General features: G+C 43.7%; 1 protein-coding gene across 1 annotated transcript; it reads left to right on the forward strand.

Annotated features, from left to right (window-relative positions):
- Positions 1 to 30956: 30956 nt before the first annotated feature.
- Positions 30957 to 59103, forward strand: GIMD1 (GIMAP family P-loop NTPase domain containing 1). Its single transcript, XM_040329675.1, has 3 exons — positions 30957 to 31062; positions 33311 to 33704; positions 58124 to 59103. Exons 2-3 carry the CDS (start codon positions 33318 to 33320, stop codon positions 58388 to 58390), a joined length of 654 nt encoding a protein of 217 aa, XP_040185609.1. The 5' UTR covers positions 30957 to 31062; positions 33311 to 33317; the 3' UTR covers positions 58391 to 59103.
- The last annotated feature ends 12986 nt before the right edge of the window (positions 59104 to 72089 follow it).

Consider the following 72089-nt stretch of genomic DNA (forward strand, 5'->3'; position numbering starts at 1 on the left):
CAGTGCATATGCAGAGTCACCTGGAAGGGAAAAGACAGAAGGATGTTAGTCATGCATGTGCCCATTGTGATGTCTGCATCATGGGGGGGACAGTCATACCTGACACCCATGTCACTCACCAATCAGCCAGCTGTCCCCATACACGTTCTGGTCAAATTCGGTGGGGATGCTGCTCTGACGGTAGATGAAACTGTCATGGCTGGATCCTGGGTGTTTGGCACGGACATGCCATATGAGGCCATGGGCATCCACTATGACCTGGACATTGATGGAATGCCAGTGCTTCCTATTACAGTATATATGCTCTAGGTCACGGGGGGCCGTAGTGCCACATGGTTGGGTGCAATCAATGGCCCCCACAGTGCGTGGGAATCTGGTAATTTGGTAGAAATCTGTGATTGCCTTCTGCCGCAGGTCCTCCTGGGTTGGTTTGATGAACTGGTGTGACATGCGCCTGAGGATTGCAGGGACAACTTGGTACACACATCTACTCATGGAGGATTGGGACATCCCAGCCACCATTCCACCTGTGCGTTGAAAAGATCCACTTGCCAGGAAATGCAGGGTTGCCACTACCTTGACCAGTGACTCCACTGCATGTCCACGATGTGTCTGGCTGGTGATGTCATCCTGCAGGATTGTGGCTAATTCCAGGATGACTTCAGGGCTGAATCTAAACATGCGATACACCTCCATATCACTCATGTCAAAGATGTTCCTGCGCACTCGGTATATCCTCTCCCGTGCCCTCCTACGAGTCGGTTCACTGTCTAGTATTGCTAGAACCATAGCTGCCCCTGGCATGTTGGCACACAGATGTGAGGCCCAGAAAGTGTGGGTGCTCTGCTTGTTCATCTCGTCCGTATTGGTGCTGCTGTAGTTGCTCTCCAGCTGACCTGTGGCCATCTGTTGCTAACTTGCCTCTGCTTTTATAATGTGCAAGTTTGCCCGGGGCAAACAGCTTGCGCGCTTGGTGTGCAAACTGCGCCTCACCCGCGCAGGTTTTTGAATCAGCGTTAGTTACTCATTTGCATATTTGCTGAGGGAAAACACTGAGAGCGCAAGTTGCACCCTGCGCAAAAATGCCCATTAATTGCGCCGGGGCAGAGAAACTGCGTGCGTTGAAAAATGCCTAATTTCAGGCTTAGCTTGTTTTCTGGGTCATCCGCATATTTGCCTGGGCGCAAATCCGTACTTGCGCGGCACATATCGCGATTGCGCCCGCGCAAGTCGTACCTGAATCTGGGCCAATGAAGAGAAAAGAAAGAAGGTAAAGAGAACAGAGAGAGTGGAAATCATAGAGACATGGCACCAGAAGGAAGCAATGGAGTTGGATGGCAATATGAAAGCATAGAAAAATATCTGACCTATGCCAACTTTGATGTGTATAATTTTAAATCAAAGTATATGAAAATCTATTTGAAACATACATTTTTTTTTTTTTTTTTAGTTTCAGTTTGTCAATCCCAGATGCATAAAACATTCATTAGAAGTTCTGTGGGTGTGTTTATAAAGCTACTTTTAAATCTAGATAATACCCACACAGGCATTCACCCTCATTTCTCTCAACCATTAGGAATTGAATATTTCAGATAATGTAAATAGTAGTAGTGATGAGACTCAACCTAGCAAGCAGAGGTAAATATAATCGTTAAAGTGGTATTAAACCCAAAAGCAAAAAAAATATATATTTTACAGTTTACCCATCATAAGATATGGTGGCTGCATTTGCTTTTAAAGCTTTTTTCCCCTGGTAATCTGGCCAGTAACACGCCTCCTGTATTAGAGTGCCTCCACTCTGGATGAAGGAGCACAGGGGCCCTTTTGGACAGCAGCATCGTCAGTCTGGGGGGGGGGGGGTGTTAGATGGACATACTTAGCATTTTTAGATACACTTACAAATTGAAGCTGAACTCAAACTAACACTTTATATGCAGTTACACCATATTTTTTTTTTATTTTTTTTTAGAATAAAGGTTTTACATAATTAAATAAAAGCTGATCATTGTAAGCACCCCTGTTACTGGTAAATGGTTTGTTTTAAAACACTCAACCCTCTAACTGTTACATCTGCCAGAGCTAGTTCTTTTTTTGAAAAACATCAAACTTACTGTCTGGATTGCCAGACAAAAATAATAGAAAAAAAGTCCAAAAAAGAAAACAAATGCAACCATTACATCTAAGAATTCGTAAGCTACAATAATATAAAAGTTTGATACTGCCCCTTGTCTGGGCTGTCCCAGTGACGTAGCAGAGTGTGCGTCAGAGGGGGACGGGGTCACGTGACGCGTGGCCCGCCTCCCCTATAAAAGAAACGTCAAAGCATCGGCGTGTCATTCGCTGAGCTGTTCTCATCGCTGGACCAATCGTCCGTCGCTGGAGACATCACCCGGCGCTGGATAGAGACAACGTTGGAGCAGGGATCGTCTATTTTCACTGCTGGATTTTTATTTGGTTTAATTAATAAAGTAATTTTTTCTATGGTGTGTGTGTGTGTTTTTTTTTCTGAAAACTACTATTTACACTTCCTTCGTTAAATGGTAGGGGTACAGTACCCCATTAATATTTCACACAGGGGGGGGGCAGGATCTGGGGGTCCCCTTTGTTAAAGGGGTCTTCCAGATTCTGATAAGCCCCCTGCCCGCATACCCCCACAACCACCGGGCAAGGGTTGTGGGGATGAGACCCTTGTCCCCATCAACATGGGGACAAGGTGCTTTGGGGGGCACCCTAAAGCACCCTCCCAATGTTGAGGGCATGTGGCCTGGTGCGGTTCAGGAGAGGGGGGCCGCACTCTGTCCCCCCTCTTTTCTACGGCCGGCCAGGTCAACGTGCTCCGATAAGGGGTCTGGTGTGGATTTTAGGGGGAACTCCACGCCATTTTTTTTTAATTTGGGGTGGAGTTCCCCTTAAAATCCACACCAGACCTGAAGGGTCTGGTTATGGATATTTAGGGGGAACCCCACGTCATTTTTTTTTTAAATTGACGGCGGGGTTCCCCTTAATATCCATACCAGACCTAAAGGGTCTGGTTATTGAATTTGGGGGGACCTCCGCGCATTTTTTTTTTTACTAAAAGTCCGTGTCCTATTGACTACAATGGGGTTCGGAGTTCGGGTTCGGGTTCGGGTCCGAACCCGAACATCCAGGTGTCCGCTCAACTCTAATAATGAGCTAATATGCATAGCATACTAGCTCATTATGAAATACTCACCATAGACCTTAGAACGAAGCCCCCGCAGCGTTCCCTGTACAGCGATCTGGCTGGCGACATCGCTCACAGAGTTACTTCCAAGTATCGCGGTCTTCGGCTCGGTGATTGGCCGGAGGCACAATGACGTCATGAATGTTTCATTGCTTCAGTGCGCATGTTCCGATGACGTTGGCACATGCAGATGCAGGGGATATCTCCTAAAGATCCCTTTCACACTGGTGCGTTTTTCAGGTGCTTTAGCGTTAAAAAAAAAAACACCTGTAAAGCGCCTGAAAGAAGCTGCATCTGCAATCCCAATGTGATAGCCCGAGTGCTTTCACACTAAAGCGCCTGAAAAACGCCCCAGTGTGAAAGATGTCTTAGCGTTAAAAAAAGCACCTGAAAGAACACTGAGGCGCTGCGCTGGCAGGGCTTTTAAAAAAAGTCCTGCAAGCAGCTTTTTTTGCAGCGCTTTAGAAGTGGTGAATACACCGCTCCTAAATCCCCCTTCCCATTGAGGGAGCTTTTTTTACCGCCAAAGCCCCTTAAAAATGTCCCAGTGTGAAAGGGGTCTTAGCGGCGCTTTACCAACATTTTTCGGGCACTGGCAGTGTGAAAGGGCTCTGAAAGCACTCACAGGCTTTTACATTGGGATTGCAGATGAGGTTTCTTTCAGGCGCTTTACAGGCTTTTTGAAAAACGCCCCAGTGTTAAAGGGGCCTAACTGTCTAAACAGGTTTAGGGCATATGCCATTCGTATCTTAGGCTTAAGCCGGCGTATCGAGCTTTCTGAATCAGGAAAGTCGATACGCCGGCGCTACTTAGCAATTACGCTGCGTATCTATGGATACGCAGGCGTAATTGCTACCCGAATCTACCCCAATGTATTCTAGCAATGAATACAGAGCTTCCTCTGATTGGCTGAGTCAAAGAGGCGGGCTGATGATGTCTCAATCTCATGCTAAGGTTAAAAGCAGTAAAAAATAAGAAAATGTTCTGTACAAAAATAGGCAATCCTAGCAGAGGAGCATTTCAACATTTAATGCTTTCAACATTAAAACTTTGGGTGCCTACAGGCTTTAGTGATAGGAATGGTTTCGAGGAATGCATTGATTGCTCATTAGATTGTTCAACAAAGGACAAATGATGACACACATGCCAGAGGATGTAGCTCATCATGGCCACGGAGGATGAAAAAGGAACTTTTGTTTGGCATTAACCATTAGACAGATCTGTCAGCCTAGGCTTAAGTTTCATATGCATCCTATACATTAAGATAAAAAAACGTGTGTGTGTAGCAGGCTTCCCAGCACCCCCTAATACGTACTCTGAGCCCCTTCTCTAGCAATCGATGTCCACAATTTCCTCGGCCATCCAGGACTCTCCTCCTGATTGGCTGGGGCACAGCCACAGCACCATTGGCTACTGCAACTGTCAATCAAAGTTGGTTAGCCAATCAGGGGAGAGAGAGGACAGGGCCGGGTCAGGGCTCAGTGTCTGAATGGATACACGGTGCTCTAACTTGCCCCGGGTTCCCCCATAGTTTAGCATACTGTAGAGAGAGGGGCCAGGAGAAGCAAAGGGGAACCTGAGAAGAGGAGGATCCAGGCTGCTCTGTGCATAGAGGAGGTACATATAACATGTTTGTTATTTTTGTTTTAAAAAAAGCGAGACTTTACAATCACTTTAAGGGTTACTCGCCACCAGTTGCCCCGCCCAACTCCTACCCTGCCCCGCCCCTTAATTCTGTCCCTAAACACACCCTCATTAATTATCTAATGAAATGACACTTAAATGTTTTATGCAGAATTAAGTTACAACATTAAATAATAACAACAACTTTACCAGTGACAATCAATGCAGCCTTACCAGTGCCCATCATTGCAGCCTCACCAGTGCTCATCAATGCAGCCTCATCAGTGCCCATGAAAGCAGCCTCACCTACGATAATCAATGCAGCCTCATAATTGCCCATAAATGCAGCCTCACCTGTGCCCATCAATGCAGCCTCATAAGTGAACATCAATGCAGCCTCACCTGTGCCCATCAATGCAGCCTCACCTGTGCCCATCAATGCAGCCTCACCTGTGCCCATCAATGCAGCCTCACCAGTGCCCATCAATGCAGAGTTATCTGTGCTCATCAATGCAGCCTTACCTGTTCCCATCAAGCAGCCTCATCAGTGACCATCAATGCAGCCTCACCTGTGCCAATCAATGCAGCCTCACCTGTGCCCATCAATGCAGCCTCAGCAGTGCCCATCAATGCAGTCTCACCTGTGCCCATCAATACAGCCTCACCTGTGCCCATCAATACAGCCTCACCAGTGCCTATCAATGCAGCCTCACCTGTGCCCATCAATGCAGCCTCGTCTGTGCTCATCAATGCAGCCTCACCTGTTCCCATCAATGCAGCCTCACCTGTGCCCATCAATGCAGCCTCATAAGTGAACATCAATGCAGCCTCACCTGTGCCCATCAATGCAGCCTCATAAGTGAACATCAATGCAGCCTCACCTGTGCCCATCAATGCAGCCTCACCTGTGCCCATCAATGCAGCCTCACCAGTGCCCATCAATGCAGAGTTATCTGTGCTCATCAATGCAGCCTCACCTGTTCCCATCAAGCAGCCTCATCAGTGACCATCAATGCAGCCTCACCTGTGCCAATCAATGCAGCCTCACCTGTGCCCATCAATGCAGCCTCAGCAGTGCCCATCAATGCAGTCTCACCTGTGCCCATCAATACAGCCTCACCTGTGCCCATCAATACAGCCTCACCAGTGCCTATCAATGCAGCCTCATCTGTGCTCATCAATGCAGCCTCACCTGTTCCCATCAATGCAGCCTCACCTGTGCCCATCAAGCAGCCTCATCAGTGACCATCAATGCAGCCTCACCTGTGCCCATCAATACAGCCTCAACTGTGCCAATCAGTACATCCTCACCAGTACTCATCAATGCAGCCTCACCTGTGCTCATCAATGCAGACTCACCTGTGCTAATTTATGGAGCCTCACATGTGCCCATCAATGCAGTCTCACCTGTGCCCATCAATGCAGCCTCACCTTTGCTCATCAATGAAGCCTCACCTGTGCCCATCAATCAAGCCTTACCTGTGCCTATCAATGAAGCGTGACCAGTGACCATCAATGCAGCCTCCCCTGTGCCCATCAATCCAGTGTGACCAGTGTCCATCAATCCAGCATGACCAGTGCCCATCGATGCAGCGTGACCTGTGCCCATCAATGCAGCATGACCAGTGTGCATTAATAAAGCCTTACCTGCGCCCATCAATGCAGCATGACCAGTGCCCATCAATGCAATGTGACCAGTGCCTATCAATGCAGCCTCACCTGTGCCCATCAATGCAGCCGACCTGTGCCCAACAATGCAGCGTGACCAGTGCCCACCAGTGCAGCCTTCCCTGTGCCCATCAATGCAGCCGTGACCTGTGACCATCACTGCAGCCTGACCTGTGCCCATCAATGCAGCCTGACCTGTGCCCATTAATGCAGAGTGACCATTGCCCATCAATGCAGTGTGACCAGTGCTCACCAATGCAACCTCACCTGTGCCCATCAGTGCAGCCTCACTTGTGCAGATTAAGTGAGAGGAGAGGAAGAGGGAAGCCGGCCAGATCATCACAGAGCAGGGATTGCATTGCCTGGCCCTCGCCATCACACACAGTCCCACCTCCTGACCCAGTTCCTTTGAGAGACGTCACACGTCCCTGCATTGGACCGGTATCCTGTCTATCTAAGAAACCGGGCCAGGAGGCGGGACTGTGTGTGATGGCTAGTGCTTGGCAATTCAAATGAAAGCTGTTACAGCGGGCAATCCCTGCTCTGTGATGATCCGGCTGGCTCTCCTCTTTCTCTCCTCTCTCTTCCACTGGGAGATCACTGGGAGAACGGCTCCCATTCAACCCCGCCTACCGGCAGTGCTCCCTCACGAGGCAGCCCACGCTCATTCTCAATCAATTTCCACTCACCAAATGCAAGCAGGCAAGTGGAAATTGTAAGGGCTGCAAACACTAGATACAAATATAGAAGGAGGTGGCATGAGCTATTGTTATGTGTGCACAAATGCAAAAATGTCCAAGTATAGAGGCCTGGAAGTACCCATACTTTTTTAACCACATCAGCCCCGGACCATTTTGCTGGTCAATGACCGGGCCACTTTTTGCGATTCGGCACTGCGTCGCTTTAACTGAAAATTGCGCGGTCGTGCGACGTGGTTCCCAAACAAACAAAATCCTTTTTTTCCCACAAATAGAGCTTTCTTTTGGTGGTATTTGATCACCTCTGCCGTTTTTATTTTTTGCGCTATAAACAAAAATAGAGCGACAATTTTGAAAAAATATGAATATTTTTTACATTTTGCTGTAATAAATATCCCTCAAAAATATATATAAAAAATGTTTTTCTCAGTTTAGGCCGATATGTATTATTCTACATATTTTTCGTAAAAAAAAATCGCAATAAGCATTTGATTGGTTTGCGCAAAAGTTATAGCGTCTACAAAATAGGGCATAGTTTTATGGCATTTTTATTCATATTTTTTTTTTTACTAGTAATGGCGGCGATCAGCGATTTTTATCGTACTACGACCTTATAGCGGACACTTCGGACACTTTTGACACATTTTTGGGACCATTTACATTTTTATAGCGATCAGTGCTATAAAAATGCATTGATTACTGTAAAAATGTCACTGGGGTGCGAGGAAGGGGTTAATTATGTTCCCTAGGTGTGTTCTAACTGAAGGGGGGGGTGGCACTGACTAGGGGAAATGACAGATCGCTGTTCATACATTGTATGAACAGACGAACAATCATTTCTCCCCCTGACAGGACCGGGAGCTGTGTGTTTACACACACAGCTCCCGGTTCTCGCTCTGTAATGAGCGAGCGCGGGTGCCCGGCGGTGATCGGCACCAGGGACGAGCAGGGGGTGCGCATGCGCCCCTAATGGTTGGAATGCGAAATTACGTATACCTACATGATTTCGCGCAGCCTAGCCTAGCCGACCTGCCGCCGTATAACAGTTATACAGCGGCTGGTTGGCTAGTGGTTAAAGTACTCGCCGATACCAATTACCGATACCTTTTTTATAATCTCATGTGACAGTGGCACATGTGTCAGTAGTTTTTTATTATTTTTTTCAATTTGTTTTTTATTTTTTTACAATATTTTTTTTTTATTTTTTACAATTATTGTTTTTATTTTTTACAATTTTTTTTTATTTTTTTATTTTTTATTTTTTTACAATGCTTTCTTTTTTTTTAGGGGGGGATGGACAGTGACAGTGTGTTTTGAATTTTTTTGTTTTTTACAATCATTTTTTTTATTATTTATTGCAATTATTTTTTTATCAGCCCTGTTGGGGGCCTTTGGTGAGATATCAGGGGTCTTAACAGACCCCTGACATCTCCCTATTGAGACAGGGAAAGGGACTAGGGACACAGATTCCCCAGTCCCTTTCTCAGCCTCAGCTGCGCTGAAAATGAATGGAGAGACGACAGTGGCTCCTCTCTATTCATAAAGTGAAAAATTGTAAGTTTACGATGTTTCAGTTATATGAATGGACAGAGTCAGTGATCACTGACTCTGTACATTCGGAAAAGGTAGGAGACGGTAAATCCTACAGTATGCTCTCCATCCTGACAGATCGAGGGGATGGCTGTCATACTTTGCAATCTATACAGCGGTGATCAGTGCTTGTAACTCCCCCACCGCACTGATCACCCAGACTGTACAGGTATCGGGTGAAGCATTGGAGCATTTGCCCGAGTATAATTACTCTGGCAAATGCTAGGTATCGCTCCCGATACCGATACTAGTATCGGGACAACCCTACTTTTTTCCATAAAATTACCAAATTTTTTGAGTCAAAGAGGAACTGAACTTTGCATACTGTACACAAAGAAGTCAGTCACTGGGCAAATACCCTTAACCAGTACTGCCTGGGCTATCCCTGCAGTTAATGTTTCTAAATTACTCTAACTATTCTTATTCTACTGGATCTTAGTTATGCCTTTGATACTGAAGACCACAACCTATCACTCTCTCGCCTTGAAACCATATTTGGATTAAGTCGTATCTTACTAATCGTTATCACTTTGTTTCTCTTGGTGGATTCCAGTCTGAAGTTGGTCCAGTCAAGTACGGTGTTTCTCAGAGCTCAATCTTGGGTCCCTTACTTTTTAGCATTTGCATGTTTCCACTTGGCCAACTGCTTAGATCACACAGGCTCAATTATCACTTCTAGGCTGATGACACTCAGATATACATCCAAACTAAACCAGATTCTACTTTGGCTGCTTCACTCCTATTAAACTGTGACAAGACTGAAGTCATGCTTATTGGCACCCCCCATCAATTACATAAGGCCAGTCCTAACTTGAGAAAAATTGCTCGGCTGCGTCCTATTTTATCATACACTGTAGTTGAAAATCGAATACACTATTACTTGCTGGTGTTCCTAAATCCACTATAAATCGACTTTAATATGTTCAAAACTCTGCAGCCAGAATCCTGATTAGGTCTGGTGCAACTGATCAGATTACCCCTTATCCTGGAGTCCTTGCACTGGCTACCCATCAGGTTTTGCATAGACTTTAGGATCCTCTTGCTCACCTACAAGGCTCATCATGGCTTGGCACCTCATTAGCTCTCTGAACTTTTTCAATTTACTCCCCCCCCCCCCCCCCCCCCTCGTAACCAGCATTTGTTTTTGAGTTCAGGTCCACTCTACATAAAAAAAAAAAAGAAAGATAGAAAGATATATAGAGAGAGGGATAGATAGATAGATAGATAGATAGATAGATAGATAGATAGATAGATAGATAGATAGATAGATAGATAGATAGATAGATAGATAGATAGATAGATAGAGTAATTTTTTTGTAGTCTTGGGGTCTCTAAAACTAAAGATCAAGCACCGGTCTGGAGACGTTTCCAAATTAATCAATCAGAATTCATATTTCTTTTAAGGTAAAAATGAAATCGATCACTTTGGGCAATTTTTTTCGGGTTTTCTTTACTCCGGCTTTAATAAACCAGAACCTACACAGTTTAAACTTAAAACCAAAGTACTTATAGTTTTCTGAATCCTAAAATTGAAAGCACGTGTTTTATTTTATTATGCTAACTACATAGACATGTACAGAAGCACAGCACCACCTTGTGGAAAAAAATATATAGAGAGTTGACTGTTCCATCAAATGTTAGCGATTACCTGTGTTGTCACCATAATAAAATCTATAAGAAGTGATCTGTAGTGTCTTTGACAGACACCCATTACCGGACTGACAACGTAGGATAGGAAAAGGTGCTGGACTGCCGCACTCCTTAAAACAATGTCTTTATTGCAAATTAAATCCAAAAAACAAAAAACAACTAAAGCAATGCAGTCAAAAAAGGAAAAAGATGTCTGACATGTTTCACATCGTCTGATGCTTGCTTACTCGTAGCTTCGAGTAACATCAGACGATGTGAAACATGTCAGCCATCTTTTTCCTTTTGTTCACTTTATTTTGACTGCATTGCTTTAGTTGTTTTTTGTTTTTTGGATATCATTTGCAATAAAGACTTCGTTTTAAGGAGTGCGGCAGTCCAGGACCTTTTTCTATCCAATGTACCTGTGCATAGCCAGCACCCTTTTGGTCCAGTGGGACGGAAGCAAAGCCAAGGGATCAGCAACATTTAGAGCGGTATATTTTCTCACGGACTGACAACGTACTTTTTATTTCAGAAACAAGTGTAATTTTTTTTTTCAAATAAGTATGGTTAAAAAAATTACAAAGGAGTTTGGTTAGTAAATATATGGCCATGGACCGAACGTTTTGCACGCATTATAAACATAATGATTAAATATTTAAAATATATTTATTTTAAGAGGGTGGAACTTGTCATAATAATAAAATATACAAATTCACTTCTCAAATCAATTATTTTATATTGAGTAGTTATATAGAGTGAGTGTGAGTGAGTGAGAAACTTGTATAGTGCAACAAATGCGAACTTATTCGCCTCAAGGCGCTTTGCATCCAGTGTTGTCCTGATATATTAGAAGAGGTGGGTCTTTAGTTTTTTCCTAAAAGCCCGATGGTTTTCTTCCAAGTGGATGGTCGTGGGTAGAGCATTCCAAAGCCAGGGTCCTTGAACTGCTAATCTACGTTCTCCCTTAGATTTGTAGCGTGATTTAGGGATTTGGAGAAGGTTTTGGTTGGTTGACCGGAGCACGCGCTTGGTGACGTAAGGTTTTATTTTCTCGCTTAAGTATTTAGGAGCGTTTCCTTGTGTACATTTGTGGGTGAGGCAGAGCATCTTGAAAGTCACCCGGTCCTGTATGGGCAGCCAGTGGAGGGACCTCAAGACCGGAGAGATAGATTCCCATGGTTTTTTACCTGTTACCAGTCTGGCTGCCGTGTTCTGGACGACTTGTAGACGTGAAATCTGGTATTTCGGTAGTCCTCTTCCGGGATGAAGGGGATGAGTCTACGTAGCATGCGGAGAAGATGATGAGAGACGCTGACGACTGATCCTATTTGTGCATTCATAGTCATGTCTGAGTCTAAGACGACTCCAAGACTTTTGACTTTGTTGCTTGGCGTGATGGTTTGTCAGAGGATGGTGGGTGGTGTCCAAGTGGTCCTAGAATTAGATTTCCGATTTGCGTGAAGGATGAGTAGTTCCGTTTTGGATACGTTGAGTTTGAGGGAGCTTTCAGTCATCCAATTATCGATCAGAGTGAGGCATTTTCCTAGTTCATGATATTGGTCTTTTTTGTTGGTGATTCGAAAGAAAATTTCCGGACGGCGCATGCGCTGTTCGATCGGCGCTGGCACGCGCCTGATTTGAATAGTACACTCCCCCTAGCCGCAGAATTTGAATTCCGCCGGGGGATTTACGATACGCCGCCGCCGCAAGTTTTGAGGTAAGTGCTAACCTATCTGAATCTGGCCCGTTGTGTGAAAGGGGGTTTCAACTGGCAAATATACACCAATCAGCCATGCTATTAAAATCGCTAACAGGTAAAGTGAATCACATTAATTATCTTGTTAAAATCATCTGAAAGTCCATGGAATATATCAGGCAGCAAGTAAACATGTTGTCCATGACGTTGATGTGTTGAAAACCGAAACAAATGGTTATTACAGTGTGTTGTGTATGGGGCTGTGTAGCCACAGACCAGTCAGGGTGCCCATGCTGACCCATATCCAGTGTCAAAAGCACTTACAATGGGCAGGTAAGAATCAGAACTAGACCATAGAGCAATAGAAGAAGATGGCCTGGTCTGATGAATCATGTTTTCTTTTACATTAAATTGATGGCCTGGATGTGTGTGTATCACTTCCCTGGGGAAGTCACCAGCATGCAGTATGGGAAGAAGGCAAGCCAACAGAGGTAGTGTGATGCTTTGAACAATGTTCTGCTGGAAAACCTTAGTCCTGCCATTCGTGTGGATGTTAATTTGATGTGAACCACCTACCTAAACACTGTTGCTGACCAAGTATACCACTTCAAGGAGATGGTGTTCCCTAATGTCAGTGGCCTCGTTCAGAAGGATAATGCTCCCTGTTACACTACAAAAATGGTTCATCAATGGTTTTGGGTGTGGCCCAGGGACTTCTGTTGTAGTTTCTACATCACGGCAGTGTCAGGGAGCGTACTTACCGAGACCGAGATGCTGCGGACGGCTCACCTTTGCGAACCGGCGCTAACCTCCCTCTGGAGATGGAACAGAGAGAGGAAAGCACCAGAAGGCACCGGTACCGGAAGTAGGTAGCTGGGTTGCAGGCCTGGTGAGGGTCACCGGTGAGGGATCAGGAACCACGGGATAAACTGGGAGCCGGGAACCAATCCTAAGACAAGCTGGAGCCAGTGGTTGAAGAGGAAGGCAAAGTCCTAGATACAAGCCGGGTTCAGGGATTGGAGACAGCAGCAAGTCCGAGATTCAAGCCGGGATCAGGGGTCACAGAGAGTAGCAAGTCCAAAGTCCAGAGCCGGGGTCAGGGGGTGGAGAAGGCAGCAATCCAATAGTCAAGCAGAGGTCAGGTATCCAATCGGGAAGTCAGGCAATCCAGGTCAAAAGGTAAGTCCAACAGGTAAGGTACATACAGGAGCTGATGACAAACCAGCAACCTGTCATGTGTCAAAGGCAGATTTAAATAGGGCAGTCAGAGTTCTGATTGGCTCCGAGGGGGCCGCGTGCGTGCGTGCCCGTGCGCGCTACCGTGCGCGCGTTCCCGTACCCGACGCGCCGCGCATGCGCGCGCGCTGCAACGATGTGCCCAATAGCGCCGTTCTTCTGCACATGTGCGCAAAGCCGTGGGCAACTGGACTGGTGCCCTGACAGTGCCCCCCCCAAGGGGCGGACTCCGGACGCCCAAACTAGCCATTAACTCAGGGTGTTCACGATGAAAGGACCGGATCAACCGAGGGGCATGAATGTTCCTAGAAGGCTCCCATGAACTGTCCTCCGGGTGATAGCCCTTCCACTTAATTAAGTATTGGAGTTGTCTCCCTCTTTTCCTTCAGTTAAGGATAGTTTCCACTTCAAACTCCTTTTCTCCTTCAACCTCTACTGGTGGAGGTGGAGGCTCTGCTCTCCCTTGAAAAGGATCCGGAACCAGGGGTTTAAGAAGTGAAGCATGGAATACGGGGTGAATCCGGTATGAATCAGGTAATGCCAATTCAAAGGCTACAGGATTAATCTTGCGTTTAATCTTGAAAGGACCGATGAATTTCGGGCCCAATTTTTGTGAAGGAATGGGTAGTTTAAGGTTAGAGGCGGATAGTCAAACTTTTTCTCCCACCTCAAAAGTGGGACAGTCCTTTCTACCTCTGTCATAAAAATTTTTAAAGTCCTCCTGAGCCCGCTGCATCACCTCTTGAAGATTTAGGAAATTATGTTGAATGGAGACTAACCGCTCTTGGACGGCCGGAACAGAAGCTTCAGGGATGGAGTCTGGTAAGAAGGGAGGATGGAAACCGTAATTGGCCCAAAATGGTGTTTGATTTGTGGAGGCATGAACGGAATTGCAGATACCAATAGTGAACGCCAGTCATTCTGAGAGACTGAGCAAAAACAACAGAGGTACTGCTCCAAGGTTTGGTTTGTTCTTTCCGTTTGGCCGTTGCTTTGGGGATGATAGGCCGAGGACAGACAGATCTTCACCTCCAGGGACTTACAGAGTTCCTTCCAAAACTTGGACGTGAATTGTGTACCCCTATCGGATACAATACTCTTGGGTACTCCATGAAGTCTGACGACCTCTTTGAAATTTTTTTTATCGGAAGCTGAGGGCGTGCCAACCATGGGCAAAAAATGCGCCATTTTAGACAACCGGTCAACCACAACTAGAATCGTGGTGAACCCTTCAGAGGGTGGTAGGTCAACAATAAAGTCCATTGAGATGTCCGCCCATGGACGTTCCGGGATGGGTAGTGGCTTAAGAAGGCCCCAGGTCCTGGTGTTAGGACCTTTGTTGCATTGGCAACGGACACAAGAGGCCACGTAGGTTTTGCAGTCATGTCGCCACTTAGGCCACCAGAAGGACCGAGAAATTAGTTCAGAGGTCTTACGTGTTCCAAAATGGCCTGCCATCTTGAGGTCATGGAAGGTACCCAGGAGCAGCTGTCTTACTTCCCTTGGCACGAAGATCTTATTTCGGGACCACCACAAATCTTCCCGTCTTACTAGCGACGAGATTTCCGGATCCGAACATTGGCGAGATGCCAATTTGAGAGAGTTGAGGAAGTCTGATTGAGAGATCAGAAAAAAGTTTTGAGGGTTCAGGATGGTGCTAGGTTCTGAAGTATTGGGGGTTTCCGGGAACATTCTCGAAAGAGCATCGGCTTTACCGTTCTTTGAACCGGGTCTGTAGGTTATGTGGAAGTTAAACCGTGTAAAAAAGAGGGCCCAACGAGCCTGCCTGGGTCTTAGACGCTTAGCAGAACGCAAATACTCCAAGTTTTTGTGGTCGGTAAAAATCATGATAGGGTGAATTGCTCCTTCCAGCAGGTAACGCCATTCCTCCAATGCGAATTTTATAGCAAGTAACTCCCTATCCCCGACATCATAGTTCTTTTCTGGCGGAGTAAGTTTCCGGGAGGCGTAAGCAACTGGATGCAAGAGAGATTTTGGCCCCTGTCTCTGAGATAGAACTGCACCAGTAGCGGATTCCGAAGCGTCAACTTCCAGGATGAATGGGAGTGTTGGGTCTGGGTGATGTAAAACGGGTGCAGAGGAGAACACTGACTTAAGCTTAGTGAAGGCTTCCTGAGCTTCCTGTGACCAATGAAATCGACTCCCTTGGCCTGTAAGCTTGGTGATGGGGGAGACAATGGAGGAGAACCCCACAATGAACCTTCTATAAAAATTGGCGAAGCCAATAAAACGTTGGACACCTTTTCTGTCAGTAGGAGCTGGCCATTCCTGAATTGCCTTGACCTTTTGGGGATCCATGACAACCCCATCAGTGGATATAAGGAAACCTAGGAATTGTATAGAGGTTTTCTCGAACTCGCATTTTTCCGCTTTGAGATACAATTTGTGTTGTCTGAGGATCATGAGTACTTTTTTAACATAGTTCCAGTGTAATTCTAGCGTAGCTGAAAAGATCAGGATGTTATCTAGGTAAACTACAAGGAAGTCATCCAGGTGTTGGCGAAAGATGTCATTGACTAAATGTTGGAAAGTGGCAGGGGCGTTACAAAGCCCGAAGGGCATAACTAAGTATTCGAAATGTCCGAATCTAGGGCCAGATCCTCAAAAGAGATACGGCGGCGTAACTGCTGTTACGCCGTCGTATCCCTGGTCCTAACTATGGAACTGATCCACAGACTCAGTTTCCCATAGTTAGGACGAAGATCCGACATGTGTAATTGAATTACACTGTCGGATCTTAAGGATGCAATTCTAGGCCGGCCGCTAGGTGGCGAGGCCATTGAGGCCGGCGTAGAATATGCAAATGACCAGTTACGGCGATCCACGAACGCTCCGACGGGCCCGTCGCTCTAAATCTATGTCGTTTACGTCGAGTTCCGCCGCGTAAAACTAGGGCTAAGCCCTAGTTGTCCTAAGCCATGTTAAGTATGGCCGTCGTTCCCGCGTCGAATTTTAAATTCTACGTCGTTTGCGTAAGACGTCCGTGAATGGCGCTGGACGCCATTTACGGTAACGTCTAAGCAAATGACGTCGGAGCGACGTCAGTTAGCGCAATGCACGTCGGGTAATTTACCCGACGGAGCATGCGCAGTACATCCGGCGCGGGAGCGCGCCTAATTTAAATGGGACTCGCCCATTTGAATAGGAACGCCTTGCGCCGGACGGATTTAAGTTACAGCGCCGCAAAATTCCAGGTAAGTGCTTTGTGGATCGGCACCTAACTTTGGAATTTTGCGGCGGAGTAACTTAAATCAGAAAAGTTACGTTGCGCCAAGGCTTTGTGGATAACCCCCCTAGATCTGAACGCCGTCTTCCACTCGTCCCCTGCCCTGATCCGGACGAGATTGTAAGCTCCCCTGAGGTCAAGTTTTGAGAAGATACGGGCCGAGCGAAAGCGCTGGAACAGCTCTGGGATGAGTGGTAGAGGATACCTGTTCTTAATAGTGACCTTATTTAGTTCCCTATAGTCTATGCAAGGTCGAAGTGAGCCATCCTTCTTCTCGATGAAAAAGATCCCAGCCCCAGCGGGAGAGGAGGAGGCGCGAATAAATCTTTTCTTTAGATTCTCGTCGATGTAGGCCTTGAGGGCCTCCAACTCAGTTTCTGAAAGGGGAAAAATACGGCCGAAGGGGATCTCAGAGCCCGGCAGGAGGTCAATGGGGCAGTCATATGGCCGATGCGGGGGCAAACAATCTGCTTGCTGTTTATCAAAGACGTCTCTAAACCCCAGGTAGGCAGGAGGGACGTGTAGAAGATTTTCCGGTGGGCTAATGAGGGTGGAGCAGGAATCAGGAGGAGGTAGCAGGCAATGCTGGGAGCAGTAAGAAGACCTGAAACTGATGTCTCTGGTGAGCCAGTTAATACATGGTTGATGGAGCTGAAGCCATGGAAGCCCCAGGATGATGGGGAACATGGGAGATGGGATGAGGTCCAGCCGGAGGTGTTCTTGATGTCCGAGATCAGAGATGACATGCAGGGGGAGTGTCTCGTGAGTGACTAGTCCGGAACGGGGAAGAGACCCATCCGCCAGGTGGACTTGAAGGTGAGTATCTTTAGTGCGGCGGGGAATGCACAGCTTCTGGGCCAGGGGAGAGTCCAAGAAGCAGCTGCATGCTCCAGAGTCAATGATCGCCGGTAGGCGGGTTGCCCCTTCCGGAAGCTGCAGAGAAAGGAAAAGCACAATGTAAGTCTGTGGTAGATGCGAGACATGGTAATTGAGGGTTTGTGCAGGTTTCAACTTACTGGGTCTCACCGGACAGTTGCGCAAGAAGTGGCCGTCCCCACCGCAATAGAGGCAAAGGTTTGCTCGACGCCTGCGTAATCTTTCCTCCGGAGTGAGGGGTGGATGTACTAGGCCAAGTTGCATAGGCTCTGGATCAGGTAATGAGGTAGTTGGTGGAACGGAAGGAGGTGCAGGCACTGAAGGCAATCGTGGTGGAGCCCAGCTGAGACGGTTGGACTGGAAACGTTCAGAACGCCGCTCTCGCAGGCGTCGGTCCAACTGGGTGGCGGACTGGATCAAACCCTCCAGTGTAGCAGGGGTTTCAGAACGTGCCAATTCATCTTTAAGGGCCTCGGAGAGACCTTGGCGATACTGGTATTTTAAGGCCACCTCGTTCCATCCGGTATCGGCTGACCACTTCCTGAACTCGGCGGTGTAGTGCTCCACAGGACGTCTACCCTGGTTCAGATTGTGGAGGGTGGATTCAGCAGTAGAGGAACGCAGAGGATCGTCATAGAGTTTGGCCATGTGAGTGAAGAACTCGTCAATGGTGTCCAAAGCGGGACTCCTCTGCTCCATTAGACCATGGGCCCAGGCCTGGGGTTCATCCGAGAGAAGGGAAATGACAAATCCCACTTTCACCGCTTCAGAGCAAAAAGTTCTGGGCTGAAGGCCAAAATAAAGGGTACAGGCATTCTTGAAGGCCCGGTACTTCCTACGGTCACCAGCGAAGCGTTCAGGAATGGGCACTCGGGGTTCCGGGCTCGTGGTCAGCACTGCTGGACCTATAGCGGACTGGGGAGCGGAATGTCCCGTGAGAGGGGCTGTAGGTACAGTAGATGGTCCTGGTCGGACGGCTAGTTGTTGCAGGCGGCCATCCATCCGGAGATACCCTTCTTGAAGTTTTTGAACTGCATCGGTTAAGGCAGAGACCTGCTGGCACAGGGTCTCAAAAGGTGAGCGCGCCCGGTCGGTCTCAGACATCTGGCTGGTTTGTACTGTCAGGGAGCGTACTTACCGAGACCGAGATGCTGCGGACGGCTCACCTTTGCGAACCGGCGCTAACCTCCCTCTGGAGATGGAACAGAGAGAGGAAAGCACCAGAAGGCACCGGTACCGGAAGCGGGTAGCTGGGTTGCAGGCCTGGTGAGGGTCACCGTTGAGGCATCAGGAACCACGGGATGAACTGGGAGCCGGGAACCAATCCTAAGACAAGCTGGAGCCAGTGGTTGAAGAGGAAGGCAAAGTCCTAGATACAAGCCGGGTTCAGGGATCGGAGACAGCAGCAAGTCCGAGATTCAAGCCGGGATCAGGGGTCACAGAGAGTAGCAAGTCCAAAGTCCAGAGCCGGGGTCAGGGGGTGGAGAAGGCAGCAATCCAATAGTCAAGCAGAGGTCAGGTATCCAATCGGGAAGTCAGGCAATCCAGGTCAAAAGGTAAGTTCAACAGGTAAGGTACATACAGGAGCTGATGACAAACCAGCAACCTGTCATGTGTCAAAGGCAGATTTAAATAGGGCGGTCAGAGTTCTGATTGGCTCCGAGGGGGCCGCGTGCGTGCGTGCGTGCGTGCCCGTGCGCGCTACCGTGCGTGCGTTCCCGTACCCGACTCGCCGCTAAGCCGCGCATGCGCGCGCGCTGCAGCGATGTGCCCGATAGCGGCGTTCTTCTGTGCATGTGCGCGAAGCCGTGGGCAACTGGACTGGTGCCCTGACAGGCAGTCCTGGACCTATGAGTATTACATTTTTGTTGCCATGTTAAATTGTATATACATGTTGATCAGCCACTATTCTTGTTTACATTTATATACTTTTTTATCTAATGTCTAAATAAAACTTTATCTTTTTTATACTACTTTTTATAAAATTTCTATACTATGTGATTGACATATCAATCATCAGGGTCATTAAAGTCCCTTAAGGAGGATTTTTTTCCACTTGTTCCATGTAATTAGGATGTGGGCCCACTTTACCAGTTCAACCTTATCGCAACATTTCCTTTTATATCAATGCTTTGAGAAACATAACATTGAGTTCAAGGTGTTGCCTTGACCTCCAAATTCTCCAGATTACAATCCATTGAGCTGGAAAAACAAGTCTGGTCCATGGAGGCCCCACGCCTCACAACTTACAGGACGTAAATGATCTGCTACTAATAGCTTGGTGCCAGATACCACAGCATACCTTCAGAGGTTTTGTGGCATCATAACCAGTCGGGGCTGGTTAGGAAGAAGGATTTAAATACCTGCAGGGTAGTCTTATATAGTATTGCTATGCACTCTCAGGTCTTGGAAGGTAGTATGCTAGGTCAAGCAGTTAAGAAGGTACAACTTTCCTCAGATGACCCCCTGATACGTAAGCTAAAATATCAGACTCAAATTTAGTATATTAAAGAAAGAGGGAAATCTATGTAAAATTTAAATCCATGATATGATTGCACAATCATATTACTGGAATTTAAAGTTTATGTAAAGCCAAAAAAGTTTTCTTAGCTTTGGAGTCGAAAACAGTTAATACACTTATCAGATTTTTATTGCTGTCGGTGTCCTACTGGGGCGATTTTTCCCTCTATTTGTGAGATTTTATCAGAACAGGAACAGAGGGGCATTCTGTCAATAGGTACACTTGTTACTGAGACAACTGTCTAAGGAGGGATTCCTTTGCTTTGGAAAGATTTTCTCTCACTTCCTGTTGAATATATAGAAAAATCTCCCCAATGGGACACAAAAAAAAAAACTGTCAGAGGTTCTAACAATTCCCTACTGTATCCAAAAAAAAAGTCTTGCCTGTAAATACACTTCAAGGTTGATAATTGACATTGGGGGAGATTTACTAAAACTGGAGCAATCAGAATCTGATGCAACTGTGCATGGTAGCCAATCAGCTTCTAACTTCAGCTTATTTAAATACGTTTTGACAATAAAACCTGGAACCTGATTGATTTTTATGCAAAGCTACACCAAATTTTGCATGCTGCAGTTATAGTAAATCTCCATTGTTTGTATATGCCCAAGCTGTGACCAGTTTTCTACAAGTAAATATAAAAAAGTCAACATAAATAATCTGTGATAATACTTAGTATAAAGAAAATGAAGTATGCTTTCTACAGAATATTTGTCTATTCATCCTTAGCATCTGCTAAATGTTTGCTTAAATATCCACATGGTAGAATTTATATTACACATATGTCAATGAGTGGATTATCAAATGATATCATATCTTGGATCAATAAGGAAAAGCTTTTCCTGATCATTCTGCTTTTCATTCTACCTGTCATGCCTTCATTCATAAGGCTCATCGTCTTGATAGTTTTGACTTTAGTTTGAATTAAATCAATGCTGCCATCTAGTGGACTTTCTGTTTAATTGCACCTGTTCTATGTTAATATAGTCAGCTAGAATAGTTCATTAATTTGGTCCATGCAAGCTTCCGTATTTCTATCCCATGAGGCTTTGCAGCACCTCCACAGCCTTCTTTTCCATTTTTCCTTCCAAGCAAGCACATGTCTGCTGAGTTCTTTCTCACGTCAGCCATATCGATGCATCTACGGTACGTGCAACTTTGTCTCTCTAGATAGATAGATAGGGAGGCTCTAATTGTATTATTGTTTATTAATTGTAATCTGTTTGTATCTATTACAGTTTTACTCTGTCTTGTGCTAATAAAAGTTCATAAGGATTCTGCGCCTACTGGAATGCATTAGTATGAGAAGAGTTATCAGTGTGCCCGAATACACATCAGTCACGTGTAGTGAGGGGCATAACAGTAAAACGTAGGCTTCTAAACATGGCTAGCATACAGAACTTCCAGCAAAACAAAGGTTTCTAAGCACGGCCAGCATACAGAACGCCATAGAAACCAAGGCTTCTAAGCACAGCTACCACATAGAACGCCAAAGAGACATCAGAGTTAGCAGCTCCCATATACAGCTAGACATCATGTCGCAGACAAAGTCAGAGCACCTCGTGACAAGGTCAGAAGTTTACTCCACGAGCTCAAGGAGGTCAGTGAAAAGCGAAACAATCGCCATTGCCCGTGCAAAGGCAGAATCTGCCAAGGTGAAAGCTGACTTTGCAGCAAAAGAGGCCGAAGTAAAGGCTAGGTTTGCTGAAAAAGAGATGCAAATCAAATTAGATAAGTTACGCATGGAAACTGAATCTGAGAAGTTACGCATGGAAACTGCATTAGAGAAGTTACGCATGGAAACTGCATTAGAGAAACTAGCTGCAGAGAAGGAGTCAGCGGCTGCTGCAGCCGAGGCAGACATCCTAGAAGAACTTGCAAAGCCCACCAGTGAGCGGCACAGCAACGTGCTAGGGGAAGAATCCGTTCCTCATGACAGTACAGAGCGTACCTCAGAATATGTGCGGCGACACGCCAAACCAGACAACTGCCCGCTTACAGCGCCAAGAGCGGAATCAACTCCCGCCATTCACACGCCTTATATCAAGCAAGAAAGTAAACCTGCACTTAGTCAGTTTTCAGCACATTCTGCATCCAGGCTATCAAAGCACTACGCCACAGTTGACCAAGTCGAAAATGAAGAACAACAGGTTAAAAGACCCAGCGACAGCATCTCTGATGACCGCATCTACTCCACAAGTTCCTGGCACAACAAAGCGCCCCCTGGCTACTCACACAACGATCAAGGTATGTCAGATTTCTTCAAGCTCTTAGCACGACGTGAACTGTTAGCAAAAGGACTTGCAAAGTTTAACGATCGCCCTGAAAGTTATAGAGCATGGCGTTCGTCCTTCAGAAATGCAATTAGGGATCTTGGTTTTAAAGCAAGTGAGGAAGCCGATCTCTTAGTCCAATCACTGGGGAATGAGTCATCAGAGCATGCAAGGAGAATCAGAGACATTAACATTAATTACCCAACCAAAGGGCTGAGCATGATATGGGAGAGGATTGATGAATGTTACGGTTCCCCAGAAGTTCTAGAAAACTCTCTTTTTAAAAGAATAGAGGACTTTCCCAAGATTTCTAACAAAGGCTACCAGAAGCTGAGAGAATTGAGTGACCTAGTGACAGAACTCCAAATAGCCAAATCAGAAGGAGACTTGCCAGGCCTTGCCTTTCTGGACACAGCCCGTGGTGTTAACCCTATAGTGCAGAAGCTACCTTACAGCCTTCAAGAAGCCTGGATTACACGAGGCTCCAACTACAAGCAAAGGCACAACGTTCCCTTCCCACCATTCTCTTATTTTGTGGACTTTATTCGCCATCAAGCAAAGGTTAAAAATGATCCTAGTTTTGACATCTCATCATCTGACTCTGCTCTCCCTAGGCCAAGTAAGCCTGCTCTAACCCGCAACTTCAAAGTCACACCTGTTGCAGTACGCAAAACAAGTGTATCTCCAGCTGAGAATCCAAGCAGAGAGTGCCCTCTTCACAAGAAGCCTCATTCATTGTCAAAGTGCAGAGGTTTTAGAGAAATGACTCTCCAAGATCGCAGAACCTTCCTCAGAGAAAACAGAATTTGTTACAGGTGCTGCGCATCAACTTCATACATCGGTAAAGACTGTAAGGTGAGCATCAACTGCTCTGAGTGTAACAGCACAGAACACAACACAGCTCTACATCCAGGGCCAGCGCCATGGACTCTTACCCCCTCACTCCAGGTGGAAGAGCACGGCGAGGAGCAACAAGACACAGTACCTCCTGTAGTTACACCCCAGTGCACCCAAGTATGTGGAGAAGGTTCGTCTAACAAATCCTGCTCCAAGATTTGTCTTGTTACAGTTTACCCCACAGGCCACAGAGAAAAAGCAGTGAAGCTATACGTGATCCTGGACGATCAAAGCAACAGATCACTCGCCAGCTCAACCTTCTTTGACACCTTCAAAATCAAGGAAGCAAACTCTTCATACTTACTCAAGACTTGTACAGGGGTAAGTGAAGAAACTGGGAGAAGAGCCATCGGTTACCAAATCGAATCCTTTGATGGTCAGACAACCCTGCCTCTGCCAACTCTAATCGAGTGCAATCAGTTCCCAACTGAAAGAGAGGAGATCCCTACACCAGAGGTGGCACTTCATCACAGACATCTGAAGGGCATAGCACACCTCATCCCTGAACTGGATCCCCAGGCTGAGATAGCACTTCTCCTTGGGAGGGACATCATCAGAGTTCACAAGGTGAGAAAACAAATCAATGGTCCCCACAACTCCCCCTATGCCCAGAAGCTAGATCTCGGATGGGTCATCATAGGCAACGTATGCCTAGGGAGTGTTCACAAACCAACCAGCGTGAACTCTCTCTTTACAAAGACACTAGAGGGTGGGCGTCCATCCTTATTTCAGCCTTTTACCAACAGATTCCTCGTAAGAGAGAAGCCTGCCAGTGTAATTCATTCCAACCCTTACACCGCTAATCTTCTTTGTGATGAAGACAGAGATCATTTAGGATGCTCAGTTTTCCAAGGGACTAAAGAAGATCACAAACTTGCCCCATCAATTGAAGATCATATCTTCTTGGAAATAATGAGACAGGGATTCCACAAAAACAATGAAAACAGCTGGGTAGCACCCCTGCCTTTCAAAGCACAGAGACCCTGCCTTGCTAACAACAGAGAACAAGCTTTAAAGCGCTTTTCTTCCCTTAAACGCAATCTTCAAAGAAAGCCAGAAATGAAAGGGCATTTCTTCTCATTCATGAGTAAGATGTTTGAGGATGACCATGCTGAGATAGCCCCACCTTTAAAAGACAAAGAAGAGTGCTGGTACCTACCAATCTTCGGTGTCTACCACCCCAAGAAGCCAGGTAAAATCCGGGTAGTGTTTGACTCCAGCTCTCAGCACGAAGGGGTCTCACTAAATGATGTCCTCCTAAAGGGACCAGATCTCAACAACACACTTCTTGGTGTTCTCATCAGGTTCCGCAAGGAAGCAGTTGCTATAGTTGCAGACATACAGCAAATGTTTCACAGCTTCCAAGTCAAGGAAGAACACAGGAACTTCTTGAGATTCCTATGGTTCAAAGACAATGACCCTACTAAAGACATTACAGAATACCGCATGAAAGTGCATGTTTTTGGTAACAGTCCATCCCCTGCTGTTGCCATCTACGGACTTAAGCTATCCGCTCAAGAAGGTGAGAAAGACGTTACACAGTTTATTGAAAGAGACTTTTATGTAGATGATGGTCTGAAATCACTTTCTTCACCTGAAGCTGCAATAAGTCTACTCAAGAGGACTCAAAGCACACTTGCCTCTTCTAATCTTAGACTGCATAAGATAGCATCAAACAGCAAGGTCGTCATGGAGGCCTTCCCTTCTCAAGATTATGCCAGTGACTTCAAAGATCTGGACTTAGCTACAGACTCCCTTCCTATGCAACGCAGCCTAGGACTCAACTGGGACCTCAAGACTGACACCCTTACCTTTCAGGTCGACCAAGAGCCAAAACCCTTCACTCGGCGAGGTGTCCTATCCACCATCAACAGCCTGTATGATCCACTCGGGTTCGCAGCACCGGTGACCGTCCAAGGTAAGATTATGCTTAGAGAGCTTACTGCAGACACATGTGATTGGGATTCTCCACTACCTCCTGAGAAAGAGACATTATGGGTAACATGGAGAGACTCTTTAAAGACTTTATCTAACCTACACATACATAGACCATACACCCACTTTCCTCCTGAAAGGGTTCAGTCTAGAAAGTTATGTGTATTCTGCGATGCTTCAGTCAAAGCAATAGGAGCAGTAACCTACCTCAAGTCAGTAGACATCGAGGACCAAATTCATATTGGGTTCGTTATGGGCAAGGCCAAGCTAGCACCATGTCCTGAAACCACCATTCCAAGATTGGAACTGTGTGCTGCTGTATTAGCAGTAGAACTAGCAGAACTTATTACATCTGAGATGGATATAGAACTCGACGATACAGAGTTTTACACAGACAGCAAGGTAGTGTTGGGCTACATTTACAACGAAAGTAGGAGATTCTATGTCTATGTACACAACAGAGTCCTAAGGATCAGGAAGTCTACACAGCCCACCCAGTGGCGTTATGTCTCAACTGATCATAACCCAGCAGATCATGCCACAAGGTCTGTGCCAGCATCCCGTCTCAAAGACACTACATGGCTCACAGGACCACCCTTCCTGTACAAGTCAGTGCCTACCACTCCACAAAGGGAGACTTATGAACTGTTAGAACCTGAATCTGACTCAGACATCCGTCCTCAGGTTTCCACACTACATACAACAATTTCTAACCAACTGTTGAGATCCAAGCGCTTCGATAAGTTCTCCACTTGGAAATCCTTACAAAGAGCTACAGCTTGCTTGGTTCACATAGCCAGATCCTTTAAAGGCACCCCTACAAGACCAAGTTGTTGCAAAGGTTGGCATTATTGCCACAAGCCATATACAGTAGATGAGCTCACAGAAGCAAAAAATGTAATCATCCGCTGTATCCAACAAGAGACTTATGCACTAACACTAGAATGTCTTCAATATAACAAGAGCATTCCAAAGAACTGTCCTCTAAGGAAACTCAACCCCTTTATAGACAATCAAGGACTGTTAAGAGTTGGAGGGCGCATCTCAAATGCAGGACTTGATAGTGGTGAAAGCAATCCTGTCATAATACCAAATAACCATGTTGCTTCTTTACTTGTGGAACACTACCACACACAGACAAAACATCAAGGACGTTTGTTCACGGAAGGAGCTTTGCGTGTGGCTGGACTCTGGATAGTGGGAGCCAAGAGACTTGTGAGTAAAACCATTTTCAAATGTATCACCTGTCGTAAGCTTCGTGGTATTTTCCAAACCCAGAAAATGGCCAACCTTCCTGCAGACCGTCTCAGTACAGAACCCCCTTTCACAAACGTCGGTCTTGATGTGTTTGGGCCTTGGGCTGTCATCACACGTCAAACCAGAGGAGGCAGTGCCAACAGCAAACGCTGGGCTGTCATGTTTACTTGCATGTGCATCAGAGCTGTACACATAGAAGTAATTGAGTCCTTAGACACATCCAGCTTCATCAATGCCCTGAGACGTTTCATCTCTATTAGAGGCCCTGTCAAGCACATACGCTCTGATAGAGGAACCAACTTTGTTGGAGCTTGCAAAGAATTGAATATCACTTCAAACCTTGACACAGAATATGTTGAGAGATACCTTTCAGAACAGGGTTGTACATGGACATTTAACCCCCCACACTCTTCTCACATGGGAGGTGCCTGGGAGCGTATGATTGGTATAGCTCGAAGAATCCTAGATTCAATGTTTCTACAATTGGGAACTTCAAAACTCACACATGAGACTCTGACAACCTTCATGGCTGAAGTATCAGCTATAATGAATGCCAGACCCTTGACATCTATACCCAACGATCCTGAAGATCCTTTCCTGCTTACACCTTCCACTTTGCTCACTCAGAAAGTCGAGGTGATCACAGCTCCTTCTGTCAATCTCGACCCAAAGGACTTATACAGATGTCAATGGAAAAGAGTACAAGTGTTAGCTGACACCTTTTGGAACAAATGGAAGAAACAATACTTGTCGAATCTACAGACCAGGAACAAATGGCAAGACAGCAAGCCCAACTTAGAGCCTGGTGCCATTGTTCTCATGAAAGACTCTCAATCAAGGAGAAACGAGTGGCCTTTGGGTCTGATAACCCAAGTGTTTCCCAGTGAAGATGGACACGTCAGGAAAGTTGAACTCAAAGTCATTAGGCAAGGCCAGCCTAAACTTTTCCTCAGACCTGTTTCCGAACTTGTTTTGTTACTCTCCTCCGGAGTGCCATGATGTGTGGTATCCGTGGGAAACCAGGCGAGGAGTGTCATGCCTTCATTCATAAGGCTCATCGTCTTGATAGTTTTGACTTTAGTTTGAATTAAATCAATGCTGCCATCTAGTGGACTTTCTGTTTAATTGCACCTGTTCTATGTTAATATAGTCAGCTAGAATAGTTCATTAATTTGGTCCATGCAAGCTTCCGTATTTCTATCCCATGAGGCTTTGCAGCACCTCCACAGCCTTCTTTTCCATTTTTCCTTCCAAGCAAGCACATGTCTGCTGAGTTCTTTCTCACGTCAGCCATATCGATGCATCTACGGTACGTGCAACTTTGTCTCTCTAGATAGATAGATAGGGAGGCTCTAATTGTATTATTGTTTATTAATTGTAATCTGTTTGTATCTATTACAGTTTTACTCTGTCTTGTGCTAATAAAAGTTCATAAGGATTCTGCGCCTACTGGAATGCATTAGTATGAGAAGAGTTATCAGTGTGCCCGAATACACATCAGTCACGTGTAGTGAGGGGCATAACACTACCAGAACAACATTTTGCACAACTATAAACCATGCAAGTGATAATTAGCTCATATACAAAGATGATACTCCAAAGTTTCAAGCATTTTATATCATATTCTTTCTGTGTAGCAAATTATTAGAAAACTTTCTTGAAGTTAAAAAAAAAAGCCAGAGAGTTGAGTATTTTTTAAGTAGAGCTTATTGGACAGCTACAATAATGCATACAAATGGCAATTACACTGATAACATTCTTTCATTGAACAGGAAGTCAGCAGTAACAAATTGTGTCAAAAGCCATGTGATGCATTTGTACAAGAATTCATGTTTAAAGTGTAAGTAAACCTAAGAAACAGAAATTAAATGAAATATTTTGCAGCTTAGTAGTCCTTACATGTGTAGCTGATAAACAGGTAAAAGGATAAAAGATTTATCAGCTAAGTTATCATAAAGATTGAAAATCAAAGTGGATCCTGAGGAAGAAAATTTTTATAAAATGATATAACTTTTTAACGTGGTAAATAAAAATATGTTTTTATGTTTATTTTTTTTTATTTTTGTTTTGTGATTTGTGCACACCGATCCACGTCCTGTCAGGGAGAGGGGACAGATGGTGTGTCCCTTATACATATGGACAACCATTGGTCACCTCTCCCAGTCAGTCCCCCCCCCCCCCCCACAGTAAGAATCACTCATTAGGGAATACATTAACCCCTTCCTCACCCCCTAGTGTTAACCCCTTCCCTGCGAGTCACATTTATACAGTAATCAATGCATTTTTATAGCAAGGATTGCTGTATAAATGTGAATGATCTCAAAAATGTGTCAATTGTGTCCAATGTGTCCACTGCAATATCGCAGTCACGATAAAAATCGCTGATCGCCGCCATTACTAGTAAAAAAATAAAAAAAATAAAAAGAATGCTATAAATGTATCCCCTATTTTGTAGACCCTATAACTTTTGCGCAAACCAATCAATAAATGCTTATTGCGATTTTTTTACCAAAAATATGTAGAAGAATACGTATCGATCTAAACTGAGAAAAAATTTGAAAAAAAAAAAAATTGATATTTAATATAGCAAAAAGTAAAAAATATTGTGGTTTTTTTTTAAAACTTGTCCCTCTTTTTTTGTTTATAGCGCAATAAATAAAAACCGCAGAGGTGATCAAATACCACCAATAGAAGGCTCTATTTGTGGGGGAAAAAAATGATAAAAATTTCCTTTGGGTACAGTGTTGCATGACCACGCGATTGTCATTCAAAATGTGACATCGCTGAAAGCTGAAAAATGACTTGGGCAGGAAGGGGGTGAAAGTGCCCAGTAGGCAAGTGGTTAAAGCAGCCTGGAAAGCACAAAACATTTTTTTGTTTAGAAAATGTATTCCTATTTAAAGCCTCGTACACACGACCGGTTTTCTCGGCAAGAAAGCTGCTGGGAGAGCTTTTTGACGTGAAAACCGTACGTGTGTATGCTTTCTCGGCGAGAACACTGCCGGGAATCCCTACAAGAAAAATTGAGAACCTGCTCTCTATTTTCGGGATTCTCGGCAGAGTGTTTCCTGACGAGAAAACCGTTCTTCAGTAAGCTTACCTGTCCCCAGGTAAACCCATGCATGCTCGATGAGACTTTGACGCATTCGCGGTAGCATATAAGGGTAGTGTAGGGTGTAGCAAGATGGCATCGAATGTGACGAGCGCCGGCTTGTCATGGTCGATGATGTCACTGCATTCTTGATATTCAAAGGAACGGCGGTTCTTTTAAATGGGTGTGTGTACACTCGGCGTGCAAGGCAAGCTTGCAGTAAAATCTCGTCGGGAAAACCAACGTTTTTTTTCCCGACGGGATTCCCACCCGTGTGTACAGGGCTTAACTGTAATTGATACTTGAATTAACACCTTCTTTCCCTTCTCCTCTGAACTAGTATTTTCCTACTGATTTTTTTATTCTGTTTTTCTAACTATTAATAGTTAAACTTTTATAAAAAAAAAATGTGTTCATTTGTTCAGTGTAACACAATGCAAAACTGGAAAATAAACTTTATTTTTATTTCTAAATAATTAAATAACGTTGCCATGCTTTGTACTGGCATCATAATTTTACCATAATTTTAAATGGAATGGATGATAGAATAAAAGTTATACTTTTTATCTATAGTAACACCATTATTTAAAATTAACACTCAAAAACATAGAACAAACTGCTTTTTTTCATTTTATTAAACTTTTTTGTCTGTGGATTGCAGATTTTTTTTTTTTTGCAAGACTTTATCTCAGAAAGAACACACACACACATGGGCATACAATATACATATGTGTGTGTACATATCAAAAACATATGCTTATCTGTTTTAAACTTTGTATGGTTTTACAATCAGAAATACAAAAAAAAAAAAAAAATTTCCAGAGAATTTTCATATGTGATTTTTCAAATGAAATGAACCATGAAAAGGTAAAAGGAAATGCAGACATAAAGGATCATCAATAATCTTCAAGGCTGCATTTAGATTCTATTGCCCAAGGCATCTGTGGCTAGCAATGTCCCTTTAAACCCACCCACTAAACATAATTATTATTGCAGAGACTCACCTTCCCATGGCCCAAACTACTTATTGTTTGTGAGAAAGAGGAAAAAGAGAAAATTACTGTTTTATTTAAGCAGCGGAGACTTGTGAGTTTGAAACCAATATCCAGACACAAATGTTATCAATTTTGATGCCAAATTACCAACGTCCACGGTAGCAAGTCCACGGTAGCAACAAAAAAATTGGAATAATCAAAACGTATAAAAAGAATAACTTAAAATAAATAAGCTAATCAATAATAATAAATGATTTAAGCATTTAATAAACAATAGTAAAATAGTTTATGAAGCTTATATGGCAAAAACACATGGGTGTTTGTATTTAATAAAACCGATCACTATAGCATTTATGGAATAGGTATTCTGTCAAGCAAATTATGTTATATTTTTATCTGTGTGAAGGAAAATGTTATTGAATTGTCTATTGACAGTTGTGAGGAGTGGGTTGAAACTCAGTGTCTGCTGTACATATGCATACTTATCTTTATTAAACTTTGATCCCTTTGTAACACATTAACCAATACAAAGATTCTGTACTCCCCTGAGTATGGTACCAGGGATAGCATCATCTCTGTGCTAAAGTTCATTCTCTACATCTCACACTGTTCAAGACGCACGGTAAGCAGAGAGAACTAAAAAAAAAATTTAATTAATAATTTTAGTAGCACCTAAATACTGTAATTTCCATTAAATCAGCACTAATGATTAGAAATGTATTTGTTATTTCTAGGTGAGTGTATGTATGTGCAAATTTGATTTCCAGTCTGGATGGGAGCACCTGCTAATAGCTCCTTTTTTTACATACAATATAATACTCCAATGATATGTAACCATAATATGATAGATTGTTTAATTGCAACAGCTGCTTAATGCATTTGTGCGCTGAATTTTTAGATGCTTGGAGTGTGAAAAATATAAAAAAAATGGAAAAATAAATCATATGATGAAAATATGGAATAGCAGATAACACTGGGCTAATACTGATTAGGAAAGTTTTTTTTGTTGTTCACTGCCTTGGACCTCTGTGTGCATTGCCATCTAATACTGGTAGTAAACATTAGTGTTTGAATGTGAATATGAGGGTCTTGTATTTCTTTGTGTTATGCCTCATTATGTTGCTCGTTTTTTTTTTTGTTTGTTACTTCCCTCTACACATGTTTTATGTCCTTACTTTTGTTAATGATATTTGAGTGATTTTGAGGGGACAGCAAGTTTACACTTTTATACAAGCTGTACATTTACTACATTACATTGTAGCAAAGTGTAATTTCAAGTTGTCACATGAAAAGATATAATAAAATATTTCCAAAAATGTGAGGGGTGTACGCACTTTTGTGAGATACTGGGGCAGATCCACAAAAGGATTACGCCGGCATATCTATTGATACGCCGGCGTAATTTTAAACTTTCCGCGTCGTATCTTTGTTTTGTATCCACAAAACAAGATACGACGGCATCTGGGTTAGATCCGACAGGTGTACGCCTGTTCATACATTATTGATGCATGGTGTTTTTGTTATATCATTTATATAATTTTGGATTATTATCAGAATTTCAAGTATTTAGTTTTTGCGCTGTACCTCATTCTTTTTCCAATCTCTTCCTAATATAAGTATCTATATATTTTTGGTACTAGCAGCAAATTCACGGTTCTTGGTTTAGCGCAGTGTTTTCTCTCTTTTTTCAGGTGTACGCCTTAGTACACCGTCGGATCTTAAATGCAATTTTTCGGCGTCCGCTAGGTGGCGTTTCCGCGTCGAGTATGCAAATTAGCTATTTCCGACGATCCACGAACGTACGAGCGGCCGTCGCATTTTTTTTACGTCGTTTCCGTTCGGCATTTTCCGGCGTATAGTTAAAGCTGCTATATGGTGGCGTACTCAATGTTAAGTATGGCCATCGTTCCCGCGTCTAATTTTAAATTTTTTGCGTCGTTTGCGTAAGTCGTTCGTGAATAGGAATGTGACGTCATTTACTTTGACGTCGAAACCAATACGTCCTTGCGGCGTACTTTGTCGCAATGCACCCTGGGATATTTTAAGGACGGCGCATGCGCCGTTTCAAAAAAACGTCGTTTACGTCAGGTCACAATGTATTTGCATAGAACACGCCCCCATCACTCCCATTTGAAATTGCGCGCCCTTACGCCGCAATAGATACACTACGCCGCCGTAACTTACCGCGCGGATTCTTTGAGGATTCACAAGAAGAAAATGTAAGTTACAGCAGTGTAGCGTATCTTAGATACGCTACGCCTGCCTAAAGATAAGCAGATCTTTGTGGATCTACCACACTGTATATATATATATATATATATATATGTATATATACATATATATATATATATATTTTTATTTAATGCTATAAATTAGCCAACATATTTTACAATATGTAAGTGAGGCACTTTGTTAGTGTTTGTTTGGTATATGTTAGAACAAATTTTGCTCTTGGTAAAAACACCACTATATAAAACATGTGGCATTCCAGTATATCCGCACACTAGGATATGGTAAAATGTAATAAGATTACGATTTCATATTCTGTTATTCTTTTGCTCACACTGCACAGCATAGTATATGCACTTTTCATCATAGGCAATGTATGCTCTTTAATCACAGTGGGAATTGAGCTGTAAAATGTGGGGCAGCATGGGGACCTATATATTTTTTACATTGTTTTTGAAGAGCATCATAAAATAGTCTTCACATGTCCTCAGGATGCAGCGTTGTTATGACCTAGAGTCTTACATCTAACAGCTTGGCATGAATCTGGTTGTTTATAGGTGTTCTTTGGATATAACCTGTAAGCCATAAATCCTGAAGTTGCTGATATTAACATCTGTCCTGTTATTACTCTATTTTGACAGAGAAGGAATGGAGGGTAATAATGAGATCACCATTAATCTGCTTCTACTGGGAAAGACGAAATGTGGTAAAAGTTCTCTCGGAAATAGCCTGCTGGGAAGTTATGAATTTGAGAGCAAGTTTTTCCCACACTCCGTGACCAAAGACTGCCGACTGTGCAGAATACGAATGCCCAATTTTGGACGTCGGATGGGGAGGGAGCTGGGCCTTAAACTGCAGGTGCTAGACACACCTGGTATCCCTCACAGCAGCCTGAGCCAGGACGAGGTGAAGCAGAGAGTGAGAAAAGCCCTCTCGCAGTACTTTTCGCAGGGGTTACATATGGCCCTACTTGTCCTAAGGGCAGACATTCCACTCTACGAAGAAGATAACCAGCACACTGTCAAATTAGCCGAGGTAATTCTTGTAATGAGATGAGTAATTTCTATCACTTTGTAAGGGTGAGCAATGCTCTCCCCTGTCTGTTTTGTGTGCACGTCTTTATCAATTCTTTTGAGAAACTGAAGAATAGAGACATGGAAATGTGTAGCTGTTGTACATTCCACTGCCAGGCCCTGCAGATTTGCAGTTTTATCTTTAATCCCTTATCGAGAGATCTGCCTTGTCCGTGTTTCAAAATCTTGTATGAAATTAATTGCTGCCAGATGAAACAGCTAATACGAGCTCTACCTTACTTATTCTCAGTAAGGCCAGGCCAGGTTACACCATTCACATACACCCTGTCAAATGGTATTAGGGTGCTAAAACAGAGACAGAAAACGCTGGATGTGTTTGAAAATCAAATTCGTGACCTTTTACATAGTAATGGTGTTATTCCTAAATGGTTTTCCAAAAACACAGAGGGTGATGTTCACAAGATGACTGGAAAATTATATTTACCTTAAAAACAACATTAGTGTTAAATGAGAATTTCAATATTATAATGTATATGCACATGTACTCTTATATCACTCATATTTTTCCAGGCCACGGATTCCCACAGCTCCCTATTACTTACTTATTTCTGGGGCCTTTTCATCAGATTGGAATGTCTCTAACCACATGCGGTAGGAGCGTGTGCTGCTGTGAACATTTCGATGATGTTATAAAGATGAAAGCTGTCATGTTAATCCTATGAGTGTCACTGCAATCACTGTTGAGAGAGAACCCTTAGTACAGAAGAATTGTCCACACAGTGCCACTAATTCAATAGACCTTATACCGATACATCCTATTTATGGAAGTGAGGCATGTAGTATTTTATTTATTTATTTATTTATTACTATTTGTTTGTGAAGCGCACATATACCACCATTCGGTGGTGACAAAGCGCTTTGTGACAGATAGCCCGGATGTTCTGGCGAGGGTAGTATAAATAAAAGAAACTGTGGTGGAGCAGGATGTGAGATAAAGGAGAAAAGAGAGGAGGCAAAAAGGAAAAAGAGGAGTGAGAAAGAGACAGAGATCAGTGAGTGGAAGAGCGTCGAAAAATAGGCCTATGATTGAAATGCTTGGCAGAATAACCAAGTCTTCAGCTTCTTCCTAAACATAAAAAGGCTTGGGGAGATACGAATGTTAAGAGGAGTTTGGTTCCAGAGAGTAGCCCCCGCGGAGCAAATCCGTTTTCCTCCTATAGAAATTAGCCTGTCGGTGTTGCCCATGATAACGGTTTTTTTTCGGCTGAGCGAAGACAGCGTCTAGGTATTTAGTGTGGAGTCAGATCTGATAGGAACTGTGGGCCCAGCTGATGGTAGCCCCTGTAGATCAGGCAGAGGATTTTAAAGTCGGTACGTTTTATAACAGGGAGCCAGTGGAGTTCTTTGAGCACAGGGCTGATGTGATCTTGCTTTTGGAGATTGTAGATAAGCCTGACTGCTTGATTCTGCACCAGCTGCAATTTCTTGGACCATTTGCTGGGGATGCCTAGTAGGACTCCGTTTGAAAAGTCAAGGCGAGAGATAATTAGTGCTTGGACTAAGTCTTTCCTTTGGTCTTGAGTCAGGAGGTGTTTTGACTTGCGGATGAGTCGTAGAAAATGGGTGGCTCTCGAAACCGACTGTCTGACCTGGGGAATCATACTTAGCTTTACGTCAAGGATAGCCCCCAGGACCTTCACCTTATCTTTCGGGTTTGGTATCAAGCCCAACTCGGTGGGCCAATTTTGAAGGAAGTCGATCTTGCCTTTTCCAACTATCATGACCTCTGTTTTGTTACCATTAAGGCACAATTTGTTGGTGGCCATCCAGTGGTAAATATCGCGCAGACAATTGGCTAATCTTAAGGGCATGTCAGGGTAGGTTCGATCATCAGCTACCAACTGGACGTCGTCCGCGTACAGATGGAACCATGTTTGGCAATAATGTCAGGTAAGGGCCTAAGATAGACATTGAAGAGGATGGGGGACAGGGCAGATCCCTGTGGGACCCCATTCTCTACTATGGTAATCAGGGATAAAAAAGAGCCCATCTTAACTTGGTGGGTGCGAGCTGCAAAAAAATCACGGAACCAAGCAAGGGCAGTGTCTCCCAGACCGAAAGCGGACTCGAGTCTGGTTAGCAAGATGGAATGATCCACAGTGTCAAAAGCTGCGGTAGGTAGAAAGTTGTATCTTTAGATTTAGAATGCTAGAGAATTCATAATTAATTATCCGTACACACATATTAGATTTGGGGTCTAGTGATGGAAAGGCAATGTAAGCACTGCAACATTTTTCATTTGTATGCAGTATTGTTACATGCATGTCATTTACAGTGTTAGAGATGACATCAGATAGACATTTTGGGGACACCAACTTTAAAATAAGAATATCTGGTATTACTATCAAACTAGCATTCTGAATGAAACCTTCAAATTCCAACTTTCATGTTTTAGGAGCAGGTTTTATTCTAAATGGTGGCTGTGAACAATATAGTTCCTAGTGTTGGCACATTGATGATGAATAGTAAAGCTAAGGCTCCATTCACACCAGATGCGGTGGGCCCACGCTGGGAGGTTATTTCAACGCAGCCCCACCACATGTTGAGGCAAAATGCCTTGTCTCCTGTGCACCCAATTCACATCACTGCATTGCAATGGAGTACGAGGCACGGTGCGTTAAAAAAGAGTAGTGCATGCACTACTTTTTTCAGCTCACCACAGCACGAGGCACCACCTTGTACCGCATGGCGACCATATGAACTTTGTGAAATGTCTGTGTAACATTTCAATAAAGTTTGTTAAAAAAAGGAATGGTGTAGTACAGAGCAGTGATTATTACCAGACTGCGCCGCACAACAGACACTGCAATATTAAGTGTTGGCTTGTGTGAATGGACCTTAAATGTCATAACAGTCCACAAAGCCTCTGTGGGTTTCACTATCAGGTAAGTCACTACATAATACTGCATTAGAACGAATGAAAAATGCTTCGCTTCCCAAATATAAAGGAATGATGTTACAGCAGGGGTCCCCAACCCCCGGGCAGTGAACCAGTGCCGGTCTGTGGCCTGTTGACGACTGGATCACACAGCAGGAGGTGAGCAGCGACCGCGGTCTGCACAGGGTTATTACATACGATGATCGCCTCTCATCCCCTGCTGTACGGCCATGCCTCATTCCAATTTGTGCCTCCCCTGCACAGGACTCATACCTTTGGCAGGGCAGAGGCTGTCATCAGCCCGTTTGTCCCTGGCTCCCCTGCCCGGCCAACAATATTATCAGCAGGGCAGGGGAGGGAAAATCTAGAGATTTAGACAGAGAGCCTGAGTCTTTTGGGCAAGCTCCCACCCTCTATTCCAGATCTAAAGCACCTCCCACCCCTGCCCTGCTGATAGAATGACATTGTCAGTCGGGTGGGCGGGGGAGCCGGGAGAGGACACACAAGCTGATAACAAAGGTTGATGTTGTTGTTAGAGAGTAAGGGGGAGGGCAGACTGAAGGGGCACTGTGATGGAGGTCCACTGAGTATAAAGTATAGGGGTACTTTGATATAAAGGGGAATGCACTGTAATCATTATAGTGCAGTCTCTTTATATCACAGTGCCCCCTTTACAGCGCAGTCCCCTTTACAAAGCTATCCCCTTTTAGATCACAGTACCCTCTTACAGAGCAGCTCCCTTTATGGCGAGGATAAAAAGATTTAGCTAGATTCAGAAAGACCGCCTTAACTTTGTGGCAGCGTAGTGTATCGTGTTTACACTACGCCGCCGTATGTTAGCGAGGCAAGTACATGATTCACAAAGTACTTGCCTGCTAAGTTACGGCGGTGACCTGACGTGATTGACGTATTTTACGAACGGCGCATGCGCCGTCCGTGTACATATCCCAGTGTGCATTGCGGCAAAGTATGCCGCACGGTCCTATTGGTTTCGACGTGGACGTAAATCACGTCCAGCCCTATTCACGGACGACTTATGCAAACAAAGTAAAAAATTTTAATTTCGACGCGGGAACGACGGCCATACTTAACATTACTATTCCAGCTATTTGATGGAATAACTTTAGACCTGAAAATGCGATACGTAAACGGCGTATCTTTACTGCGTCGGGCAAGCGTACGTTCGTGAATCGGCGTAACTACTCATTTACATATTCTAGGCCGACCGCAATGGAAGCGCCACCTAGCGGTCAGCCTAAAAATTACACTTTAGGATACAACGGTGTAAGACACTTACGCTGCTCGTATCTGAGCCTAATTTAAGCGTATCTGGTTTCCAGAATACGCTTAAATTTGCGTTGGTGCAGATTCTGACTCAGGCCGGCGTATCTACTGATACGCCTGCCTAAATCTTTCTGAATCTGCCTAATTGTTTTAGCCTGAATAGTGGAAGATACAGGAGAATAATAAATGTACAAAATATTAACAGCTGCCATGTGTAAAAATGTTGATTTCTAACAGGTAGAATACAACATTACTCTATGTTACAGTGTTATAATATTGTCTACGGTTCTAGAGAGGGGAAAATTACGGTGCTTTCAGCTCATTTAGGTTTCCAGGCGGCCGTACAGTGATGGATGATGGCAGACTTTGCTTCCAATTTCCAACAAAGTTATTGGAAAAGACATGCTTTCATGGAAGTATTTACAAGGTAAAGATATGGTCAGCAGAACCGGAAAGAAACTCATCAAGGATCTACAGTAATCTGCAATTTGGAATTTCCTTTCTTTTACTTAATTATACTCCCTACATGATGTAATAGTTGGCTTTTTAGCTGCTGTTTTTCACTATAATTGCAGATGCTGGGAGCCCTTAAGCTGTACACAGTATAAAGGCAGAGGATGTGATTGAGGAACTCAAGACAATAGGATATGCCATGAAACATTTTAATATAAATTACAATACCCCACCATATTAATTATAAGGCTTCATATTGTCTTAATATTTTGCCCTTCTCTAAGCATTACTATAGCCTGTACAGATTCTCTGAATGATATGGATTCTGGTCATCCATGAAATAGGCCACGCTGAAACTCTTCTTTGATGAAAAGGGACAGGCTACTAATAACACATAAGGGGCGTAACTACCGCCATAGCGACCCACTCGGGCGCTATGGGGCCCGCAGCAGAGTGGGGCCCGGTGAGTCGGAGTGCAAGTGACTGTGTGGGCGGTTAGCCGCCCGTCCGCTCGGCACTCACACAGTCACACTGACTGTGCAAGTGGGCACAGCTGAGCGGCTCGGTGGGTGGGTGGGTGTATTTGAGAGAGTGGACAGGAAGCTGCCAGGTGGGAGGCTCGGTGGTATGGACTGGCCAATCAGCAGGTAGCATAGCAGAGAGAGCCCGTCCTGCATCCTGGCAGTTCCGCCCTCACTCACTGTGCAGGCAGCAGAGAGATTACATCATCTCTCTGCTGCCTGACTCAGACTGGGAGACAGGAAGTGGTAATCCCCATTCCCCACCTTAGCAGGAAAGTGACAATCTGCAACTTGGCAGGTGATGTGGCAAGTGGACAATCCGCAATGTGTGGCAGGTGCCGTGGCAAGTGGAAAATCTGTAACTTGTGGCAAGTGGACAATCTGCAACTTGTGGCAGGTGACGTGGCAAGTGGACAATTTGCAACGTGTGGCAGGTGACGTGGCGAAGGACAATCCACAACTTGTGGCAAGTGACAATGCGCAACTTGTGACAGGTGACGTGGCAAGTGGACAATCTGCAGTGTGTGGCAGGTGAGGTGGTAAGTGGACAATCCGCAATGTGTGGCAGGTGATGTGGCAAGTGGACAATCCACATCTTGTGGCAAGTGACAATCCGCAACATGTGGCAGGTGACGTGGCGAGTGACAATCTGCAACTTGTGGCAAGTGACAATCCGACAACTTATGGCATGTGATGTGGCAAGTGACACTTTTGTCTGTGGAGACCCCTGACTGCTGCAACAATGCAGCACCATATGCAACAAACTGTGATGCCAATTATATCTGCTTTCAACACCTCAATTTCAAGGACAACATGTTTACTTGATGTCAGGGGCGGACTGACCATTGGCACTCTCGGGCTCTGCCCGAGGGCCCCATGCCACTAGGGGGCCCCATCAGGGTTGCCAGGCTTAATAAAACCAGGGACAGTATGTAAAAATCTGTGTGTTTTTTTTACATCTGTCCCTGATATGTCCAAAACTAACATGCTTTTGATGTGAAAATCCTGAGATTTTAGCTGCCCTGTCTATGCAATGCCTCCTGGCGTGGTGGCCATCTGTAAGCCCGGGGGCCCCATGAGTTGTCAGTCCACCCCTGCTTGATGTCCAGCATATTCCACCAACTTTAAGATGACATTGTAATGAGATAATCAATGCTATTCACTTAATCTGTCAGTGGGGAAAAAAGATAAGGCTGATCAGTGTAAATATATATATATATATATATATATATATATATATATATATATATATATATATATATATATATATATATATATTAAAATAAATACACACTGCTTATAAATATAGACAGTTCTATCACATTACATGGGGCATCTGTTTTTCATGAAAGTGAGTGACAACATTGGCTGATCAAGTGATTGTAAAGTTACTCTTGACTTTTTAAATAACAAACATGTCATACATACCTGCTCTGTGCAACGGTTTTGCACAGAGCAGCCTAGACCCTCCCCTTCTGGGGTCCTCCCCGACACTAGTCAGCGCCTCCTCTTCTCTGTGTGACCATATAGCAAATTGCTTGCTATGGGGGCATACATGCGCGTCTTAAGACACATATAGCTTGGCTTGTTGTTTGTTTTCGTACCTTAGTACAAAGAATGCATTAAGGTAAAAACATGTCTGTCTTTATAAGCACGATGCCATTGATTTTTACTTTGTATGCTAGTTGTAATGTCAACAGAACTTTATTTATTTCATTGTGTCTGTGTATTTGTATTTACAGTGTTATTAAACCTAAAACCAAAAATGTATATTGCAGCTTACCATTTATTAGATGTGGTGGCTGCATTTGTTTTTCATTTTCTGGCTTTTTTCTCTTTGTTTTCCCCAGGTGATCTGGCCAGTAACACACATCCTGTATTATGCCGCGTACACACGATCGGACAGTTCGACAACAAAACCGTGGATTTTTTTCCGACGGATGTTCGCTCAAACTTGTCTTGCATACACACGGTCACACAAATGTTGCTCGGAAATTCCAAACGTCAAAAACGCGGTGACGTACAACACTACGACGAGCTGAGAAAAATAAAGTACAATGATTCTGAGCATGCGTCAAATTCATTCCGAGCATGCGTAGAATTTTTGTGCGTCGGAATTACATACACACGATTGGAATTTCCGACAAGAACTTTTCTTGTCGGAGTTCTTGTCGGAAAAATTGAGAACCAGCTCTCAAACATTTCGAAATTCCGACAGCAAATGTCTGATGGAGCCTACACATGGTCGGAATATCCGGCCAAAGGCTCATCGAACATTTGTTGACAGAAATTTTGATCGTGTGCATGCGGCATAAGAGTGCCCCCACCCTGGATGAAGGAGCACATGGGCACCTTTTAATAGCAGCATTGTCAGTCTCGGGGAGGGGAGTGTTAGATAAACTAGGAGATTTAAATACACTAACAAATTGATGCTGAAATCCAGGCTAACACTTAGGGCCAGATTCACAGATATTTACACTTGCGCCGCGTATCAGTGATACGCTACGCCGCCGTACCTTACCTGGCGGAATTTCGAATCCTCAGCGATTTCGCACCGTAAGTTACGGCGGCGTATTGTATTTCTGGCAGCGGAATTCAAATCGGCGATTAGGGGGTATGATTCATTTAAATGAAGCGCGTCCCCGTGCCGATTGAACTGCGCATGCTCCGTTTTGAAATTTCCCGCCGTGCTTTGCGCGAAATTACGTTGCAACGACATCATTTTTTTAACTTAGACGTGAGTTACGTCCATCCCTATTCACGGACGACTTACGCAAAAAATAAAAAAAATTCAAATTTCGACGCGGGAACGATGGCCATACTTAACATGGCAAGTCTATCTATACGCCGCAAAATAGCAGCTTTAACTATACGCCGGGAAAAGCCGACTAGCGACGATGTAAGAAAATGCGACGGCCGCGCGTACCTTCGTGGATCGACGGAAAACTACGCAAACTCCACCCAGCGGGCGCCGAAGTATTGCACCTACGATCCGAAGGCGTACGAAGCCGTACGCCTGTCGGATCGAACCCAGATGCCGTCGTATCTTGGTTTGAGGATTCAAACTAAAGATACGACGCGGGAAATTTGAAAGTACGCCGGCGTATCAGTAGATACAGAGGCGTACTCGCTCTGTGGATCTGGCCCTTAGTAAGTAGATACAGCAACTTTTTTTTTCTTTTTGAGATAAAGGTTTTACATAAATAAAGTTGACCATTGTAATCACCCCTGTCAGTGTTAAATGGTTTGTCTCCTCCATGTAACTGCAAGAGAGCTTGTTATTTTGAAAAATATAAGACTAACTGACAAAAACAAAAAAAAAAAGTATAAAAAAGAGAGCGAATGCAGCCATCACATATAAGAATTGGTAAGCGGCATTACAATAAAAGCTTGTTTTTGGGTTAAATACTGCTTTAATTCCTCATTAGTTTCCAAACATGTTTTGTGGACGTTTTCAACAATTTTAGGTTTTAGTTAAAAATATAGGCTGGTTTAGGTACTGCATTTTTTTTTTCTCACCAGAACCTTTGAACGAACCGAACGTTCGCGCGAACATTTAGAACCCCATTGACGTCTATGGGACTCGAACGTTCAAATTCAAAAGTGCTCATTTTAAAGCCTAAGGGCCCTTTCACACGGGGCAGATCAGTAATGATCCGCCTCCGTGTGTCCGTACAGCTCAGCGGGGATCCTCCGTAAAATCCCCGCTGAGCTGGCAGCTGACAGGGCGGTCCCTGCACACTGTGCAGGGACCGCCCTGTCTTTCCTCCGCTCTCCCCTATGGGGGATCGGACGAACACGGACCGTATGTCCGTGTTCATCCGATCCGGCAGACGGAAGAAAAATAGGATTTTCTTCCGTCCGATTTTGCGGATCTTTGCGGAGGCGGACAAATTATGGGTGTCAGCGGATGGTCATCGGACGGAAGAAAAATAGGATTTTCTTCTGTCTGATTTTGCGGATCTTTGCGGAGGCGGACAAATTATGGGTGTCAGCGGATGGTCATCCGCTGACACCCGTAATCACATAGGGACCCATGTATGCCCCGTTTTCATCCGCAACGGATGGATGAAAATGTGGACATACGGTCCGCACGTGTGAAAGGGCCCTAATATGCAAGTTATTGTTGTAAAACGTCTATGAGAACCCGGGTCTTGCCCCAGGGAACCTGTATCAATGGATAAAAAGTTTTAGAAACGGTTGTTTTTTTCAGGAGTCCTGAAAAAAACGACCGTTTTTAAAACATTTTTTCCATATATCCTCTACACACTGTAACATTAACTGACTAGCCTGCCTGCTCTATCTACCTGCAAAAAATGACACTCTCTTAACCACCGCAACACACTACACAAGGCCGACCTGCAGGCGGCCTTTTATAGTGTGGGGCGTGTACTAAACCCCCTGAGCCATAATTGGCCAAAGCCACCCTGGCTTTGGCCAATTATGGCTCTCCGTTTTTTGCAAGCTGTGATTGGCTAAGCATGCGGGTCATAGTGCATGCTTGGCCAATCATCAGCCAGCAATGCCGCAGTGAATTATTAAGCCACCCTGGCTTTGGCCAATTATGGCTCTCCGTTTTTTGCAAGCTGTGATTGGCCAAGCATGCGGGTCATAGTGCATGCTTGGCCAATCATCAGCCAGCAATGCCGCAGTGAATTATGGTTTGTGAAACGTAACTCGAATTTGGCGCGAACAACCTGTTTTGTTCGTATTTCGACGAATGATCGAACATACGATGTTCGAGTCGAACATGAGTTCGACTCGAATACGAAGCTCATCCCTACTCGTTAGTAGGTACACACAGTGAATGGAGAAGACATTTGTATGGATCAACACCTCTGCTGAATGACTTCTTAAAAAGTGCTTTTCTTACTGTCTGAATCATCTTCTCAGCTTTTCAGTTGGACTGAGAGAATAAAATGAGCCATCTGTATCCTACTGGGATAGAAAACCTTGAGTCTGTCTGCTAGAGAACTGAATGTTGTGTTAAACATTCACTTTTTGGAATACTGTGCCTTCCAAATAAAGACTTGTGAGTGCGAGATGTTGCGAGAACGAATCATAGATTTTTTTTTTAGATTTGTAGCCCCTATTTGTAGGAGCTTCTGGTTAGTTTTGGGTCTTGCACGTTACCTTGTTCCTTGTTGCCTAGGGGTTGAGAGTCTGTAAAAAGTTCAATGTCCACAAGTTATAGCCAACTTGTAGAAGTAGAGGGATGAAGGATCAGGGGAAGTTTCAGGCGCAGAAGGCAGATCACTGGGGAAATGCTAAAAGTCACACTCACCAATTTCTCTCGAGTGGGTATTGCTCACCCGGATAGGCCCCTCTCACCTGGCCTAGCAGCCGGGATGATGCACGGACAAGAATAATCTCAGTCTCTGCCACAGACTGGTTGCAAGTTCAGATGAGGGATTCCGTAATCCTCTGCCACAGGATTTGGTATCCGGAGATTCAGCCTTACAGTTCTAGAGCCTTTGAGCCAACCCGGCACACTGTAAGGTATTGTAGGCTACGGTGAATCCTTCAATAAGTTACCAGGCCTATCCCAAAGTGCCAGCCTTTCGCTCGGTCCTTTCCGGGACAGGTCCTCCCCTGGTTTCCTCCACTGAGTGGCTTCCTCCCACAGGATGGACAGCACAGGATCACTTCCAAAGCGTAGGCCCCAGTCACCAGGCAGAAATGCAGCCTCGGGCCAGCATGGTCCCGAGGCTAAAAATCACACAACACATACTACTAAGTAGCTTCCTCTCGTGCGACGGACAGCTCAGGATCACTTGAAATCATAGGCCCCAGTCAGGATGGCTGGGCCTACTTGGTAGAAGTACAGCCTCGGACCAACAAGGCCCCGAGGCTAAACGACCATCACGGACCTCGAGCCAGGAGAGGCTCAAAGCAGAGCCTCTCACAACATGGAGCCTGTCCCTTAAGTATCCTTCCCCAGCATGCCCAGCAGGGAGACAACTCCCACTGGGCTGCTCCCGGGAAAAGACACCCAATGCACCATAGTCTGCCTGAGTTCCAACATTGGCGGATAGTAGCATGGCCACCTACAGGCAACAGTGGGAAAATCCCTCCAAGCACAGCCACAGCCAGAACAGAGGCTGATTTTGTATCAATCATCAAAGTCTGAGCCAATTATCAGCTCAGACACTTACTAAATTTAACATAGTGCCTGGTCATCAGGAGTAGGATGCTACATATATACTGTACACAAAAAGGAAAACTGAAACAATGCTGTGGTTAGCCAACACCCACCAGGCAGGCAGACAAAGACCTGCACCCCACACACAGAAGAGCAGAGCACCAACTATGGGGCCGTGTGTAACATTGATGGATGGAAAACATAGCCAAACTACATAGTTACATAGTTAGTCAGGTTGAAAAAAGACACTGGGCTAGATTCAGATAGGTTAGCGGATCTTTAGATCCACGCAACCTATCTGATTTACGATCCGCCGGCGCAAGTTTTTGAGGCAAGTGCTTTATTCAGAAAGCACTTGCCTCTAAAGTTGCGCCGGCGGATCGTAAATCCCCCGGCGGAATTCAAATTCCGCGGCTAGGGGGTGTGTAACATTTAAATCAGGTGCGTCCCCGCGCCGAACTAACTGCGCATGCGCCTTCCGCTAAATTTCCCAGCGTGCATTGCTCCAAATGACGTCACTAGGACGTCATTGGTTTCGACGTGAACGTAAATTACATCCATCCGTATTCGCGAACGACTTACGCAAATGACGTAAAAAATTCAACCCGGGAACGACGGCCATACTTAACATAGGATAGGCTGCATATAGCAGGGGTAACTATACGCCGGAAAAAGCCGAACATAACGACGTAAAAAAAATGCACCGGGCGGTCGTTCGTTTCTGAATCGGCGGAAATCCTCATTTGCATATTCGTCACGTAAAAAAAATGAAACGCCACCTAGCGGCCGGCCTGGAATTGCAGCCTAAGATCCGACGGTGTAATTCACTTACACCTGTCGGATCTTAGGGAGATCTATGCGGAACCTGATTCTATGAATCAGGCGCATAGATACGACGGACGGAACTCAGAGATACGACGGCGTATCAGGAGATACGCCATCGTATCTCTATCTGAATCTGGCCCACTGTGTCCTCTGTGTTGACAGTAAAATGAATAACTCAACACCAAGTTCACTATAAGGCCCCCTTTTATATTTAAACATGTTGATCATATCCCCCTTATTCTCCTCTTCTCAAGAGTGAATAAATTCAGTTCCTCTAATCTTTCCTCATAGCTGAGCTCCTCCATGCCTCTTATCAGTTTGGTTGCCCTTCTCTGCACTTTCTCCAGTTCTCCGATATCCTTTTTGAGAACTGGTGCCCAAAACTGAACTGCATATTCCAGATGAGGTCTTACTAATGATTTGAACAGGGGCAAAATTATATCTCTCTCTCTGGAGTCCATACCTCTCATAATACAAGAAAGGACTTTGCTCGCTGTGGAAACTTGGCATTGCATGCTATTATTAAGCTTATGATCTACCAAAACCCCCAGATCCTTCTCCACTACAAATTCCCTCAGTTGTACAACATTAAACCTCATCTGCCACACAGTTGCCCAATTAGACAGAGCATTGAGGTCGGCTTGTGAATTGGAGACATCCTGTAAGGGTTATTCCACTGTCTTGTGCTTTTTTAAGGTCATTTGTACCCGCACTTATTTATTTTGAATTCTTTTTAATGAAGATATTTTTGAATACAAATCAATCTATATGACATAGTCTATCATATGAAACTTATTCACGGAGACGTATGATCATACAAAATAGCTACATTTATTGGTTGACAAAAATATGAATATTTACATGATTTAAAGTACCAATTGCGTTACATGAACGACTTGAAAATCAATAAAAATACCCCCAAAATGGGCATGCAGTACACTTGACATTTGTGCCATGATAAATTCTCAATGTGGTTTCAATAACTTTGTGTAAATGACCATGAAACAGAACGTCTATATCACACGTCTAACCGTTACTATACTGCAGGTAAGTAAATGGTTAACAATGTGAAATAAATTGGACGTTTGTTTTGTCAATAAAATTGGAACCATGTAAAAAGAAAAATATATAAAAAAAATGTACTCTTTAGAGAAAAATCTACCAGTTATTGATTAATGAGAATAAATCATAATTGCAAGATATTCAATACTTCAATATTTTAGAGAACAACATCAATACGTCAATATTTTAGAGAACAACAATAGATTCAAGATAAAATCAAAAATAACATAATTACCCTTTCCAAAATGGCTATTTCCTACTTGCAAGTGACCAGAGTTAAAGCGGGGGTTCACCCAAAAACAAAAAATTTTAACATTACATTCAGCCGAGTTGTCAGAATGACAATCGGCTGTTTTTTTTTATTTTATCGCCGTACATACCGTATTTTCACCGCCGCTTCCGGGTATGTCTTCTGCGGGACTGGGTGTTCCTAATTGATTGACATCCTACCGACCGGCGCATACTGCGCGTCACGAGTTGCCGAAAGACTGAAAAGCACGAAGACTGAAAAGCGCGAATCGTCTTTCACAAAACTTTTACTTATGCGGTAACACAAAATCAGCAAAAGCAGCCCAAAGGGTGGCGCCATCCGAATGGAACTTCCCCTTTATAGTGCCGTCGTACGTGTTGTACGTCACCGCGCTTTGCTCAAGCATTTTTTTTGTGTGTGTATGCAAGGCAGGCTTGACAAAAATCACGTCGAGAAAAACGTTGTTTTTTGCATGACATGAAAAAAGGTCGTGTGTACGCGGCATACGAATCCAGGTAGTAAAGTGTAAGCTCAGGTGGTCACAAGCCCCCTCATGTTTAGGAAGACCCATGGCACAAGGAGTCGTGGGGGGTTACAGATGTTGGATGGATGGATGTTGATGCAAGCCTTTGTAGAAAGTCCAGTCTTCAATGTTTTGCAATAGTTCCCAATGTCCCAAGTCTGTCAGTCAGCTGGATCCTGTAGAAATCCTTCCTTCCCCCTACTACTACAGATTAAATTCTTCTGAGAAGCTACCTGACAGGCGGCCACCCCCTCTTCCAATGTGAAATGTTGTTTCATTGATTAACGTGAAATCTCACCCTATTAGTTAACATTGATTATTTTTATTCCTTATGCTGCTAGCATTAGTAAATGGACAGGAAAATATATCATATTTGCTTGTTTTAAACTTTTTTTTTCACATTTCCTCAGTTACTTCCTGGTTTTCAGGCCTAGGCAAATGATGTCATACATCACAGGAGTCTTCTGTACGGCAAGAGGGGCTTTCGCAGCTAAGCACACCCTCTCCTGCTTGCATACCTAAACTAAGGGCAGGTGGATTCCAGGAAGTAAATGCTACATGAATCATGTGCCCTTAGTCAAGATGGCCACTGCCAGAAATGCTAGGGGGTATTTTTCAAAGTGATTTATCAACAAAATAAAGCATGGGGTCACGGATGGATGGGTGAGTTTGCTTTGAATAATAAAAATGAATTAAATAGCATTTTTGGTTTGTTGTTCTCAGATGAAGTGTAGTTCCACATTAAACTGCACGTAACACGATCTATGATTAAGGGAGTCAGATAAATCATATGATTCCCCCCTTCCCCATTCACAGATTGTGTTACATGCAGTGTAATCAATGAAAAAATGGAAAACTCAGGAGAAGGAGAGAGGAGGGAGGCAGCTCCCTATCGGGGGGGCTTGTTAATGAAGATGCACAGATGGCCTGGACCATTATAGCACCAAAAGTTAAGCAATGGGAAAGTGACCTGTCTTGCATTCACTGCACAGAAGATTTTTACAGAATCAAACTTCCTGCACAACTTGGGATGTACTGTACTTCATTACAGCTAAATTAGGTCGCTAAAGTTATACAGAAGCTTTTTTTTTTTTTTTTCAAAGTTAAAGCGGTAGTTCACCCCCCCCGACACATTTTACCATCGAGACAGGCATTGTAGCGCGAGCTACAGTATGCCTGTCCCGATTTTTTTAACCCCGGACTCACCTTGTAATCGGACATCGTAGATTTCGGCTCCCGCGGGGAATGGGCGTGCCTATGGAGAGGGAGGATGATTGACGGCCGGCCCTGGCACGTCACTCTCCCCGAAGACAGCCGGAGTAGGTCTCGGCTCTTCACGGCGCCTGCGCACAGGCTATGCGCACGCGTCGTGAAGAGCCAAGCCTATTTCGGCTATTTCCGGAGAAGCGTGACGCGCCAGAGCCGGCCGTCAATCATCCTCCGTCTCCATAGGCACGCCCATTCCCCGGTATCTTCGATGTACGACTACAAGGTGAGTACGGGGGTAAAAAATTCGGGACAGGCATACTGTAGCTCGCGCTACAATGCCTGATTTTAAGGTAAAAGAAAAAAAAATTATTTTTTTTCGTCGATAGGGTGAACCCCCGCTTTAAGCTTTAACCCATTTTTTTTCTTACCCCTCTCTCTCAGAAACCCCCTCTCTTTCAGAAACCACCACCCGGCGCCCTCAGGGCATGCATTGGGCAGACACAGCTGATCACATATTGTGGTAAAGGGCCAATCACAGCAGTCCTTTACTATGTGATCAGCTGTGTCCAATCACAGCTCATCACATGTAAACAAATGCCGTTTTTTTTTTTGCATTTCCTTTCCTCAGTGCTGTCTGAGAAAATGTAAAAACCGATAACTGGTGATCTTGTGAGAGGGCACACTTACACTGATAATCAGGGCACTGATCATCAGTGCCGTAAATATCAGTGTAGTCCCATCACTGCAGCATATCGGTTTTCAGCAATATTGAAGTACATCAATGCAGCATATCAATGGCCATCATTAGTGCAGCCTCATCAGTGCCCATAAGTGCAGCCACACCAGTGCCCATCAATGCAGCCTCATAAGTACCCAACAGTGCAGCCTATCAGTGCAGCCTTACAGTGCTCATCAGTATAGCCTCATCAGCGCACATCAGTGAAGAAGAAAAATTATCTATTTGCAACATGTTGTACCAATTTTGCACATCAGTGCAGCCTCATCAATGCCCACCAGTGCAGCCTCATCAGTGCAGCCTATCAGTGCCCATCAGTGAAGACCCCTCTGTGCCCATCAGTGAAGAAGAAAAATTACCTATTTGCAACATTTTGTAACAGAACCAAAGAATATGTTTTTTTTTTGTTTTGTTTTTTTACATTTTCAATCTTTTTCTGTTTGTTTAGCAAAAAAATGTAAAACCCAGCGGTGATTAAATACAACCAAAAGAAATCTCTATCTGTTTCAAAAAAATGATATAAATTTCAGATGGGTACAGTGTTGCATGACCACACAATTGTCATTCAACGTGCGACAGCGCTGAAAGATGAAAATTGGCCTGGGCTAAAAGGAGGTGAAAGTGCCCTTTAGGCAAGTGGTTAAGCAACAAGCGAGAATGTAACTTACATTTATAGAACATGGCAAAAAGGAACCACTATATGAAAGCTTTGAACAATTGGCCTTCACAGGAGATTTGTATATGTGTATAGGGCAGGATCAGTAGACTAAATGCTACTTTGGCTTAAAACGCTTTTTTTTCCCCCAATGATGAAAACTAAAATCATACTACAGTACAGAGACTAATTCAAAATGAATGGTGTTATGAAGGGCATAAATTATCTGTTTGAAAACTTCAAACGCGTAGCGTGGGACACTTACAATGACGTCTTTATACTTATGTCCAAAATATGAGGTTTCGTGTAGTAAAACATCATAACTTTTCTAAAGATTGTGTACTTTCTAGTTTAACATATGTTCTTATTGCAGTGTCTGTACAATTCTGTGCCAGAACCAGAGTGTATTGGGTTTCATAATTTCCACAATTTGTTTAAAAATGAAAACATTTTAAAGATCATGAAATGAGAGCCGTGCTTTCATCTTTCTGGATACAATCATGTAATCACATGGTAGAAGTAGCCGAGACACGTGATCACATCCTGTTATGTCAACTTCTATGTATTATTGCGTATGAGTACTTGCAAGCTTCAGAAGGTGCACCCTCAAATAAAATGTGATTTTTAAATATTGCATAGAAGGTTTTGAGGAAAAGCATGAGACCCATCTAAAGTGCTCTAGAGAACACAGAGGTTACCCATATTGCACTGCTCACGTTATAGTCATCTCAAAAAATGTTTTTGGCTTGTTGAGCAGAAGTGAATATATATGTTTTTTTCATTTTTACATTTACATTTTGATACTAAAGGCAATATCAAAAATGACATATAATGCTGTCTGTCACTGGCATTTACAAAGTACTCTGTTTTTTATTTTCTAAGCTTCCTCACATTTTTAGTTTTTTTTTACCTGTTGATCCTACTATTTTTCAAAATCTTTTTACCAGACCAAGGACTTTTCAACCACTTGCCTACTGGGCACTTTTACCTCCTTCCTGTCCAGGCCAATGTTCTGCTTTCAGCACTGTCGCACTTTGAATGACATTTGCGCGGTCATGCAACGCTGTACCAAAATAATTTTTTTATAATTTTTCCCCCACTAATAGAGATTTATTTTGGTGGTATTTAATCACTGCTGAGTTTTTCATTTTTTGCTAACAAAGAAATGTTTTTTTTAGTTTCTTTTAGAAACTGATGTAAATAAATAATTTTTCTCCTTCACAGGTGTGCGTTGATGAGGCTGCATTGATGGGCACTGACGAGGAGGCACTAATATACAGCACTGATGGGTGGCATGAAAAGGCGATACTGATGAGCAGGCACTAATGGGCACTGAAAGACAGCACTGACTTGCATCACTGCTGGGCACTGTAGGGGCTGAACTGATAATCAGAGCACTGATGACCAGTGCCCTGATTACCTCTACAGGTCGTCACTGTGAGGAAATGCCACTGATCCGCTTTTCTTGCCTCACACTCTGTCAGTGTGCAGCGAGGAGAGACAATTACCAACACTTCCTTGTTTACATGTGATCAGCTGTGATTGGACATAGCTGATCACATGGATAAAGAGCTGTGTCATTGGCTCTTTGCCGAGATCGGGGTCGCGCCATGTCCCTGTGACACAGTAAGCCCGTGATCACCAAGCTTTGCTCAATCACGGTAAGAACAAAAGAGCATCCCACCCACCGTCATATGTCTATATGGCAGGCGGGAGGCGGTTAAGTAGTTACAAAATTATTATTTTTTCCCTTTGGGATAAAAGCTGACCACTGTAAACGCTCCTGTCAATGTTAAATGGTGTGTCTTAACTCCCTAACCTAGGGTTTCTCAACTAGGGTTCCCTCAGAGGTTGTTAGGGGTTCCTTGAGCAATGAGCAATTTCTGCCTCTCAGATAAGTTCCTACTGGCACCACAGTTGTTTTGGCTTACTGTAAAGGGGGTATATGGTCCCAATGACCACAAGTGTAAAGAGCATTCTTCCCAGTGACCATCACATGAATGTATCATGAATTGTAGATATAGTAATATTTAGCAGGGGTTCCCTGACACCTGAAAAGGATGAAAAGGACTGCCCTAACTGCCACTTTTTCTGCAGAGCCTGATCTGTAAAAGGAAGTTGAAAAATAACAGGACTAACAGGAAAAGCATTTACTACATCATATGAGTCATTTTTGATTTTGCCTTTAGTACCACTTTAAAAGTCAGGGTGAGACAACCCACCACCCAGCTGAGACAGAAAGGCACGAAGCATATACCGGTACATATATATACATTTTACATTAGGCATGCAAACATCCCTAATATTCTTAGCAGTGCATAAAGATGAATGCATTTTATTCCGATTCTCCCATCCACACATTTGAAGTGGATAGGGGAGTCCTTCCTGCTGTGGTATTGTATTTTGAAATTGAGAAGTCTTCCCCGCTGTCAGAATACAATGATCAGTGTTGCTGGCTATAGCCGGTGGGACTGATCATTTGAAAAAAATAAAAAAAACAATAGGCTGGTTGTATAGAAATCAATCTAAAGATAGACTTCTGTACAACTGGCTAGCCTATACATGGATCAAAATTCAACCAGTTCAGCAGGGATGGGAGATTCATGTATGGCTGGCTTTATTTCTTTAATGAGGGTGAATTGTTTGAGCAGCGAGTTAGGCCGCGTACACACGGTCGTTCCAAACCGATGAGAATGGTCCGACGGGCCATTTCCATCGGTTCACCGCTGAAGTGGCCTGATGGTCTGATGTGCGTAAACACCATCGTTCCAAAAAACGATCGGGTCAGAACGTGGTGACGTCAAACACACGACGTGCTGAATAAAACAAAGTTCAATGCTTCCAAGCATGCGTCGACTTGATTCTGAGCATGCGCGGGTTTTGAACCGATGCTTTCTGTACTAACTATCGGTTTCTTTATTAAAAAAACACAGTCGCCTTAAAAGAGCTTTTTTTTTTACTTTAAGAATCATACTTATAGTACCTTGGTGGATGCAGCATCTGTCCCCTGCCGACTCTAATACTAAGAACCAAGCAATCAAACACCGCCAATCGCTTGGTTTTTACAGCTCTCTGTGCAGTCACTGGTCTCTTCTCTGCCCCCCTCCACCTTGTGCAGTGGAACGCTGGGCTGTGAAGGGGGCGGGAGTAGCTGGCTCAGGCTCTTAGCTGCTCGCTAAGAGGCTGAGCCGGGTGCCGGTCCAGGCATGTGGGTGGATCATAACTTCATTGTCGCGATCTTGCCCGAGCCTGGACTGGCTCTGTGATGTAAGCCGACAGTGGGTGACAGTAATGCAGACTGAACTGCACTTCTGTGATCCACTGGAGAAGTATAGCCTTTCGCTGTACGTCTCCTTTAGGACATGGAGTGTTGCTGTCTAGATTACCAGGTTAAAATAAAGGGAAAACAACTACAGAAAACAGGAATAGAGAGAAAAACGTATAAGGGACTATTGTTCACATGACAGCTGTAAAAGAGGGGATTTCACTCACATTGGAAAGATGCTCTCTTAATTCCTGTTGCGTCTACAGGACAGGATGTGAAAGGATATCTCAGGAGACACAGATGGTTTAACCTTCCCTTACTCTTTAAAAATAAAAGTTTGGACACTTGATATACTTTAACAGGTAAAAATTACAGTACTTTTTCAAAATGATTTTTACTGAGGTATGTATTTTTAAAAAGGTAAAAGCTGCATGTGTCAGCACCACACTGGGGTGTTGGACACTTGCTCTTACGGTCCAATAGCTAGATTCACAAAGAGTTACGCCGGCGGTCAGTAGATCAGTAGATATGCCGTCGTAACTCGGAATCTAAGCCGTCGTACATTTAAGTGTATTCTCAATTTGAGTTACACTTAAATGTAGCTAAGATACGACTGCCTGCGCCGTCGTATCTTAGCTGTCTAGTTCCGCCGGCCGCTAGGGGCGTGAACGCTGATTTATGCCTAGAATGCGTAAATCAGCAAGATACGCCGATTCACGAACGTACGCTTGCCCGTCGCAGTAAAGATACGCCGTTTACGTAATGCGATTCCCGGCGTAAAGTTAGTCAAACAGATAGCTGGCCTAGCCAATGTTAAGTATGGCCGTCGTTCCCGCGTCGAAATTTAAAAATTTTACGTCGTTTGCGTAAGTCGTCCGTGAATGGGGCTGGACGTAATTTACGTCCACGTCGAAACCAATACGTCCTTGCGGCGTACTTTGGAGCAATGCACACTGGGATATGTCCACGGTCGGCACATGCGCCGTTCGTAAAAAAACGTCAATCACGGCGCGTCACCAGTTATTAAGATAAAACACGCTCCCCTGTTCCACATTTGAATTGGCGCGCTTAGGCCGGCCCATTTACGCTACGCCGCCGTTACTTAAGAGGCAAGTGCTTTGTGAATACAGCACTTGCCTCTCTGACTTACGGCGGCGTAGCGTATATGCGATACGCTACGCCGCCTCAAAATGAAGCCGGCATACCTGAATCCAGCTATAAGTCTCCAGCAGTTCACAAAGCCAAACTGCATAATAAATACAAAACCTTAGGGTTCATTTGGGCTTCAAAGCACCTGTGATCTCTAACGGTATGGGATTTAATTACTTCAATGAAAGTAGCATATTTAACATTGTAAAAATTACTTTTAAAATGAAAAAAAAAAAAAACAGTAACAAGCTAAAGATTTTTTTTATTATCAAAGGAAAACTGGCCCAAAATAGTAAAAGAAAAGAAAAAAAAAGTTTTAATTTAGCTGTATATTTCTTTTCTACTCCCATAACCTTCCACCAAATGGCAACCCCCAAAAAAATGTCCTGCTCCTTTTAACCATAATAGTATAGAATGATTTACACTCATAAATCAATTAAAAAATACAACCAAAAATAATCTTATGTTTATCCAACAGTGAAAATTATTTTACATGACAAACCATTTTGCATGCACAGTCTACTTAAAGTCTTTGTTAACTAGAAAAGTGATTATGTAGTTATGATAATTTCAATACTGAGTATATAATAGTTATAATGAGTAAAACCAAAACAATAGACCACTGGGATCTGCTGCAACTTTTACAAGGATTCAGCTATTAGATGACAGTATATGTATTACATTTTTAAAGACACTGGATAATTACTGTTGTTTAAGCTTAACGCCAGATGTTTATATTAAAAAAATAACTGCCATTTAATCCACTTTTATATACATTTTTAGGAACAGCTAATAAGTACCGCTATCCATCATTATATTTGTTTTCAATATATAGCTGCACCCTGGGAAGGAGGGGCAGCAGTGTGCATCAATAAGACTCTTCTGCACTACACTGTGCTATCAGTCTAACAGCAGAAGATTTCTTACAGGAGGAGATAACAGGGTGATGACCTCCTTACATTCTGCCGCTTCTTTCAAGTGCAGTCAGAAAGTTGGGGCTGGGTTGATGACCGCCCTAAATAGCTTAAAAATGTTTTTGTTAGTTTTGGATAGATTGGAGAGGGATTAGGACACTTGTCAGTTTTTATTACTGTCTGTGCCCCCCCTTAAGGGGACTCACCTTCTATATTTGTCCTGTTTACCATTAATATTGAAAGTAAAAAATAAAATAAAATTTTACAAAAATTTGTAAAAAGTAATAGAGAAGAAATCTTCCATAGGTGTCACTAGTTCTGTTGATATGGGGATCTCCAATGAATCCCTTAATTTGAAGGGATTTCCTCTCACTTCCTGTTTGGCTATGGGACAGAAAGTGCAGGGAATTCTCCCCAAATGGACACAGATGGCGAAAAAAAAAACTGACTGGGGTTATAACCTTTCCTTACTCCAACGTATCGAACGTGAAACAAGTTGTGCCTTTTAGTTCTACTTTAACTGTAGCAGAGAAAAGTGTAGTCAGCAACCTTGGAAGTCTGGTTGTACAGAATTTGAAATGCTCCTGTGTGTTAACTCATGTTAAATTCGTATGTATTTAACAGTGTATATAGCTGCTTGCCTGGAGTTCTGCTTTAAAGTAGAACTATAGGCAAAACTTTTATTTATTTTTTGGATAGAGTAAGGGAGGGTTATAACCTCCTCTCAGAATTTTTTATCTGTTCCATTGTTGAGATTTACCTTCCCTTCCTGTCCCATAGTGAAACAGGAAGTGAGAGAAAAATCCCTGCAAATTATGAGAATTCATTGAGGACCCCCAGGTCATCAGAATTAGCTTCCCCACTAGAAGATCTCCCCTCTATTACTTTTCTGGGGAAAACCCAAAATTTGGGATTTGTTTTACTTTCACTTTTAATGATAATGGTAAACAGGAGAAATAGAGAGTGGGCAAAGACCGCAATAAAACCTGACAAGCAAAAATGTTTTGCCTTTAGTTGTACTTTCAAGAAGAAGTCAAGCCTGAGCTTTATAGGCTGGGCTTCACATCTGGGTCAAAGAAGTACAATGCGTTTTGCACTCCTGTGACCTGTTTTCAACAGAGAGGTCTGAAGTCCGCTCTCCGCTGATGTCACTGATATCAGTCGAGGTAGCGCATCATCCCGACTTCCGAAGTCTGGATCCGCCAGCTGCCTTGACTGATGGCAGTCTCAATGTCTCATCAAGCCGATGAGACGGCCGCTCCCCGCCCCTCCACAGCTCAGCTCTCCAATGAGCGTGGAGGAGCAGAGAGGAGAGATGCTGACTGACAGGAAGCATGTCACGGCTCGGGGAGGAGTGAGAACTGAGCCATAGGCTGTGTTCGCTTCCTAGTGCGGACAGCTGCAGTATCGGTCTGATGCTGCATTCACCTAGGGAAATATGAATATGAAAAACAGTAAATTAAAAAAACCCAAAGGTTGGCGCTGCGCTAGTAAATTAGTGATAAAAAAGTGATGAGTATTGTTATGAACAAACAAAAAGAAAAACAAGTAGCAGCTAGCACTAAAATGTGTACAACAAATTAAAAGGCATAAATATAGAAAACAGTGCAGCGCTGTTATTAGTAATAGAATGCTTAAATACAATTGAGTAAAAACAGTGTAAACAAAAAAAGCTCTTTGATAGAAAAAGGAGTCCAAATGAATTGGACGAAGGGACTTCGTGACGAAACAATTGTTGGGTGCCGTGACGTCATCGCGTTCCGTCCTGAACGCTGGCCGTGGTTGCAGACTGAGTAGCGAGGAGCATCGGAACACTACAGCTGAAGCGCTCTCTTTTTTATCCTTGTCCACTGTTATGCAGTTTTTGGCAACTTAACTGTAAGTGCATTACCTATATTAAATATAACCTTTTGGTTTAAACGTTATGCACTATGAGAAGTTTCTTTTGTTCCATTTTATGACACCCGGATCGAATGTTGAGTTTTATTATTGCTGAAAAGGTATTGGGAGACCAGACTTCCCATAGGCTCTATAAGACTGGTGGAAAACAGTCTTTACCTCTGGTAAGCGGTTAATCCTATCTTCACGAATTGCATGGGTGAACACTATTTCACAGCAATCAAGATCTCATCACATCTTGTTAATTAAGGAATTTTTTATAGATGAAACCACACCGGATTGAGACACTTTTTAACTTTGGGTTTTCAAACGGACTTTGCTGTTTCTTTATCACTTATTCATTTAATTCATTTGGACTCCTTTTTCTATCAAAGAGCTTTTTTTGTTTACACTGTTTTTACTCAATTGTATTTAAGCATTCTATTACTAATAACAGCGCTGCACTGTTTTCTATAAATATGAATATGAGAAAAAAATATGTATATTTTCAGGTAAGAGGTAAAAAATCCCCTCAAGCAAGACTTGGGTTTCATTGAGCAGTCATTGTTATTTATATATAAACAAGAGCATTTTGTAATATATTCATTTTGTGCAGAATCTTCTGGGCCCAGAATGGAAACATTTCACGGCAGTGGTTTTCACTTATGGAGACGTTTTAGAAGAGGCGCGAATTACAGAAGACAAATTCCTCCGGTCTGCTCCTCCCACGCTGTCAACTCTCCTGGAGAATGTACATGGCCGATACTTTTTTAGAGACCCAACCGACAAAACTCTGCATGAGGAACAAGCCGTATTTGCCAATCAAATATTACATTTCGTGAGACAAAACAGCTACCAGACTGTGCAGTTTAACAAGCATTGACCAGCTTATGATACATTCCTTAAGGTAACAAGGATAGACATATCAATATAGAGTGGAATATCATTATCTCTTACCCTTATCCAGTTGTGCCTTTTTGGCAGACAACTGATGAAAATTGATGAAAAGGATGTAAATATACTTCCTGTGAAATATAAATCCGAGTGCATCTAGCAAATAAATGTGTCGCAACATTTTAAAAAGCAAACAATTTTTTAATTTTAAGTTTTATTTCACACAAGGAGTTTGGGTTTGGAATAACTACAAGGGTTTACATGATAGACGTGATAAACCAGTTTGACACTTATATTTATTGTACATAAAAAGGCATATGGAAATGCCATCTAAAAAGATATCTCTAACAAACAGGCAAAATTCTACATGCACTGCATTAAACTGTACTATATTTCCCCACTGTACTTCAAAACATTGTACAATTGTTTCAAAAATGTCTACAGACTTAAATAATGAATTATCACCATGTTCTAGAACTAAAGCCCAAACTAATGATTTAAATGAGCTAAAAACAGTAAAAAAGCATACAGTGTCCTCTACCAGCAGCTGTGGACACAGTGGTCTTATTGGAGAGGCCTGGAACTCCTCCTACCGAGTCAGACCTTAAACTCTTCAATCAAGCAAGGTCATGTTCCCCCGCTGATTGGAGAGACCTAGCAGTGAATAGGATTTATAAAGCTCTGTGTTTTTTTTTTTTTGTTTTTTCAAGAAAAAGAACTTAAGACTTTGCCCACCTTTTGTTTTGATGAACTTGGAATGTTTTTAGCAAATTAGAAAGCTGAACTGCTGGAAATGTGAAAGTGCTCGCTTGCAGTGGGGCTGCACCCACACAGCAAGGGATAATTGTTCATTTATGTCTAGGTGGACCAGGTAAAGCAGTTTTACTTTCCTGATCATCCTCTCCTGCAAGCTCCTCTACACTGTTAGACCAATCTCTGTGGCCTCTTCTTCCCCATGCTTAAGCAGTCAGATGCCCCGACATCAATAAAGGCTGTTTTTTTTTTTTTAATAACAATCAAGTCATACTTACCTGCTCTGTTGACTCGGCGTACTATTGAAAAAAAGTACTTTATTGCTGCAAGGTACAGAGCATATGCTGCATAGCTCTGTACCTTGCAGCAATAAAGTACCTTTATTCAAAAGCAAGCCAAGTCGCCAGCCCTTCTGTTCTGAGCATCTAACTATGGGAGTTGAACACCCTGGCTTGAGCACCGGACTCCAGTCTAGATTTATATATCAGCAGTAGAGCAATGGGAACCTCCTTTTGCCTTTTACCTGCTCTGTGCATTGAATTTGCACAGAGCAGCCCAGATCCTCCTCTTCTCGGGTCCCCCTCCGGGGCTCCTGGCCCCTCCCCCTGCCGAGTGCCCCCACAGCAAGCAACTTGCTATAGAATGCATGAAGGTAAAAAACCTTGAGCCTTTACAAATGTTTAAAGCAGATCTTTACTCTTTTCCTCACGTTCCTTACATTCCACCCCTCCTCCCATCCTGCAGAAGCATTGGTGTTTTTTTTATTTAGTACACTTTAGGCCTTGCCTCCTCATGCGCGTTATTGACCTTAGGCGACTGCCCTTTGTGCTTCCCGGCATATGCATGTTACACATCCCAGGAGGCTTAGCCTTTCATTTAAGGAAAGCAGAAGGGGCGGGCCTCTTAGAATGCCATCAAGAGGCCCACCCGTTGATCGTGGACGAGCCAACGGGCCTCTCAATGACATCAGAGAGAACACTGCAATGAAACGCTGGATACACTGGATGGGTGAGTATCTGAAATGTGCAGATACCACCTTTAGGAAGCGGGGTCTAAATAAGACCTATGCAGGGACCATAGCCTTGCATTGGAGGTTAGGATGGAAAGATATGCTGTTTGCCAGCAGAGTGGAGGATCATGTAGGCAAAACTTATTTTACTGTCCCCTGCACCACTGCAAGGAAAGACGTTTACTTTTGCCTCAGTTGCGCTCAAAGGTTAATTGGGCTTTAAAGTTCACCTTTTCCATAAAATGGCCTATGCAGTCAGGGGCCCCATTAGATATTAAAAAGTGTACAGCTTTGAAAAATTATCATTAGGATTTGTAAAATGCTGGTTTTCACACCTGCAATGCTGGGAGTGAGAAACCAATATTTTTTATCTCAGGACGTGGGGGTTGCTAACTAGCAGTTTCTTTTAGCACGGCTTCTGAAATGACCCAAATGGCCTACAGATAAAACAATAAAATGAATAATCATTTTACAAAGCTGCCATCTACTGGCACACCTTGACTGCATAGGCTATTTTCTGAAAAGAAGAATTTAGCCTTTAACCTCCTCGTGCCCATGCTATAGCCAAATCAGGTCTACATTGCGGGCCTAAATTGCCAGGAGGGCGTCCATGTATGTTCCTGTGGCACCCTCTGTGATCAACGAGTAAATGAGACTTGGCTGATCACCGATCCCGGCCCTTTTCTACGTAATCAGCTGTCAGTAAATGACAGCTGATCACGTGATGTAAACAGAAAGCAAGCAGATTCAAGTTAAAGCGGATCTATGGTATCATGTTTTGCTAGCAGGGCTATTTTTTTGAACTTGGCTTACATATGCCACACTTTGGGAACTAGTTGACTAAAGCCTGGTTCACATATATGCAAATTGGATGTGTTTTTACCCACATTTTTACACGCATTCAGGCGCGAATTCGTGCAAAAATTTGCACCTGAATCGCACCTGAACTGGTGAACAGAAACGCATCGGACTCTGGACTGCAAACCGCAGCCAGACATGTGTGAACCCAGCCTAAAGGATGTGCTAACCAGTGGAACCATTGCTTTTGGCAGAAGATAAAAACAGGGAAAACAGTAAATGCAGTACACTAAAAACTGTTGAATAAAAATTTGTTTATATACTAAATATAAGACTTTACATGGATACACGTAGGTTTATGACAAGTGATACACATTGATCAAGGATCAATGGCTTTGTCTTAGTAGTGAGTACAGTACTGTATGGTGAAGTTATTGTGAGAAAATCAAAACTTCTTTAATTTGGTTACACATGCTCCCTTGAAACATGCAGTAGACCTAGGTTTGATAGTTGACAGGGTCCCAAAACAGGCCTCGGAAAAGCTTTTTTGGAGTGGGAACCTATTTCTGACAGGTAGCCACTCCACTTCTGTTTGTATCACCTAGATGATGTGAGCAGAAGTTTGCCCCCCCCCTGCAACCTCCCTGGACACGTCACAGGTTCCAGGAGGATGCGGGTCCATTGGGAAAGCGCAGCACTACTGGCATATGCGCAGTGGGAAGCCAGCTGTGAAATACCAGGAAGTCACAGCCAGCTTCCATCATCCAAGATGGCAGCAATGGGGACCCAAAGATCAGCAAAAAATCAGCCCAGGTGAGGACACCAGCTACAGTATTTGTGCAGTATATTTTTTATTGCAAAGTCTCCCTTTCATTGCTCAGTACTTCAAATTTCCTTGATTAAAACATATATATAGTCAAAATGTAAAACCATATATTCTTGTCTACAATGTATTTCAATTATTTCTAACCTACTCGTATTAGTCTGAACAATTTTCAAGTTTGTAAACTTACATTGTGATGATCCCCGCACATTGATTTACTTGAATTCTGTGACACATATTCACTATGCCCAATGGGTGTCTGCCTTATGAACTACAGAGAAGTTTTAGAAGGAGTCAGTACAGAAATTGCTGTTTGCAGGTATATGCGATCCTTATTAAAGTAAACAAAGATGGAAAAGCTGAAAAGCATTCTGGTAATCCAAGAAGTTATGGAAAGAGATGGTCAGTTCACTGGCAGAATACAATATTAAAATAATCTTTCAACTAAACTTATATTCCATTTTTAAAAATAACTATTGTTTGTATACTATTGCAATGATGTTATAAAACTAGGTGTATGTTGTAGACATAGAAGGTTTGCAATAAAATATGACAAAAAAATCCCTGGCGGTAATATTACTTTCTCAATAAAGTTGGAATTCCACATTAAGCATAATTTAACAATATTACAAGGTTTTGTGATGTTTGAGTTTTTACTTCCCGCTGATACAAATTAATTATCATTGGGTAAATAGTTAAAACTTTAAATGGGTCTTTGAAATGGCTCTGTAACTTGCAGAGAACACTAAAACATATTTACATCATAAGTGTGCACACAGGGATATTTCACCAAAGCCCTTGTGGCAGCAAGCAGGTTGAATTCCCTGGTTGCATCCAGAATGCAATATATATATCACCTAGGTTCAGGCTTTATGCCAGTTTATACCTCTAGGGGGAGTGCTGGGAGTCCTGCTGGGAGGTCTTGATGAGCCCAGCTGAATTGGGTGGGCTCGTTAGGTCCTCTACAAAAACTCCCAGCATGCAGAGAGATATGCTCCAACCTGGAACCAGACCTGTGTGAATAGTCTGGGGAGTGATCGTTGTGCAGTGAGACAAAGCCTGTGTGGCTACTATTACCAAGACTCTAACCAGCATGGAGTAAGAGACTGGGGCAGTACTAGGCTGTACCCAGGCGTTAGTTAGGGACACCGATGTGTTTAGTAAGCAGTCAAGTGACCAGGGTTTATTTTTGTATTTCTTTTGTTTGTCACATTTATTTTGTATATAGTTCAAATAAAATGCGCACCTTTTGGTTTTCCTCCTACCACCGTCTGTTGTGCCTAATTGTTTTTGTGTGCTGAACCCGTCCAGGGGGTCACACACACCCGCTGACTGGCTAACCCCCTCACACCCCCTAACAGGGCTCCTAAAATAATTGTAAAAAAAAATATTAAAAAAATTGAATTGTAAAAAATAAAATCTACTGACACCATCCACTAGCCAACTAACACCAGTCTCTGCCCTAATGACACCATCCGCTGCTCTTCTGACATCGTCAATATATATACATATGTGTTTGAGCTTTGGGGTGCACACCTATGATTTACATATTAACAAATGATTTGCCTTTGAACTATAAAGAGCAATTTTACTGCTTCTGAAAACCAGGATTGACAATTGGCATGAAGTTCACAGGGCACTAGACTACTGATTGTCTCTAAATGACGAGCTGCAAGAGAGCATCAGAGTTTATACTTGTAAAACATTGCGCATGGGATATCTTTTTACCTGTGCACGATGGTTACGTTCTAGAGAAAACATGTCAGTACAAGTAGATGAGGCCAATTTAGGGTAGCGCTCTCTTGTTCATAAAGACACATAATTCTCTTCCCAAAGCTTCGAAGAAGAGAGGAGAGTTGATAGCTTTCCTTTCAAGTAAACATATGTAAACATTTATGATAACCTGACAAAACAGAAATAGCATGCACCACATGGGAGTAAAATCTTTACTTGCAGGCCCAACAAGCCAACAAGCGCAGTATTTAACCACTTGACCACTGGGCACTTAAACCCCCTTCCTAACCAGATCAATTTTCAGCTTTCGGTGCTCTCACAATTTGAATGACAGTTACTCAGTCATACAACACTGTACCCATATGAAATTTTTGTCCTTTTTTCACACAAATAGAGCTTTCTTTTGGTGGTATTTGATCACCTCTGGGTTTTTAATTTTTTGCACTATAAAAAAAAAAAGACTGAAAATTCTGTAAAAATAAATACATTTTTCTAGTTTCTGTCATATTAGCAGGTTATTTCTCACACACAGCATATGCATAGCACAAATTACACCCCAAAACACATTCTGCTATTCCTCCTGAGTATGGCGATACCACATGTGTGAGACTTTTACATAGCGTGGCCACATACAGAGGCCCAACATGCAGGGAGCACCATCAGGCGTTCTGGAGCACACAGGCCAATTCTGACATTTCTCTCCTACATCTAAAAATCAGCATTTATTTGCTAGAAAATTACATAGAACCCCAAAACATTATATATGCTTTTTTAGCAAAGACCCTAGGGAATACAATAGCGGTCATTACATTTTTTTATCTTGCACTGTATTTACGCGTTTTAAAAAAAAAGATGAAGATACGCTGAGTAAATAGATAACTAACATGTCACCCTTCGAAATTGCACACGCTCGTGGAATGGCGCCAAACTTCGGTACTTAAAAATCCCCATAGGCGACGCTTTAAATATTTTTACTGGTTACATGTTTTGAGTTACAGAGAAGGTCTAGGGCCAAAATTATTGCGGTTTTAAAAAAAAAATCATTTTATTGTTCATTTTACTTTTTAGTTTGACACTTTTTTCCCCAAAAATACATTTTTTGATCACTTTTATTTAGGGTTGTCCCGATACCACTTTTTTAGACCGAGTACAAGTACCGATACTTTTTTTCAAGTACTCGCCGATACCGATTACCGATACTTTTTTTTACATTTTATTTTGTATGTATTTATCATCTATAGCAGTTCACGAGTAATGCTCAGCACAAAGTTTACAAATCAGGATGTGGAGTGAAAATAAAATACAGTAAACTTTTACAAAATGATCCATTTAAAAAAAAAGAAAAGGTTGCGCTAATTATTTCTAACTGCAGACTATGCTGAGTTTTTATACTTTGGGATTATCTACAACAAAAGACACTGGGCTAGATTCAGGTAGCCCTGCGTAATGTTGTGCGGGCGTAGCGTATGGTATTTACGTTACGCCGCCGCAATTTAGAGAGGCAAGTGCAGTATTCACAATGCACTTGCTCCGTAAATTGCGGCGGCGTAGCGTAAATCTGCCGGCGTAAGCGCGCCGAATTCAAATTCTGAAGAGGTGGGCGTGTTTTATGTAAATAAAACATGATCCCACGTATTTGACGTTTTTTACGAAGTGCGCATGCTCCAAATTTCGCCGCAAATCGTCAATGCTTTAGACGTGAACGTAACTTACGTACAGCCCTATTCGAACGACTTACGCAAACGACGTAAACATTTCAAAATCCGACGCGGGAACGACGTCCATACTTAACATTGCGTACGCCTCATATAGCAGGGGCAACCTTACGCCAGAAAAAGCCTAACGTAAACGACGTAAAAAAATGCGCCGGGCGTACGTATGTTTGTGAATCGGCGTATCTACCTAATTAGCATATTCCTCACGTAAATCGACGGAAGCACCACCTACCGGCCAGCATAAAATTGCAACTAAGATACGACGGCGTAAGAGACTTACGCCGGTCGGATCTTAGTCAAATCTATGCGTAACTGATTATAAGAATCAGGCGCCTAGATACGACGCCGCAACTCAGAGATACGACGGTGTATCTGGAGATACGCCGTCGTATCTCGTACATGAATCTAGCCCACTGTTCTAGAGTAACACACGTAAGAGCCGGTTCACACTGTGGCGGCACAACTTCGGGGGCGACTCTGCAAGTCGTCCTGAAGACGACTTCAGAGACGATTAGCAAAATGACTTCTGTATAGAAGTCATTGCAAATCGCCCCGAGCCGCCCCCGAAGTCATGCAAGAACCTTTTTCTAAGTCGGAGCGACTTGCGTCGCTCCTATTAGAACGGTTCTATTGCATAGAATGGGACGCCTGACGAGTCGCCCGAGTGTGAACCAGTTCTAAAGCAAATATTTTCTATTAGGGCAGATTTTTTCAGCATGCTTTGTGTATGTGCTAGTAAGTAACAAGTCTGCAGCTTATTTTAAACACAGCCTTTATCAGTGTGTCTCATAAGATTTGTCTGCATTGCAAACAGAAGCCAAAACGGATTCAAACTTTTGTTCCTCTATTGTCATTTTCCAACAGAGGTTCGAGTACGTGAGTTGGTGCCATTTACTGCATATAAAATCTATTTAAAACTCAAGTAGACTGGCAAAACGGACAGACTATTTTGCTAATGAGCCCAAAAGAATTGTGTAGGACCAGGAAAATATTGGTTGTAAAGGATAGTGTAACAATAAAAAGCAGAGAACAAAGCTTTCAAGCATTTAAGACATGTTTAGTAACATTGTAACTTCAACAATGAACAGAAACACCACAAACATCTACCAACAATTTATTCATGAATAAATGATACCAACTGTAGCGTCTGGTTACTTAAAAAGTACCGGTGCTAGTTAAATTTAGAGAGGGATCAGAGTGTTAACTGACTCTGATCCAATTATTATGTTAGAAATTGGGTCTCTGTCTCGGCTTGGCTGTGATGTGGGCTGCCTATTGTTGCTGGGGTGTAGTTCCTACCCCAGGGCGATGGGTGGCAGCAGTGGAGTCGAGGTTTGGGTGCTCTTCCCCAGCAGCCTATCAGGAGGGTTCAGCCTCACTGTGCATGCTGGGGGAGGGTATTTATGGGACAGATGCTATTAATCTGGGTTCTTCTTCGGAGCGCGGCACCCACCTTCAGGGTGACTGCATCACGGCGCCCCGGCGTAATGGCCTTCCAGGCCGGGGTGCATGTGCCACGTGGTGTTCCTGGTTCTGAGACCATGTTGGTCCGGGACAACTGAGCTGTGGCGGGGAGCCCAGTGGTCGACTGGGTTCCCAATCTTGAAGATCCCAAGCGAGATAGCTGTTCGGTGAGGAGTCCATCTAAGGAGAGCCAATAAGAGGCTGGCGATCCAATAGGGTCTCGACAAACCACCAGTGATCAAGGTAGCCGGTCACCTATCAGTCGGTACCTGAAACTATCTGAAGGAGATCCAGGCGCAATTATATCAAGGAGGGTTATCTCCGTGATTATAATCACAGGGAGGGCCTGTGGCAGAGGCTTTTCCCCGAGTCCATTTCAGGAGGGTCTGTGGCAGAGACTTTTTCCTTCAAGTTCGAGCGATACTCTGGCTGCCAGGTCAGTGAGAGGGGCCTGTCCAGGTACGCTATACCCACTCCGGCTAGGGTGGCGAAGAATGCAAAGTATTGTTGGGAGCAGGACTGTTTTCCTGTTGTTACGCCTGAGTCTGCTATTTCTCCTTCTGCTTCAACTCTACTCTTCATCACAAGTTTTATTGTTTTTACCCGGCTGGGTAATAAAGAGCACAGAAAAAGATATCTGTTGTGGACATTCCATTACAGCTATATTCACTATACACCCCTAGGACGGCGGAGGAGCCACGAGGTAACGTGCCACCCAAAACAAACCAGCAGCTCCTTCTGGGGTAGTGCTACACAACCATTTGGAAAAGCACACAATTCTGGACAAAGGAATTTACTGAAACACTGTGTGGACGGAAGCTACTTCAGGGGATGTAGCAAATTTAACATTCCACACATACTCCTTAGGTGTTGCCTACAGTCCAGATGTCATATAGGTAATTAAATAAATGTCATATAGGTAATTAAAAAACATTTGTGAGTACATAACAGGGCATAGGGTGTTGTCATATTTATAACTACTTGAGTTTTGCTGCCACCTTCAGGTGAATGGACAGTGGGCAAAAAAAGGTAGGATTTCCCACCGAGGCAAAAGCCCTCTTAGGCTCAGCTAAGCTCCAGTTTTGTAGCAAGCAAGGTTTAACAGACAAAATAGGAGATGGATCCCGGTGTCCTGCGCTGTACCCCAACACGGCTCATGTGTAAGGTAAGGTCTATAGGATTGGATATATCAGTTTGTAAATGGATAGAAAACTGGCTGAAAGACAGAATTCAGAGAGTCGTGGTTAATGATTCTTACTCTGAATGGTCCAATGTTATGAGTGGTGTACCCCAAGGTTCAGTGCTGGGACCCTTACTTTTCAATATATTTATAAATGATATTGGGTCTGAGATCAAAAGTAACATTTCTGTCTTTGCAGATGACACCAAGCTATGCAGTGGAATAACGTCCTTACAGGATGTCTCCAATTTACAAGACGACCTCAATGCTCTGTCTGATTGGGCGACTAAGTGGCAGATGAGGTTTAATGTAGATAAATGTAAAGTTATGCACTTGGGGGCTAAGAATATGCATGCATCATACATACTAGGGGGAGTACAACTGGGGGGGTCTGTAGTGGAGAAGGATCTGGGGGTTTTAGTTGATCATAAGCTCAATAATGGCATGCAATGCCAAGCTGCGGTTTCCAAAGCGAGCAAAGTCCTTTCTTGTATTAAGAGAGGTATGGACTCCAGAGACAGAGATATAATTTTGCCCCTGTACAAATCATTAGTAAGACCTCATCTGGAATATGCAGTTCAGTTTTGGGCACCAGTTCTCAAAAAGGATATAGGAGAACTGGAGAAAGTGCAGAGAAGAGCAACCAAACTGATAAGAGGCATGGAGGAGCTCAGCTATGAGGAAAGATTAGAGAAACTAAATTTATTCACTCTTGAGAAGAGGAGAATAAGGGGGGATATGATCAACATGTACAAATATATAAGAGGTCCATACAGTGAACTTGGTGTTGAGTTATTCACTTTACGGTCATCACTGAGGACAAGGGGGCACTCTTTACGTCTAGAGGAAAAGAGATTTCACCTCCAAATACGGAAAGGTTTTTTCACAGTAAGAGCTGTGAAAATGTGGAACAGACTCCCTCCAGAGGTGGTTCTGGCCAGCTCAGTAGATTGCTTTAAGAAAGGTCTGGATTCTTTCCTAAATGTACAGAATATAACTGAGTACTAAGATTTGTAGGTATAGTTGATCCAGGGTAAATCCGATTGCCTCTCGGGGGATCAGGAAGGAATTTTTTCCCCTGCTGTAGCAAATTGGATCATGCTCCGCTGGGGTTTTTTGCCTTCCTCTGGATCAACTGTGGGTATGGAGTTGGGTGTATAGGATTTTACTGTGTTTTTTTATTTTGTTTTTTGTGGTTGAACTGGATGGACTTGTGTCTTTTTTCAACCTGACTAACTATGTAACTATGTAAAGGATTTTACAGGTAAACAAAAAATCCCAGTTTATTAATCATACATCATAGGACACTAGGGGGCGGGGGGCGTTGCACACCGGATTAAACAACTCAGAGGGGGTGTCAGGCGCCCCCGTCCTCCCCGGTATAAAAAATGACAGCGGGCGGCCGGGCTTTATAGCGCAGCAGCGATATGACATGCTGACCGCGCAGGTAGAGGCCAGTCCGGGTGGGGGGTTCGGGGGTCCCCGAGCCGTGTGCGGCCTGTACCGCTACCCGGGTACCACCAGAGCAGGAGAAAAAAAATGTCTCTTGCTCTCTTGTACAGCAGGAGAAGGAGAGCGAGAGACAGTGACTGTGAGGCATAGAATTCTGTGCAGGGGGTCCAGTCAGGGCTGTGGGGGGTTATGCGTAGGGGGTCCAGTCAGGGCTGTGGGGCGGGGGGTAATGTGCAGGGGGTCCAGTCAGAGCTGTGGGGGGGGGGGTAATGTGCAGGGTGTCCAGAGGTGCTGTTCAATGTAAAGGGGTCCAGAGGTCCAGGGGGGGGTGTAATGTAAAGGGGTCCAGAGGTGCTGTGTAATGTAAAGGGGTCCAGAGGTGCGGTGCTGTGCAATGTAAAGGGGTTCATAGGTGCTGAGGGCTGTGTAATGTAAAGGGGGTCCAGAACTGCAGGGTGGGAAGCTGTACAATGTTAAGGGGTCCAGAGGTGCAGGGGGTTGTGTAATGTAAAGGGGTCCAGCGGTGCAGTGTAATATAAAAGGGTCCAGAGGGTTGTGTAATGTAAAGGGGTCCAGAGGTGCAGGGTGCTGTGCAATGTAAAAGGGTCCCACAGAGGAATCCCTTAGATGGGTTCAAACCAGGGCCGGACTAGCCTACAGGAATAGTGGTAGATTTCTCCGTAGGCCAGTAGCCCTGGGGCCGTTTTAGTGTTGCCAACTGCCCACCCGTGTCCATTATGGTTAGAGGCGCCCGTAAAAAGTATGGCTGCGGACCGACAGTGCAACTGCGCATGCACCTTTCTGAAAGCCTACCAGGCTTGGGAAAGCTGTACACGCGCATGCGCAGTGACGTAATGGTGCACCATGACCACAGCCACTGACCAGACCACCACCTGCAGCATGTCCGCAGCCGCTGACAACCACGTGCACCATATCCGGAGCCGATAACCAGACCACCACCTGCACCATGTCCACAGCCGCTGACCACCACCTGCACCATGTCCGGAGCTGCTGATAGCCACCTGCACCATGTCTGCAGCTGCTGACATCATCTGTACCATGTCCGAGGCCTCTGACCATCTCTTGTCTTTTATCATGTTTGCAGTCTCTGAGGTGGGAGTCTGGAGAGGAGTTTGCTTATATATATATATATATATATATATATATATATAAAGCCCTGTGTGCTTTCATATCTGTCTTATCTATATATAATACACTCTTCAAATGTGCTTTAAAACTCACAGTTTTCAGTTTTATAAACAAGAAAATAGGGGCAGACTGGAAAATACAACAACTTTCAAGCCTACCATTATCAATCACTGTAATGCTACCTCTGGTACACAGAACATCGAAAGATCATTTAAATATGCAGCGTATCCATGTGAAATAACGCAAATTAAATGTCATTCTAAGATTAATATTTTGGTGGTTTTAACTAGCACACTCCTCTCTTGTAAATTGGCTCTTTTAACAAATGTAACACTGTTGATGTTATCATTCTGCATCATTATGTAAAAAATAGGAATTTTGACTTACCAGTAAATTCCATATCTTGGAGTACAAGGGGCTTTATTTATGGACCATAATTTATATCTGCTATAATCAGGTGATTGGAAACTTTGTAGGGAATAGCCTCCAGTGTATCCATATAACCCCACCCACAAGGTTGGGATTCAGTTTAGTCGGCAAGCAATATGAAGACCACCGAAAAAGAGGGGAGGGGCCTGTGTCCTGTACTATAGTCCAATGTACTGAATTTACAGTTAAGTCAAGATCCCTATTATTTTAATTGTACAGTGAAGGCCACCAGAACTTTTATTCTTAGACCATGTCTCAAAGCAATAAATCAAGGGCTGGACAACAAATATGGCTACAACAAGCCCACAGAAAATAAGAATAAACAGTTGACAGCAGAAGAACCTAGCTGCTGAAGCATTCATCAACAGAGGACCCACTGGTCGCCTAGCAAAAAAGCATTTATTTTATCGTCCATGGATGGACACAGCTCCTTAAATCTTGACATTTAGGTTATGTTCCTGTTAATAGGAGAGGACTAGGCAGAACATGTTAGTTATCTTAAAGCATGTAACTTTTACAGAGTTGAACAGCCCCGCCCAGGGGGCGGTCCCTCCGGTCATAACCCCTCACCCTGCAGCATGCAGCTCAGTTTTTTTCTGCCTAGCAGAGGAAAAGGACGCATACTTGCATGTCCCCATCTGCACCAGCCACCAGAGGTTTCTGCGCTTTGCGATCGGTGACGACCACTATCAATTTGTGGCTTTTCCCTTTGGCCTAGCGTTAGCACCAAGTGTCTTTACCAAGGTGCTCGCCCCGATTCTGGCATTGCTGAGACAGCAAGGCATTGCTATCGTGGGCCACCTAGACGATCTTCTTCTGAGAGCTGCTTCTGGCTCAGAAATAGAGGAGGACGTGTCTATAGCCAGTCAGACCCTCCGGGAATTTGGTTGGGTACTGAATATCCAGAAGTCGGTGTTGGTGCCGACTCAGTGTCTGGAGTACCTAGGGTTGATCCTGGACTCCTCGGAGGCAAAGGTCTTCCTTCCTTTGGAGAAGTTGCAGACACTCCAGTGGGCGGTGAAATTGTTAGCATCCCACAAATGGTTGTCTCTCCGTTTTTGCATGCAAGTTCTGGGCCTCATGCAGGAGACAGTTCCGTATGCCCAAGTCCACACTCGAGTATTGCAGAAGGAGATCCTGTCTAAATGGAACAAATCTCTGTTGTCTCTGAATCGTCAGATT

The sequence above is a fragment of the Rana temporaria genome, chromosome 1, assembly GCF_905171775.1.
Source record: "Rana temporaria chromosome 1, aRanTem1.1, whole genome shotgun sequence".
Lineage (NCBI taxonomy): Eukaryota > Metazoa > Chordata > Amphibia > Anura > Ranidae > Rana > Rana temporaria.

What these genes read in the sequence shown, in the direction of transcription:
- GIMD1 (XM_040329675.1), top strand. Translation starts at nt 33,318, where the DNA reads ATGGAGGGTAATAATGAGATCACCATTAATCTGCTTCTACTGGGAAAG. An exon ending in ACACTGTCAAATTAGCCGAG is followed by an intron (nt 33,705 to 58,123) that starts GTAATTCTTGTA and finishes CATTTTGTGCAG; the next exon opens with AATCTTCTGGGCCCAGAATG.